This window comes from Triticum aestivum, chromosome 5A (assembly GCF_018294505.1).
Source record: "Triticum aestivum cultivar Chinese Spring chromosome 5A, IWGSC CS RefSeq v2.1, whole genome shotgun sequence".
NCBI classification, from domain to species: Eukaryota; Viridiplantae; Streptophyta; class Magnoliopsida; order Poales; family Poaceae; genus Triticum; species Triticum aestivum.
In genome coordinates, this window is record NC_057806.1 from 650565490 (window position 1) to 650629292 (window position 63803).

The 63803-nt window shown below is 44.4% G+C and overlaps 1 long non-coding RNA gene and 1 pseudogene across 1 annotated transcript; both read left to right on the top strand.

The window, feature by feature from the left end:
* The first annotated feature begins 6333 nt into the window (after positions 1-6333).
* On the top strand, positions 6334-26874 carry LOC123101717 (uncharacterized; annotated as a pseudogene).
* Positions 26875-28827: 1953 nt separating this feature from the next.
* On the top strand, positions 28828-31578 carry LOC123105625 (uncharacterized). Its single transcript, XR_006450943.1, has 2 exons — positions 28828-29045; positions 29156-31578. It is a non-coding gene; the product is annotated as an uncharacterized lncRNA (long non-coding RNA).
* Positions 31579-63803: the final 32225 nt, after the last annotated feature.

A 63803-nucleotide genomic window follows, 5' to 3' on the forward strand; every position in this document is an offset into this window, starting at 1 on the left:
TACATGTGGATCTGAATGTGGCAGACCCGTTGACTAAGATTCTCTCACAAGCAAAACATGATCACACCTTAGTACTCCTTGGGTGTTAATCACATAGCGATGTGAACTAGATTACTGAATCTAGTAAACCCTTTGGGTGTTGGTCACATAGCGATGTGAACTATGGGTGTTAATCACATGATGATGTGAACTATCGATGTTAATCACATGGTGATGTGATCTAGATTATTGACTCTAGTGCAAGTGGGAGACTGAAGGAAATATGCCCTAGAGGCAATAATAAAGTTATTATTTATTTCCTTATTTCATGATAAATGTTTATTATTCATGCTAGAATTGTATTAACCGGAAACATAATACATGTGTGAATACATAGACAAACAAAGTGTCACTAGTATGCCTCTACTTGACTAGCTCGTTAATCAAAGATGGTTATGTTTCCTAACCATGAACAATGAGTTGTTATTTGATTAACGAGGTCACATCATTAGTTGAATGATCTGATTGACATGACCCATTTCATTAGCTTAGCACCCGATCGTTTAGTATGTTGCTATTGCTTTTCTTCATGACTTATACATGTTCCTATAACTATGAGATTATGCAACTCCCGTTTGCCGGAAGAACACTTTGGGTGCTACCAAACGTCACAACGTAACTGGGTGATTATAAAGGAGTACTACAGGTGTCTCCAATGGTCGATGTTGGGTTGGCGTATTTCGAGATTAGGATTTGTCACTCCGATTGTCGGAGAGGTATCTCTGGGCCCTCTCGGTAATACACATCACATAAAGCCTTGCAAGCATTACAACTAATATGTTAGTTGTGAGATGATGTATTACGGAACGAGTAAAGAGACTTGCCGATAACGAGATTGAACTAGGTATTGGATACCGACGATCGAATCTCGGGCAAGTAACATACCGATGACAAAGGGAACAACGTATGTTGTTATGCGGTCTGACCGATAAAGATCTTCGTAGAATATGTAGGAGCCAATATGGGCATCCAGGTCCCGCTATTGGTTATTGACCAGAGACGTGTCTCGGTCATGTCTACATTGTTCTCGAACCCGTAGGGTCCGCACGCTTAAGGTTTCGATGACAGTTATATTATGAGTTTATGAGTTTTGATGTACCGAAGGAGTTCGGAGTCCCGGATGAGATCGGGGACATGACGAGGAGTCTCGAAATGGTCGAGACGTAAAGATCGATATATTGGACGACTATATTCGGAGTTCGGAAAGGTTCCGAGTCATTCGGGTATTTATCGGAGTACCGGAGAGTTACGGGAATTCGCCGGGGAGAAGTATTGGGCCTTATTGGGCCCTGCGGGAAAGAGAGAGGGGCTGCCTAGGGCAGGCCGCGCGCCCCCCCAAGGCCTAGTCCGAATTGGACTAGGGGGAGGGGCCGCACCCCCTCCTTCCTTCCCTTCTCTCTTCCCCTTCCTAGTCTCCTACTCCTACTACATGGAAGGATCCCTAGTTGGACTAGGAAAGGGGGAATCCTACTCCCGGTAGGAGTAAGACTCCCCTATGGCGCGCCTCCTCCCTAGGCCGGCCTCCTCCTCCCTCCCTCCTTTATATACGGGGGCGGGGGGGCACCTCTAAACACACAAGTTGACACAAGTTGATCCACGTGATCGATCCCTTAGCCGTGTGCGGTGCCCCCTGCCACCATATTCCTCAATAATACTGTAGCGGAGTTTAGGCGAAGCCCTGCTGCTGTAGTTCATCAAGATCGTCACCACGCCGTCGTGCTGACGGAACTCTTCCCCGACACTTTGCTGGATCGGAGTCCGGGGATCGTCATCGAGCTGAACGTGTGCTCGAACTCGGAGGTGCCGTAGTTTCGGTGCTTGATCGGTTGGATCGTGAAGACGTACGACTACTTCCTCTACGTCGTGTCATCGCTTCCGCAGTCGGTCTGCGTTGGGTACATAGACAACACTCTCCTCTCGTTGCTATGCATCACATGATCCTGTGTGCGCGTAGGAAAATTTTTGAAATTACTACGAAACCCAACAGTGTAGTGCAGCGAAACCATGCCACAATGCAAATATGTATCCTGCGACAAAACCATGCCGCAGATGAAGTAATACTGGCGTAGCGAAACCATGCCACGAGAAAAACAAAACTGTAGCGAAACCATGCTACTGATGACTGAACGAGAAACTCGGGTGAAAGTCCACGCCACAAGTTACCCATAAAATATTGATTGCGGCGAAACCATGCCACAAAAATGAAGGTGTGCCATAGAGAAACCTTGCCACAAGCATGATAAGGTATATTGTAGCGAAACCATGCCACAAATGGAGTAATTATGGTGCATTGCTGCGAAACCATGCTACCGGTGAATGAACGAGAAACTTGGCAAAAGTCCATGCCACAAGTTTCCTAGAATATATGGACTGCGGCGCAACCATGCCATAAATAGTTAATGGCCATCTGTAGCGAGTGTCCATGCCACAGAATGCATGCCGTAAATTGAAAACGATGCCAGACAAGAGCACATGCACAAAATAAGTGATACGAGACTATGGAGAAAGTCCATTCCATAGGCTTAAAGTATTTAAGTTCTTTATTGTGACCGTTTGCTAATATGGTGCCAGCCGACAAACAAACCTTACTGCATCTCCATTCGACAGCGAAATACCATGTTGTGCCTTGACGGAAATTTATCAATCTAGTTGCGACCACTGAGACCGTGGTGCTAGCCGACTAAACTGAAGGGTTTCACAGATTCACGCTGGCCGCACTGGCGTGTTGCACTGCTCCCGTGAAGTTGGCGCATTGATGTAGATGAGCCATCAGAAATCCATTGGTGGGTCACCTCGTAATTGTTGAGGCAACCCTAAGACGTTGTGGTTGAGGTAGAAAAAGAAAATTCTACACCGGAATGCCATCGGCGTGCCCATAACAGAGAGTGCCGGAATAGACATCGGCTCTCGTTGTTGTTGTTGAAGATAAGGGTGCCGGAGTGCCGCGGCGGTGTTGTAGGTGCACATGTGTTGCTACTACCAGTCTAACAACATATGTTGTTGTAGACCAAAAGTACGCCGGAATATCATCAGTGACATAATAGACGCATTGGGGTTGCTGCCCCCAGTGTTGGTGAAGTTTGTTGGTGTAGATTATTCGACGCCGAGATGTCGTCGGTGATGCCACGGACACACGGGTTCGCTGCCCCCAGTGCCGATGGGATGTGTTGGTGTTGAAAGCTCTATGTCAGGATGTCGTCGACGACCCTGTGAACACATGAGTGTTAACCCCGAATGTCGATGGAGCAGGTTGGTGAAGCCAAGACGCCGTCGGCGACGTCGTGGATGAACTGATGCAATTGCCCCCCAATGTTGATGGAGTATGTTGTCGACGACATTGTGGACACACGGGTTCGCTGCTCCAATGTCTGCCGTATATTGGGGTAGACAATCAAATGTCGGGATGTCATCAACATTATCATGACACAGTTTTGTTGCTGTCCAAGTAGCCATCCTGTCGGCGCAGGCTCAACGTGTGCGCCATTAACTAGTGATGGCTGCACTGATGATGAACAAAAGAGTGCATGCAAACATATTTATGGAATGTAATGTCATAAAAAATGAAGTATTTCTTAGATTGGATGAAGATGTTGGCCCTCCTGACAATCAACCAGCTATAATGTGTCATCAATAAAGACTACCAAAGGGCTTATCATCGGGGACCGTTGAAACGACCATGACGGTTGCAAGTTAAGAACTGAATAAGCTTTAGCTTATGTGTATGGGGACACCGTGCTTCAGAGATGCCTCTGACAGGAAGTAGAAAAGCATACCCTAGCCCATCATGGTATCGAGAAACCCCACAGCTCGATCATGCCCCCCGCGCAATGCCTCAAGAACCCAGAGACTTAGGTGAGGTTGATAAAGGTGATGGTTTTGGGATAACAGCTTGGCTATTTTTTCTTCATGCATTAATGAGGGGTGGTGAATGGTTATCTTCCGCCTTCTTTCCAGTGGTTCCCCTACCGCTCAAGATTGCCGGATTTGCTTCTTGGCACTTTTGGGACTTTTTGATTGCTTCTTGGAATTTGAGGTTTCCTCTATTGTGAGGATTGCTTGCATGGGCTGGCTGCATTACCCTGGACTTCATGAGTATTTTTTTCACTTTGGAGATTTGCTTGCACTTCTTCGGGGATCACTTTCCACACTTGCTCGGGGGCCCACCTTCAGAACTTGGAAGACAACCATTCACCTATGTATACTAAGAAAAACCCCTGGCACTTTATCTGGGGCTTTTGGTGGCACGACCCAGGGTTGCCATGTGGCTACACACCGAACCCAACTTGTGTTGGGTCAGGTAGCCCTTTCATGATCTTTTCCTATAGTCTTCCCTGGGATGTGAGTTTCTGTGAACCTGAGACATGCCGGAAAACATGATGGGCGCGGGGTCTGATAACAGAAGTGCCCAAGTAGTCTTATTTACTACCTCCAAAAGCATACACTTGGAACGTGTGGTGCATTATGGGTGTGGGAGCCGCTTCACCTGCAACATGGCACATTGTGCCGCCCGTCAACAAGCCCTCGGGTAGCCAATTACTGGAGCACTAGCGTGGAATTCTGAGGAAAGCCAGTATTTATGCTCAAAATTGCCTCCAATCAGGCAAACATGTGAAAGAAATTTGATGGATGAGGTGTGAATTGAAAATAAAATGCAATATGAGAAGGCTATATCTGCCATAGCTCTTCAAGTCGAACATGCGCCTGGTGAAGATGTTCGCTCAACTTTTCGCCATCACGTCAAGGCACCAGTTGGGTGGAGGAGATGGGCCCATCAGGTTGGCTACTATTGAGCGTGTGTTGAGGATGACTTTGTTACATATGAAACATCATCTCATTTTATATAGGCTTTGCCGACATGAGCTTATAGTCAAGGTTAATGAAGCGCCTTCACATGTAGTGGCCACCTCAAGAAATGCCCCCAACACATTGGGCATGAGGTCGAGGTTGCCAAAGCCAACGATGATACATGGATTATTTGTTCAACCATCAAGAGTGCCTCCAAGATAAATGCAATATCTTGGGTACTTGAAGCGAACTGTGGCGCCTTCTTGCCATGGCCGCACAATATTGGAGGAAACCTGTGATCGGGGCATATTGAAATTGCACCAACGGTTCTCCATAGAAAAGTAACCCGAGTTGGATCACAAATGGGTTAATTGAAGCCTCCATAAAAGATAGGGCATCGGGAAGAATAACCCGAGTTGAGAAATATCCACACCATCTTGTAAGTTGGAGAAGAGCCAGAAGACGAATTCGACGACCATTGTTGCGCATCAAAGATGGGAGGAGAACCACGTCCCACCGGGCGTGCCATTTTGTTTGACACGAAAAATAATAACAAACATCGATGGTTATAGTGTTATTATCTTTCTATGCCAGGGAAAATAAATATGCGGGCGTGCCAGTGTACTGAGTACACAAAGAAAACATAGGGAAACTTGTACTTTATTAATCTCTCGTGGGAGAAAACAAATTACATGATCCCTTTACATAAGCACTCAATGGCCTGCTAGCTCGGCCAATATGACTTCGGCGATTATGAGGTTCTGGTTCACGGGGCCTCGGAAGGCTCCCAATTAATTACGTCCGCGAGCCGGAGCCATGGACCACCTCCGATTAAGCTGCTGCAATGGTCGTCGTCTTCACATCTCGTCTTCTCCAAGTGCTCGATGTAGATGATGGTGATGATGTGGTGGAATAGAAGAGTGGAGCGGTACGTCCGTTGCTCCGGCGATGCTTAGTCACATCCCTCCGGCTTGTCGATGTCCGATGATGAAGATGTCTGGCCTCGTCAGCTCAGACAGATGGTCGGCCTTCGCCTCGTCGGTGCCCGGCTTGGTGGTGTCCACCTCGTCGGTGTCAGACACGGTGTGTCTTGCCTTCGCCTCATCGGTGTCAAACACGGTGTGTCTTGCCTTCGCCTCGTCGGTGCCCGGCAAGATATGGATAGCTTCATCGGAAAAAGACATGTCGGTGAAGTGGCTTTGCCTCGTCGGAGCTTGGACGGGTTTTGGGAAGTGTGTTGATGTAGAAGTCGGAGTAGATTTGGGTGTCGCCATGTGGCGGCGTTGCTTGAAGATGACGACAATGCGAGCTCGTTGATGTAGACCTCAGACCGTCGTGCCTCGTCGGTCTTGGCAGCGTTGGAGTATTTGTTGTCAGGGTGGCATGGGTCGCGCTCGGCTTAGACTTCTCGGCGGCCGGTTACTTCATCGGGGTGTGCAAGGGAGTACACCTTGCGGGAGTAATGGTTTGGGGAGACCGGCGTCAGTGTAAAAACTAAATCGCGCTCACATGGGCGTGGCCAGGGTGGTTGGCACCTCGTCTTGGCTCGACGGCGAGTATTCGACGGTCTACCAAGACAAAGGGGGCCGCCTCACGAGGCCGTGGAAAGGTGGCGTTGTAGAGGCCACGTCTCCTTGGGCTGGTGCTACGCCAAAGGGCGACCTGTACGCCGGCGACGCCATGGGCCTATACGCCAAGGACCTGTCCGCCATGGTGGGTGCGCCTTGCGGGAGCAATAGTTTGAGGAGACCGGCGTCAGTGTAAAAACTAACGCGCGCTCACATGGGCGTGGCCGGGGTGGTTGGCACCTCGTCTTGGCTCGATGCCGAGTATTCGGCGGTCTGCCCAGACAAAGGGGGGGGGGCACCTCACGAGGCCGTGGAAAGGTGGCGTTGTGGAGGCCACGTCGCCTTGTGCTGGTGCTACGCCAAAGGGTGACCTGTACGCCGGCGACGCTACGGACCTATACGCCAAGGATCTGTCCGCCATGGTGGGTGCGCCTCTCGAAGGATGGAATCGGTCTTTGACTACATCGTCGCAAACTATGATTCGGACGAAAATCTGTACACCACGAAGGGCGAAGTGAGTCTCGGGCTGCATTATCAGCGAGCTCCGGTTCCGCCATACCGTCTCCTTTGAGAACGTGGTGCCAAACCTGTACGCCTATGATCCTGGGTATTCCAATATATGCGGCACCTCGTTATAGATCGGATCCATCTAAAACATGGAATTACTTCTCCATGCATCACTCGATCGCCACATGATGATCATGAGTGTGCTATTGAGACTTCACCATAAATTGGATCTCTGTTCACCTTTCCTTCTTTGATGGAACTTGTTGGCCTCTTTGTCTTCTATGAACTCTGTTCACCGTGTGATTTGTACCGGTTTATTTTCAGATCGGTGATTCAATCTTCACCACGGGCAAGGGCCAGACTTTCGAGGCCTCTTCATGCGTGCTTCCCAGCGGCTTCGGCCTTCTCCTTGTAGCTGTATATAACAAACATAAACCTCACCTTGATTACCCAAGGTTGCTCATTGTGCTCATAATCTCATGACATCCTCTTGCAAGACCTATTCGTCTCCACTCACAAGACGCCATGACCTGTACGTCGGTAGCGAGGGAAAAGACCTGTATAGATCAAATAAACAACAATATATTCATTCTTACCAATCTTACCATATCACCTTGAGCACGATGTAGTAGAAATGACCTCCATGGATCTTAAGGAAATATTTGTGTGGAGGTATTGGAAGAAAGGATCAGCACGCATGGGGCTATAGGGATGAAATTCTGCTGGGCGTGGCCGCATGGCCTCCGTCTTCCTCAGTGGGTGCAGCCTGACGGCGGCCTCTGCTTGAGCGGCCGGCTGTGCGCGTGTCCGCCTGAGCCGCCTTGCGGTGTGGCGTTGTGGTTCTCCTCTCTCTCTGGCCGTGCGTGGGTGTGCAGGGCGGCGGCGTCTACGCGTGCGTGTGTGCGCGTGAGCAGCCTAACAGCCGCGTGTGTGGCTGTGTCCCTCTCCGGTGTGTAGCCCACCGGCGGCAGCCACGTGTGTGAGAGCGGCATGGCGGCCAGCCCATCTGTGCACGCCTCCCCTCGCGAGAGATCGGATGATATCCTTTTATAGATAGGAGCTAGGTTAGTGGATGAGCGAGGGAGATCCCGAGCGCACCGCCGCAGGCTGTTGGCGAGCGGCCGATTCATGCGCAGCGGCTTGCTTATCAGGTTTGCATGGTGAGCTGCACGTACCAATCCATTTGCTAGATAAGTATGCACTGCTAACTAACTCACAGGCTAATATCCATCAGGCCGTTCGGCCATGCATGCGTACGTTTGGTAGGTACTGTACGTACGGGTTGATCCTTTGGTTGCACCATCAAGCTATTTTAGTAATCTTTCCCTAATAATAATAATAATAATATAATATATATGTATATAATCTTTTCTCTTTCCCTAATAATAAAGCACGGATTGACTCCGTGGGTTCACCGTCACAATACGCTTTTTTCCGTGACTTTACGCTTTTAGTTTTTTTCAACACGTTCATGTTTTTTTTAAAATCCAAGGTGGTACTAATCCCGTCTGTCTGTCAAAAACAATTCGTTTACTTCGGTTTTCTCTTTCGTGTTTGACTCACACACGTACCTTCATCTAGACAGTTCCTACGATAAGATTTCAAACTGGTTATACCCTAACCCCTACGATAAATATCAGATAAGAGGGAGGCGGTCGATACCGTAGAGGAAACGGCCGGCCGATTCCACATGGACGATGGAGCGGCTGGAGGAGAAGCAACACGTGAAGCGGCCTGTCGAGGAGGAGTGCGGAGGGAGATCCCATGGGTAGAGCGGAACGGCCGGTCCAGGAGGCGCGCTGAGGCCGATCCCACGTGGACGACGGAGCAGCCGATGGAGCAGGTGCATGGAGACCGGTCCCATGGGGACAAGGAGAAAACTCCTGGAGGCACGCGGACACCGGGAAAGGAAGGGAAACCATCCAAGAGGTACGTACCAGTCTGAAGAGATTGGACGCACGGCTGTGCTGCGGTTGGAGTTGCGGACTTCTGGGCACTCAACTAGGATGGACAGGCGTTGTGTTGTTCGCCGACGTTGCTTACCCAATCCAGCTGTCCTACACTCCTCCGCTCGCGGGCATGTGGAACCGGGCGCGCAACACAGGTCGGGGCGCTTAATCCTAACACAAGCCGAGATAGCTTCATCCAGACCATGAGTTGAAGGTAACACTTGTGTACAAAGCTAGCTACGCGAGCTAGCTACCTAAGCTTTTGTATCGGCTTCCTTGCGGACAGATTGACGAGGAACAGGCACTCGTGAGGACCAGAGCTATCGATGCACGCGACGCCGGCTCCGTTGCACACGGCGGATGATGCAGACCACACAGGTTGTCGCCTGAACTGTCTTGTCTCCTGATGATGAGCACTTTACTTATCCTTCCTATGCATAATTGAACAATGGGTTATGATCATTGTGTAGACTTCTCGAAGCATTGATTATATTTTCGACCTACACATTAGTTGAAACACAATTACACCATGTATATTTAGTGAATTTGCATACTATTTTTGTTTGAGTAGAAGAATATTCCCCAACTTTAAATTGTCTATCAGAATATAACGATGTTGATTCCTTTGATATGTGGACTGGCAAAAGTGATTATATTTTTCATGACTCCTTTGTGCTATTCTCCTTTTCTACAGTATTTGTTGCATCGTGTGTACTGAGAGGAGAGCTTCAACAATCTCAAGTTAGTATTTTTTTTTCTAGCATGAAAGAAGATGGTATGCATTTATTTAACAGTTTTGCTAAAGCACATCTAGATGTGCCATAAGTATCGCACATCTAAGTTCTATGTCATTGATCTTACATTGAGATTCGCGTGGATATTTTTTTCTTTTTTCTTTTTCTCTTTATGTTTGATTCACTCACTTAGCTGTGCAATAACTAGAGCACATCTAGATGTGCCCTAGACACACCCTTTGTTTAATTAATACATAAGTAAACAATAGTAAAACTGTGTATCTTACAATATTACATTCTAATTATACTCATGCATACATTAATGGGACATGTCATCCACAGAATTACAAGTCAGTGAAAAAAGGGGCACGCGGATGCAGCATGCTATAGTGTAATGGCCAACCTCGTAACCTTGTTGATCATGTTTACCATGATTAGGTGGAATACATGACCATCATCAACGAACGGGAGAAGTGTTTACCGTGATTAGGTGGAATACATGACCACCATTGACGAACGGGAGAAGTGACAAGATCGATGTGTCGCTAGGTATGTGCAAGAATTTTGTTCACTAAAACAAGGCCCCCAAATCTTAGCTTATGTGCACCTAATGATAACTTCTTATGACAACTGGAATTCACGGTCGAAGTTGTTTGATTGGTAAATTATTTTTCAGGTTTCCAAACACACGCTTATTTATTTTGTATTCGTTGTAACACATGGCCTTTCTTGCTTTTACAAAATGTCGAAGCACTAGAAAATGACTAAACTTTGTACGCCCCGTTGCAACGCACGGGCCTTTGTGCTAGTCTATCCCTAATAATAAAGCACGGATTGATTCCGTGGGTTCACCGTCACAATACATTTTTTTTCTATAATTTTACGCTTTCAGTTTGAATAAAAATAGAAAAACAAAGTCAGGATGAGGAAACTGGGATTCGAACCACAGTTTGCCGTGAAGATGCCAACTTAGCAAACCAGTCTAACTAGGCTCATGGATGTGCCTATTTTGGCGTCTGGCTCCTTAACATAAAGTATAGGAAACATCCATACTTGGGTCGAGGGAGTTGGGTGCTTGATGGGCACGGAATGTTGGGCCGAGACGGTGTTGCGGCCCACGGGACGGACAAGGAGCAGGTTGGAGGCTTTTTCATAATTGTTTACATATTATTAAATAGTCCCATCTTGCTATTTTAGATTAGTTTTTTTGCAGTTTATATACGTTCTTAGTTCTTAGGTTGTCAGGCATCGAGCTGCTTCGGAAATTAAGAAAAGAATAAGGCGTGGATATTGCATGAGAAATAAAGAAGGAAGGCCAAAAGGGAAGGAAGAGAAAGGAAATATAGGGTAATTATGTGGTAATTAACCGGCTGGCAACTGAGATTCATGACATGCTTGATATATAAGGAAAGAAAAAGAAGAAATACACAATAAGAAAATATACGGTAATTATAGGAGGATTGAGAGAGGATCCCTACCAAATGGATAGGACGTGCGGGATTTGTGGGCGCCATATTTGGTTGGCATGGAATTTAATTTGAACCAATGGCAGGAGTACTGGCCTCATCCATATCTTATGAATAAAAATGATGTGGCATTTTTTTCCTACATGCAGTCCTCATTAAATTCTCATTATTTTTTCTTCGGTTGCAGCAGACCCACTTATGATACTTACTAAATTTGCGCCAACTTTATAACACATTGAATGTTATGTTTGTGCATACAATCCTCACTAAATTTATATCACTTTTTTTTACTGTTGTAACCTACGGGCATATATGCTATTTTTTATATAAATGGAGGTATAATATTGTTTGGCCTTCCATTTGGTATGTCCATAGCATTTCTCCATACTCAGCTAGACTATTCTACAAATCGTCTGTCCTGGGCCGCCGGGCCTCTGCCCCGTTCGTCCGTGTTACATTCCACCAATGAAAAAAAGTGCCATCCCAACCTGTCTGTGCGACCCGTCCCAACAAATCAGACCCACCAGCCCATTTAGGAGATGAGGCAAAAATAGTTGACCGTGACATGAATCAAACTCGCAACCTCCCCTGTTCTTTGGTGTTGATCGTTTTACCCCACAAAAAAAGGTGTTGATTGTTTTAAACTAAAGTTAAAATTGAAGATTTTTTTGTATCCTTTACGAACTAGTACTGAATTGCTACGATGTAAAATATGGATAACACAAACACAAGACGCAATCATTAGATTGCGCGGATGTGGCTGAGATCTCAAACACGACTGTTCGCTGGTCTGTGTATGTAGACGATTCTTCATTAGCTCCAAGCTTAGGTGGAATGTTCGCCATGTAGTGGACAGCGTGACCGACAATGAGGACAAAGAAAATAAGTGATAATAAGGATGAGGCGCTAAGTGTGATAATTTGTTTCTCCCGTTGCAACGCACGGACACTTTTGCTAGTGTGTGTGTGTGTGTGTCTATATATATATATATATATATATATATATATATATATATATATATATATATATATATATATATATATATATACTAGCACATATATGCCCGTGTGTTGCAACGGGAGTAATAAATGCCATCATCTGTGCCATATGGGTGCCAGCTGGTCGAGGCTGGCTTCTGGCCTATGGCGCAGGCTTTAATGGATACGTGCAGCGGGAGCCCAACTAATGTGTGTAGCCCTGGATGGCATCATTTACTCAATCATGTCCTCGATGGGTCACGGAGGGCGTCGAGGCACCACCGATGTGCCATGCTCCATTCCAGAATTTAAGGTGTATGGTTTTTGTGCAAGTCAAAGATTTGAATGTTTGATCAAAATTATAGAATAAAATAACAATATTTGCAATACCTAGTAGTAAAAGATGAAACTACTTTTCATGATGGATCAAATGATATAAATTTTGTATTGTGAATATTGATATATTTTTCTAAAAATTTGGTCAAACTTGCACTCGTTTGACTTAAAAATTACACCTTATATAAAGGAACAGAGGAAGTATGTCGGAAGGAAATGAACACCCGTCACTCGGATCGACAAACACCCAAATAAATAATGCAAAAATGAGAAAATTCTTATACTGCAGATCTCTCCGAAAAGTAGTAGGAAGCGGCCCCCGCTCGTGGCCGGAGATAGCGTTGAGAATGACTGTGCCTAGGTCAGCCTAGCTGGCTTCCCGTGTGGCTCCTTCGCGCTCGTCAACGTTCGGCTTTGGCACCGCAACGGTCGTCGAAAATAAAATAATATTTTGATAATTTGAATGTACTTGAATTTAAATTCACTTTGTATTTTCAAAGGGAAAATAATAACTACATGTAATATGTAAATATTTTATTTGGGTCTTTAGTGATCCATATAAGCCTACTAAAAATTTAGAAGGCTTTCGAATAAAGTTTGGACCTTTAAACAATCAATAAGTTTTTTGAGTTATAAAGAATATAGAAAATATTTTTTTGCTGGTAAATATAGAAAATATTAACTATGTGTAATATGTAAATATTTTATTTAGTTCGCTAATTATCCATATATGGTCACTGAAAATTAAAAGGCTTTTGAGTAAATTTTTGGACGTTAAAACAATCCAAAAGTTTTCTGAATTATGAAGAATAGAGAAGCTTTTGTTCGGCCTAAAGCCCAGCGTTAACCCTCAGTAGGGGCAGCTAGCCCATGTAGACAGTAGAGGCCATGCCATGAACGCCGTCGCGTATCTACGTTCCCCTCCGCTGTTGCCCGTCCAAGTGCTGCGCCCATCTGTGCTTAGCTGGTCTATTGCCGTTCATGACTCCTCCTCCGTTGTTGTCCCGTCTGTGTACGGAGTACTCAGACATTCGTTGTCTATTCCGTTCTATTCTTATATAGCTTCTCTTTTTCTCAAATCTCTGTCACCTCACCGTCTGTTGATTCTCGCAGTCGTACATATATAAGTCGATGAGATTTGGTCGAAAAGAGCGATGTGGGATTACTAATGAACAAACAATCCTACAACTCACGAGAGGCTTCAGCTAGCTTACCTGAGTTTGGTCCATACACATAGCGGCCCACAAGAGTAATTCTCTGGCCCAGGTGGATTTACGTGGCCCATACTGGTTTAGCTTCCGGACACGTTGATTGTTTCCATTAGCAACTTATAGTACCACATCGCCTAGTAGAAAATAATATAGGTGAAAAAAACTGAAAGCGTAAATTTACAAGAAGAAGCGTATTGTGACGGTGAATCCGGAGACCCAATCCGTGCTTTATTATTAGGAAGAGAAATTATCTCTCCCTAATAATAATAAAGCACAAATTGACTCCGTGGGTTCACCGTCACAATACGTTTCTTCCCGTGATTTTACGCTTTCAGTTTGAATTTAAAACATATATACAAGGTGGTACTAAATTTCCCTCTGTTTACTTTCGTATGTCCGTTTTTACACCTGCGAGCCTTCGTTCGTATGTCGCCCAGGTCTCCACGATGAAACTCGCTGCTCGTAGGTCACTTGGGCCTGAAATTTTATAATAACCACGTCCCGGCAGCTATCCTAGCCCAGCTAATTGGCCGCCAAAACATGGGCCTTCTTTTATGGGCTAAGTGCACACGAGTGGGCTTTTTTATCTTAGATCTTAGAGAAAGAAAAAATACATTACTGTGGAGAATCGAACATGAGATTTCTTCTATTTCTCTGGGCTACGACAACCAACTGAGATAAACATACTACTTGATGAATAATAATACCACCTCGCGATTTTAAGGACACACATACCAGTTAATATGGCGCAGTAATTAACAAACAGACGTGAAAAGAGGAGAGCTAATTAAGCCGACAGGCTAATTAAGCAAATGAATGTGGCTAAATAGATGCGGCTAATTCAAAGGAATGGATGGGATCCTTATAATAAGGTAAGGTAAGGAAGGATTTATGGAAGGATTGTGGTGGGCTCGGCACAATATTTAAATCGATGGGATCCTTAATAGGCAAGGAAAAAGGAAGGAAGGAATTATGTGAGGCTAATAATTAAAAGGATTGTGGGCTGAATATTTAACAAGGGTGGAATCCTTACGAAGGATTGTGTGAAGCTAAAATGGAAGGATTTGTTTGACGCTTGAATATTTCGACGGCTGAGGGTGCACGCCACGTTATTTGTGGAGGAAAGAAAATATGAGCCCGGCTAAAATATCGGATCCTTTTTTAATGTTGTATTTGTACGGCTGAAATATTAATGATTTTATTTCTGTAAGATTTTAACGCTTGCCGGTTTGAAATATCAATTAATATACTAAGAGCATTACAAGTCCACAAAATTATAAGTTATTAGGCAAGAGAGACTTGCGAAGCTGTGTGATGGAGTATGATGATCAAACTCATATATGTGGGATTAATGACGTTTGTCATGAATAGGTGGGTAAGAGAGACTACCATCGACAATTGTGATGAAATGAAGAATTAGCGACAACAATGAGTCTCTAGAAATGTACAATTCTTTGTTTCTATGGTTGTAATGATAACCACCGGTTGTATCGGCGCAAAAAGCAATTCGTCCTATCAATATCAACAAGCCCAACCATATGGACCATGTGGTAAGCTAGCTGAAAAAATATTAACAAGCCCAATAATAAAAGCAAATTGCATGCTACTGAGTCAACTAAAGTCAATGAGCACCAGGTATATCCATTATCTTCTTCCATAAGTAATATTAATATGTCAATCAACCGTGTAATCTCATTATTTATGCTTTTTATTAATACTAGCAAATATGCCCGTGCGTTGCAACGGGAGACAAAAAATCATGGCTAACCAAATAAGTATGACTCAATATCCTGACACATGAGCGTACTCTATTTTAACACTGTGGCTCACCATGTTGCTTTTTTTTCACCCTACCCGATGGTGGTTGCGATGTCCACGTGATCACAATGCATTCGACGTGGTAAATCCCAAGTCTATGAGTTTGCCAATGCATGTCACATTTGTCATTATGTTGCGCAAGGGAACATTTAAAACTTTAAAAACAAATCTCATTAACTACGTACTACTCCCAACGCCAAGACATATAAGGACTTTCAAAAAACTAACCGGATCCTAAACATAAAATATTTTTGAATCAGTGAACAGTTTTTCGAATTGACAAACATGTTTTTTTGAATTTTTTTATTTTCTTACAAAAGTAATGAACATTACTTTTGTTTACAAACTTTTTAAATGTATGAAATGCTTTCAAATTCATTAACATTTTTTGACTCAACAAATTTTTTTTGAATCGATGATTTTTTTAAATTGGGGAACAAATTTTAAAAATCATTTTTTGTGAACATTTTCTAAAATGTTATGGCCATTTTTTTTCAGATTTCCGAATATGTTTTGACTACATGATCATTTTTTTCAAAATCATGCACTTGATTTTATTTCCCGACCATTTTTCCAAATTGTGATTTTTTTTATAATATTGCGAACAATTTTGCAAAACGACTAACATTTTTTGAATCTGCAATTTTTTTTATGATTTTCTAAACATTTTTTAATTCACATATATTGTATGATTTCTCAAACATTTTGTTTGAAAACTCGTAACTTTAGAATATTAGATCCCGAATTAATTTAAAGAAGAAAGAAAACAGAAAAAACAAAAAAGTAAAATCAGAAGAAACAGGGGAGTAAAGCCCCGCACATGGGCCGGCCCATGAATGCATAGATGGGTCATGCGTGAGAAAAGAAAGATAAAAAATTGTTGATGTTGGGGATCGAACCTGAGTCTACTACTCATCGCTCATTGACTACTGCTCGTCTTCCAGCTATAAAACAGTGTGGGAGGCGGCGATTTTTAGTCCGAAAAACGAATCGTTTTCCACTTACGGGTGGCATTGGTGGGTAATTTTTACCAACATGAAGGGTAATTTTAACGACGGACGACCAGGCGATAGCCGCTTTATTAGTAGGTAAAGATTAATTTTATTTATAGAGATAAGTCGGTACGTCTTCTCCTTAAAAGTTTATGACGGGTGTATCATCCTTTCTTAATCGAAACACATGTTTTTAGGACCTCTAGAGCTTGCTACCTACTATTTTTGTTTTGTAGAATTGTTTGTGTAAAAAATGCCAGCATTTCCACTTTATAATTTTTTGTTTTGTTAATATTGTGTGACAACGGCATGGGTCAATGACAACTGGTTCTCACAAGGCACCCTACACATGCCAACACAACCTCAACAACCATCATGTAGTATATTTCAAGCTGGGATCAAAGATAACCAGTTCTATTTTAAATTAGAATATGATGGTGAATTATAGCTCTATATAAACAAATTTTAAGTCTATTTGGAATCAGCAAATTGTTATTGTGTTGGTCTACGGATTTTGGCGAGCATTAAATTTCACACGAATATCAATTTGTTTTCCCATATAGTTCTAACTAAATTTAAATACACTTCAATTATGTCTTCCGTTGCAACGCACAGGCATTTGTGCTAGTCTTTCCCTAATAATAATAATAATAATAATAATAATAATAATAATAATAATAATAATAATAATAATAATAATAATAATAATAATAGTAATAGTAATAATAATAATAATAAAGCATGGATTGACTCCGTGTGTTCACCGTCACAATACGCTTCTTTCCATGAATTTACGCTTTCAGGTTCAATTTAAAACATAATACGCGAGGTGGTACTAAAATATGATTCTGATTGTACGGGTGCACTAAAAATTTAGCTAAAATTCCTTAAAACGATCTTTCTGACTCGCCCAGGCCTCAGCCCATCGCTGGACCTCGCTGTGGCAGACGGCCCGGCTGAAACGGCGGCCCACAACCGATGCAGTCCAGCTGGGACGCAAAAATAATGTGCTTCCGTCAAGGGATCGAACTCCCAATGTGAGGTCAACTGCCGAAGGGAGCACACAACTGAACTAGCGAAGAAGAGTCTAACTCGCGCGCGCTCGTTGGAGCGCTCGGTTTCGGACAGCTCCCGATTTGAAAAGTAGACAGTTGTTTTCTTTGAAGATTAGGGGATTAATTAAGGTGGACCCCCCGAAAATCAGGGGGGGATTAGTGTTGATTCTGGGTGGGCCTTCACGATGGTGCCTTCGTGTGGATGCGCACCACACCATCCCTTGTTGGCTGGTTGTCACACGTGGTGGGCCCTACCTGGAAATCCTGTCGGTTTTGCCTTGTGCGCTGGTTCGAATCGAGCGCTGGAGCGGCCGATCGCGAAAGAGTAAATCCGCTGAACTAGCATCCCCCTTATGTATTTATAAGAGATTATTTGTTCAAAGATAGTACCACCTCGGCACTTCATGTCCAAACCCACCAATTTAAGTACGGTTATGACTTGAAATATGCAAACCACTTGAAAGATCAATAGGCAGAGGGAACAAAAGGATGTTGCCATGCAGGAATTAATTGTAAATCCCCAGGATTGTGAGGCTGCCATGCAGGAATAAATCCCGGGGCCATGCATGCACACTCACGTGGAGGAGGGATTGTAGGCTGAAGGAAAATAAATTCTGATTTTTTGAATGTTCCTCCGTCCGTCGTGTGTGTTTGTGCCTAGACCTTCAAAAATGTTTATTATTAGGGAAAGATTGTATGTTAAGTGAATTATACAAGCGCAATTTGCATCTAGCATTGGTTTGGATATGTGGTCCATGTGCTTCTGCTGTCGCACGCATGGCGCAGCCTCCACCTGTCCTCTATTACTCTCCTCACCACAGCGAACACAATCATTATTCATGAAACTATAAGTTAGTATAGCGAGGTGCGCGAGGTGCTCGCGGGAACAACATGCTACAGTGCGATGGCCAAACTCATCACCATGGAATTGACCACATTCATCTTGAATTGGTTGACAATGTGACAAAGGGAGGGGCTGGCAAAAATAGTGTGTTAAAGTGTGATGACCAAGCTCACCTTGAGATTGATCATGGCCGTCGTTAATTGGTGGATGACTGACAACCATCGGCGATGGTGATGAAGAGGAGAAGTGACAATATGGATGGGCTACTACGCGCATATAAGGATTTGTTTTCCCCGTTGCAACTCACGGGCTCGACCACTCTGGGAAGTCATCGTGCACTCAAGCCTAGGAACTTTCGGTAGATGGCAACTCAATACGGCTAGCTTTGCTAGCTAGCTACATAGTCAAACTGTACAATGTACAACGTCCAACCGTTGTTATCTTTCTTTTCTCCTTCCAATTGCATAATCAATTTTTGTAAGAAATTTCAACACAACAGTATTATTGTACATAGTATGCTGAAATCAACAAAATGTGGTCATAGGCTCATAGCCATTAGTGCGACAACTTGGCAACAAAAATCAGTTTAGTGCTAAAACTTACGACATACATTGAACTGTTGTCACAACTTGGTTTTGGCGTGCATATACGGTGCAAATCACGTTACTATACGAATACGGTGTTGATTAGGTGCGCCAACGTGGCATGGGCCTCGCTGTAAGACCGAATGACGCGTGCCTGCTATTTTTGAAAAAATACTCTTGTATTTTTTCTCATGAAAAATTGATGGAGGCGTATTGTGCAAAAATTATCGCCATGGGATTCGATCATATTACCTGACGCCTGCAGTACCGCCAGCCAAACTAGTACACCGAACACCTTTCCTTGTGATTAACCAATACAAAACGCATATAACCATTCTGACTTAAGTGGACTGGAGTCCCAGCAACCCATTTTACACTGTTATTTTTGTAAAATAAATTAAAATACATGTAAAATGTAACTGTGTGTTAAAATAAAATAAATTTTAAAACAACAATGACACTTTTAGATACTACATATTTTTTTATTATAACCGTGAACATTCTAAACTTATATTAGCATTTATTGAAATAAAATATATATTTTGTTAAAAAAGGTGACGCTACAGGGTGGTGTGGTGGCCGCTCGCACATGATGACTACAAGTCGACTGCTTCTAACCCAGCCAACTATTCTTACATTATATGAATATATGTTTTTTAAAGCATGAACACTTTTATATACTACATGAATATTTGGTTAAAACTGTGAATATTTTAAAACTTATTTAAGAATCCATGAAAATATATATAGTGAAATAAAAAACTTTCTTAGAGCAGGAACATTTTTATACACTATATGCATATCTTTTTTAAACTGTGAACATTTTTAAATTTATATAAGCATTCACTAAAATATATAATAACTTAAACACTTACTTAAAGCATGAATACATTTGTATATTACATTAATATTTTGTTAAAACTGTGAACAATTTTAAACTCATACAAGAATTTATTGAATATATGTTCTTATTCAATATGCAAATTATTACATGAACAACTTTGTAATTCAAAATTTATTATATAGATAAATGCTAAATCCATATGTGATTATTTTATAATGTAATTTATTTTAAACATATATATTATTTATAACACAATATTATAATATATTTTTTGTGATGAACACACTATTATAATTAACATATATTCGATAAATTTCTGAAAAAAGAACAGTGCAAAATTGGATGTAGGGACTGCCGCCCGCTTAATAGTCAAAGAATATATAGCAGCAGTACCCACTTAATACATAAAATGCCTGATGGTCAGGTGGTCTGCTTTGCGCTGCTGTTAAGTACATGTTAGCTTTTTGAGTCCTCGTCCGTGCCAATTTTTTATTTTTTTGTGCACGGCTGACAAATGGACCCTTCCACTTTGCTGTCTAGTCGCTGACAGCGGGCCCGATGCAACATCGGCGTGCCTAATCAGTATTATGTTCGTATAGAAACATGATTTGCACCGTATATGCACATCAAAATCAAGTTGTGGCACCAGTTCAATGTATGCTGCAAGTTTAAACACTAAACTGATCTTTCGTGCCAAGTTATGACACCAGTGGTGTAATTGACTCTTTTTTCTTCCTCCCGTTGCAACGCACGGGCCCTTTTGCTAGTTAATAGTAAAACACGGATTGAGTCTCCGGATTCACCGTCATAATACGCTTTCTTCTCATGTTATAATACATTTTTACAATTTATATGAACAAAATTGTAATAAAACAAGGTGGTACTAATCTTTTCCTAATCTACAAAATTTAGTCTGCCGTCCGGTACCAAATTTTCGTCCGTCCGCCAATCTAAATTTTCGTTACATGGGCCTCAGCCCACCCACGTAGTGGCCCAGCAAACTCTGTACTCTGGGCGAGCAAAAAATTAAGCTGCTCGGAGTCAAACCCCCAATCTACCCTTCGAATTTTAAGGGGGCATCCAACTGCCCTAGCCCCCTCTTTGCGCGAACCTAATAAGTTTGTGTCTTTTGTATTGTCCCACCTCGCTTACTTACACAAAATCTTATCAACTTATATACCTCTGCCAGTTAATATCAATACCGCATAGAGAATTGGGAAGGAGTGGATTTGTCTCTCGGAGAGAATTCTGAAATTAAATGGGAGAGAGGCCGGATTAATGCTGCTGCATGAACGCCTATATAAGGAGAGATTAAGCGGTACATAAGGGGAGATTATGAAGAAAACTGTGGAATTTAATGGGATTAATGCCGCATGCATCCACGCCCGATTATGAAGATAATTGTGGAATTTATTGGAAGAGAGAGACTGAATTAATGTTGCATGCATCCACGTCCCATATAAAGAGAGATTAAGGAGGAGGGTTGAATTAATAATCGGTTCATGCAAGCAGTCACGACATGAGAGGGATTCATGGAGAATGGTGTGGTGGAATTACAATAGGTGAGAGAGAGAGAGAGAGACCTTCAAACTCATTTGGAATATCTCAGGAAATCACGTGCCAGCTATGGAAAAGAAGTGTCAGGTTTGTTGGAGCGCCCAAATAATTCAATCTCAACTTCAATCTGCACTGACGTTCCGGTTTGAAGTATCGAGGAATAAAAACGTTTCAGTTAGGTGCTGGTCGTTTTGAAATCAAAATTGGATTGGGATTTGTGCCTTGCTCGCAAGAAAAACGGGTACTGTTTGTGTCCTACACAGACTGGTATTGGAGAGAAAACAAACTTCATCACTAAGATTAGACAATCTTTGACTAATATATATACACGGGCACCACACATACGTTTAGAAGTCATGGTCATAGAGTCTCAAATCAATGGAGTTGTTGTTCTGGGCCATGAAAGAGATAACATTATTAACTTCCCTGAAGCTGGACATGCTGGAGGTGGTATGGAGGAACAATTGCATCTAGGTAAATTTACTTCAACTAAAGTGTTGCGTGTAGGACATATTTACTGTCTGATATCAGTAACTCATTAGGATGGTACATTTGCCGGCGTAATCTGCTTCATCACTATGCATCTATGATCCATTTTTCAACGCCGTACTAAGGTCACACGGAAAAACTTGTGTCTATACCAGGGCCCTTACTTTAATATCATCTTTTAGTTTCCTAAATTGCATCCAAGAAAAACATGATACTCTATCAACACAACCACCAACATTGGTTTGACTCATTCATGCTTATTTGCCGGAGTACTTTGTTTAGGAACCAACTCCGCCTATGTTGTCTCAACATAGCCGGTCCCAAGCCCGGGTAAAGGAGAAGGGTTGTGATAGGCTTGGCGAGCCAACGTAAAAACTCGGCCACTCTTATGGAGATGAAACCCAAAAGATTTTTGTTGGGGCGTAACCCTCTCAGCGACGCGCCACATCGGAACCCGGGTGTGGTGGAAAATGGGCAAGGGCCGGGCCGTCACCCCCCAAGTGGCGCGCCGTATCTTGATCCGGATACGGTGGCAAGTGAGCGAGGATCGGGTCGTCGCATCCTTAGTGGCGCGCTACATCGGCGCCCGGATGTAGTGGAAAATGAGCAAGGGTCTTCGCATTTGACTCGACGAGTGCGAAGGGTAAGGAAGCTAGCCGAGCCTAGGAGGATTCGCTTAGGTAGCTGGAACGTAGGGTCTCTGACAGGGAAGCTTCGGGAGCTAGTTGATGCAGCAGTGAGGAGAGGTGTTGATATCCTTTGCGTCCAAGAAACCAAATGGAGAGGACATAAGGCGAAGGAGGTGGAGGATACCAGCTTCAAGCTGTGGTACACGGGGACGGCTGCAAACAGAAATGGCGTAGGCATCTTGATCAACAAGAGCCTCAAGTATGGAGTGGTAGACGTCAGGAGACGTGGGGACCGGATTATCCTGGTCAAGCTGGTAGCTGAGGACTTGGTTCTCAATGTTATCAGCGCATATGCCCCGCAAGTAGGCCACAATGAGAACACCAAGAGGGAGTTCTGGGAAGGCTTGGAAGACATGGTTAGGAGTGTACCGATTGGTGAGAAGCTCTTCATAGGAGGAGACCTCAATGGCCACGTGGGTACATCTAACACAGGTTTTGAAGGGGCGCATGGGGGCTTTGGCTATGGCATCAGGAATCAAGAAGGAGAAGATGTCTTAAGCTTTGCTCTAGCCTACAACATGATTGTAGCTAACACCCTCTTTAGAAAGAGAGATTCACATCTGGTGACTTTTAGTAGTGGCCAACACTCTAGCCAGATTGATTTCATCCTCTCGAGAAGAAAAGATAGGCGTGCGTGTCTAGACTGTAAGGTGATACCTGGGGAGAGTGTTGTACCCCAGCATAAGCTGGTGGTTGCTGACTTCCGCTTTCGGATTCGTGTCCAGCGGGATAAGCGTGCCAAGGTCGCTAGAACGAAGTGGTGGAAGCTCAAGGGGGAGGTAGCTCAGGTGTTCAAGGAGAGGGTATTTAAGGAGGGCCCTTGGGAGGAAGGAGGGGATGCGGACAATGTGTGGATGAAGATGGCGACTTGCATTCGTAAGGTTGCCTCGGAGGAGTTTGGAGTGTCCAGGGGAAGGAGAAGCGAAGATAAGGATACCTGGTGGTGGAATGATGATGTCCAGAAGGCGCTTAAAGAGAAGAAAGATTGCTTCAGACGCCTATACCTGGATAGGAGTGCAGACAACATAGAGAAGTACAAGATGGCGAAGAAGGCCGCAAAGCGAGCTGTTGGTGAAGCAAGGGGTCGGGCATATGAGGACCTCTACCAACGGTTAGGCACGAAGGAAGGTGAAAGGGACATCTATAAGATGGCTAAGATCCGGGAGAGGAAGACGAGGGATATTGGCCAAGTCAAATGCATCAAGGACGGAGCAGGCCAACTCTTGGTGAAGGACGAAGAGATTAAGCATAGATGGCGGGAGTACTTCGACAAGCTGTTCAATGGGGAGAATGAGAGTTCTACCATTGAACTGAATGACTCCTTTGATGAGACCAGCATGCGTTTTGTGCGGCGCATCCAGGAGTCTGAGGTGAAGGAGGCTTTAAAAAGGATGAAAGGAGGCAAGGCGATGGGCCCTGATTGTATCCCCATTGAGGTGTGGAAAGGTCTCGGGGACATAGCGATAGTATGGCTAACCAAGCTTTTCAACCTCATTTTTCGGGCAAACAAGATGCCAGAAGAATGGAGACGGAGTATATTAGTACCAATCTTCAAGAACAAGGGGGGATGTTCAGAGTTGTACTAATTACCATGGAATTAAGCTGATGAGCCATACAATGAAGCTATGGGAGAGAGTCATTGAGCACCGCTTAAGAAGAATGACAAGCGTGACCAAAAATCAGTTTGGTTTCATGCCTGGGAGGTCGACCATGGAAGCCATTTTCTTGGTACGACAACTTATGGAGAGATATAGGGAGCATAAGAAGGACTTGCATATGGTGTTCATTGACTTGGAGAAGGCCTATGATAAGATACCGCGGAATGTCATGTGGTGGGCCTTGGAGAAACACAAAGTCCCAGCAAAGTACATTACCCTCATCAAGGACATGTACAATAATGTTGTGACAAGTGTTCGAACAAGTGATGTCGACACCGATGACTTCCCGATTAAGATAGGACTGCATCAGGGGTCAGCTTTGAGCCCTTATCTTTTTGCATTGGTGATGGATGAGGTCACAAGGGGTATACAAGGAGATATCCCATGATGTATGCTCTTTGCGGATGATGTGGTGCTAGTTGACGATAGTCGGACGGGGGTAAATAGGAAGTTAGAGTTATGGAGACAAACCTTGGAATCGAAAGGGTTTAGGCTTAGTAGAACTAAAACCGAGTACATGATGTGCGGTTTCAGTACTACTAGCTGTGAGGAGGAGGAGGTTAGCCTTGATGGCCAGGTGGTACCTCGGAAGGACACCTTTCGGTATTTGGGGTCAATGTTGCAGGAGGATGGGGGTATTGATGAAGATGTGAACCATCGAATCAAAGCCGGATGGATGAAGTGGCGCCAAGCTTCTGGCATTTTCTGTGACAAGAGAGTGCCATAAAAGCTAAAAGGCAAGTTCTACAGGACGGTGGTTCGACCCGCAATGTTGTATGGCGCGGAGTGTTGGCCGACTAAAAGGCGACATGTTCAACAATTAGGTGTGGCGGAGATGCGTATGTTGAGATGGATGTGTGGCCACACGAGGAAGGATCGAGTCCGGAATGATGATATACGAGATAGATTTGGGGTAGCACCAATTGAGGAGAAGCTTGTCCAACATCGTTTGAGATGGTTTGGGCATATTCAGCGCAGGCCTCCAGAAGCTCTAGTGCATAGCGGACGGCTAAAGCGTGCGGAGAATGTCAAGAGAGGGCGGGGTCGACCGATTTTGACATGGGAGGAGTCCGTTAAGAGAGATCTGAAGGATTGGAGTATCGACAAAGAGCTAGCTATGGACAGGGGTGCGTGGAAGCTTGCTATCCATGTGCCAGAGCCATGAGTTGGTTGCGAGATCTTATGGGTTTCACCTCTAGCCTACCCCAACTTGTTTGGGACTAAAGGCTTTGTTGTTGTTGTTGTTGTACTTTGTTTAGGAACCACACTATAAAAATTATATTTAAACAAAACAATATATATATATATATATATATATATATATATATATATATATATGAAATATGTAAGTGGCAACCGTGTGGCAGATTGCAAAACTGCCACACCCTCCCGATCTCCTTCCTTTCCCGCACGTCCTTGCTATCTCTTTCCTTTCCTCGCGATCTCCTTCCATTCCCGCACGTCCTCCTGATCTCCTTCCTTTCTTCTTGATCTCCTTCCTTTCCCGCCCTCCTGATTTCCTTTCTTTCAACCACCAGTTACGGCCCCACGCGCCTTTCAGATTTTTGGGCAAAAACAATGCTTTAATTGGGATTTGATCTCTGGTCTACAGGTAATCAACAAAGGGAGCCAGCCATCTCACCCATGACACTCATTGTTGAACAAGCTAAGGAAAATACTGTTTTTGACATGTTTTGCCTTTAATATTTTATCACTGAAAAACTTTTTTTCACCTATCAAACCTGACACATAAACTTTTCCCGTGGTAAATTCTCCATCACCACCACGATAAATGGCGCACCACCAACATGATAACTTTTGTATACCACACGGTACATTATGTGTAAGTAGCATGGTCATAAGCATTGAAGGCGTGATAACTTTGGTGAAAGCATCATGGTAACTTTGATCATTGGGAAGAAATTTGTTGAACCCCGGCCCCGGGTAATTTCTATAAATAGCACGATAATATTCACGTCATAGACCTGATAATTTAGATACAAACATCGTGGTAACTTTAACCATTTGGGAAGAAAAATGTGAAAATATACCAGATAATTTATGTGTAAATAGATGGTAATATACGCAGCGCACATCTGATAACTGAGGTAGAAACACCATGGTAACTTTGACCATAGGGATTTTTTTTGAAAATATACTCCGGTATCTTCTGTGTAAATAGCACGGTACTATACCTCCCTTCCCTGGTATTTTTATGTGTAAATAGCATGAAAACATATGCACCACGATAACTAAACACCATGATAAGTTTTTGACCCGTGGGGGGGAAATTTTGCTGAAACATACTCTTGATAATTTTTGTGTAAATAGCATGATATTTTAAGCACCGCGGGCTTGATAGGTTACCTAGAATCAACATGATAACCTTTTGTCCCGGGGAAAAGTTGTTCAAAACATCCCTGATAATTTTTGTGTGAACAACATGATAATATAAGCACCGCATAACCGATAAGTTACAATATAAACATGATGGTAATGTTTTACCAAAGGAAAACAAGTTGTTAAAAACATACGCTCGCCTCGCGAGGCCTTTTAGATGAACACAACACATGATGTGCCACAGAAAAGCCACATAATGTTTAGTGTCATGAGGAGGCACATGTGCTCGTGGGTTGGCCCAGAAAAACGGCCCACCTTGACCCGCTATAGGCGTGATAAGTTACGCAAAAACATCGAAAAAGTTATGAAAAAAGTTACCGAAACACACTCAGGTTTTTAGGTGTAAGTACCATGATAATATACGAACTGTAGACCTGGTAACTCATGTACAATCCCCCATGGTAACTTTGACCAAGGAAGAGGTTGATGTACACATACCCTGATAACTTATGTGTAAGTACCACAATATTTTACACATCGAAGACCTTATAACACAGTGGTAACTTTGAAAGGGGTGTAGTTGTTGAAACATAGTACCTGGTAAGTTCTATGTAAATAGCACGGTAACTTACGCAACACAGGTCTGATAACTTGCATGCGAATACCATGGTAACTTTGTCTCGAGGGAAAATAGTGGTAATTTTTTGTACTTTTTTATAGTAACACAGTTGTAAAAAAACATCAAAATGATTAGTTTCTTTAGTTTGAGCAACAAATACTTAAGGGTGAGGTTGTTGTGGTGGCGCGCTTTGGTGCCAAGGAGGTGTGGGTTCAAATCCCACATGCGCAATATTTTTTTATCATGTGGTAAACATGAAGAAGTGACAGTTTTCTCGGGGGTGGGCGCGCGAGATGTGCGGGAGAAGCAGATTTCTCGGGCGAGTCTGCAAGGTCGTTCGGGAGAAGGTGGGGTCGAAGAAAGAGGGACCGTGTGGTACTTTAAAGTGAAAGAAGTAGAGGTGTGGCAGTTTTGCTTATATGGCACACATGTGCCAAATATCACAGTCCATATATATATATTATATATATACATGTGTAAACAAAAGCACCTTCATTAAAATAGCTTTGGCAATGACAAAAATTGCAATATCCTACCAACATGATTATAATACAAGCATTATCTTGGATTAAGACGGTAATGTATATCATCTAAATTACTGATAAACTGAGGTCATAACAATAAGTGATAGATAAACAACACTTACATTTTCTATGCATGAGAGTGTTAGCTTGCTTCAGTAATAATCAGCCAAAGAGGACAAAGAGAGAATATCTAAGTTGGCTAATATCAACTTTAAACATGCATGGCAAAATGGTTACACAACTTTAAGAAGGAACCATGTGGAGCTAAAGTACAATATTAATGTAGAAACAACACTTATATTTTAATGCTTATGTCAAATGTAATGATAGTAACCTATAAGTAGCTACATATGTTTTATATATGATGCAAAATCTAATCAATTTCTTCTTTTTAATAAACATAATATATTCATACAATATAGAAAACTCTCTTAGACGCAAGCAATTTCGGTCGCTATCCCTGGTCCTGGATGCCAAGAAACAAAGAAATAAAAGAAATAGAGAGTGGTATGCACTAATGACCAATGAAGAAAAATAGAAAAAAACCGAAAAAGCAACGTCAGGCCTATCAATGAAACAAAACAATTACATAAGGAAGAAAGAAATATACAAATATGAAGCTAGCACAAAAGACCAAAAAGTATGCAAGAGAAAGGCAAAAAATATGCAAATACGCAGCAAGAGCAAAAGAAAGCTACGATAGGACAAAATGTAGCCAATCGTGAATTGAAGGGCAACACATCATGCAAAGAATCAATTGTGATGGAGAACCCTGCATATATCGCAACAGGCGAGGAAGTTAGTACACCAATATGAGGAATTCACGGTTAGCACACACACAACAGAAGCATATATGCATGGACGGTCGAGGAAGTAGAATGACATTTTTGTTGTCTTATGTAATCAGTCTTATGTGTTTCTTCTCACTGATATCTACAACAAAACTAAGCAGCTATTTCGTTTGGTTTTAAGCTCGTATGACAAAAAATCACCCGTTGCAATGCACGGGCATGTTTTCTAGTATATATCTATCCCTAATAACAAAGCACGAATTGATTCCGTGGGTTCACCGTCACAATACGCTTTTTCTTGTAAATTTACGCTTTCAGTTCGAATTTAAAACATATATCCAAGGTGATACTAAATTTCGTGCGTACAGTTTCGTTTCACAGCTTCGTATCACATGGGCCAGAAAATTTGCTATGGGCCACGGGCCGCCGCCTACCCGGCTCCAGCCGAACGCGCCGCGGCCGCTCTGGCACGGCGGCCACAGCTAAAAAGAAAAACGTTTCGCGATCGCTGACCTGCACCCGAGCCAGAGCGAACCCTACCCGAGCGAATCATCCCGAGCTTTTCCCTCAAGCCGCCGCCACAACTCATCCCGCACGCCGCAACCGCCGCCGCCGCACCTCACCCCGCTCTGCTATCCACTGCCGCCGCACCTCACCCCGCTGGCCAAGGTAACCTCACAAGTCTTTGCTTGCCCCGTCGCCCTCGGCCTCCTTTACGCTGGACGATCCTCCTCGACGCTGGACGATGCTGACCTGCCTCTGCCTCCTATTTGATGCAGGTGCTTGAGGAAGCGACGGCTGCTGCGAGCAGAGCTTAGGGACGCCATGGAGTTTCTGGGGCAGCCCAGTTCGGCGTGGGAGGGAGGCGCCCCGGCCGCAAGCTGAAGTGTAGTTGCGCTACAGTGTCCGTGGGAGTGTCAAGTGTGGCCTCTTCATATGGGTTAGGGGTATGGCACACTCCTTGGATTTTCTTCCTCCCCTCCCCTTTCCGCGTGGATCAGTGGGTGGGTAGTTTGTGGATGGCTAGAGGCAAAATTGGGCAATGGCTATGATTTGTCGTTCATGTTATTGTGGATCCTAGAGCAAAGTTTATCTTATCCTCTGTAGTTAGTCGCCCACATTGGATAATTTGACCAAATTGCCTTGTCTGGAGAGGATGTGTACAGGAACCTGCAGGAAAACTTCAGTCGGAGCAAGAGCCGGAGGTGCATCTGCGCAAGGTTGAACTGTCCACGTAGATCTTCTTCCTCTGCAGCTTGACAACTGCAGCAAGACTTTGCCTTGAGTAAGCATGCTCATGTACACGGCAAGAGGCAGTATGTTTGTCAGGAGCCCGGCTGTGGGAAGGTACATCCAACAAAAAGGGAATGCATTTAACATTACACCTTTACCAATGGTATTAACGTTAGCGAACCTTCCTGTTTACTAGCATTGATGGATTTTCCAGTAATTTTAGGCTCGTATGTGAAATGTTTATAAAATCATTTTTCTTCATCTTTCTATCCACAAGGACCTTTCTCTGTTTGCATAGTTATTTACGGATTTAAGGTTCCATGATTTGAATACATCTAATACCTCTGGTTATGTGTCAGCAAAGGTTCAGATAAATGATCAATTCACTAATTAATCAATCAGTAAAGGATCAGTTGTTTAATCCTACTAGATAGATACTCCATTCATCCAATCGACTCTGAGAGTTAATAATGGATTGATGCAGTACATACATTCCTTCAAATAATTTAATCCTACTGGACTGATACTCCATTCGACACCGAGAGATTTAAGATCCATATGTATCGAAGTCTTGATCTTTTTTCTGGTCCTGCTTAACCGGATTAGATGTAATTTTGGTCTCCGCCCGAGCTCTAGCTGCCTCATGGATCTTTTTAGCATCTACAACGAGCATTTGTTTGATGCATGGATTTGTGCTCTATGCGCTGATCCATTTGTTTGATGCATATGCTTATTCATGTGCTGCCACCATGGGGATGGTCATTTATATGTTGGAAAGCATTTGGACTGTGTGAGCAATTATAGTAGCCCTTAAATTGTCATGTGATTTATATCAACGTCTTAATCTGGTAAATTTTTGGATTTATGCAAATGCCATTGTAACATTACTAGATTTGCCGAATTAGCTGACTAAGGTTCAGGAAGAAGTTATTAGATCCCAGCAGCTGTGAAGTTATATAGTGAAGTGGAGTTAGAGTTATAAGGTGAGACACTTTATTTCTTGCCAAATATTTTTACAAGTGATGGAAATGCAGTGGAGTTTATTGTAGTTGAACAAAACCATCAATGATGTCAGAGCGGATAAAAATGATGATAAGAGCATTCCAGATAATGCAGTGGTGGAGTCGAGGTAGAAAGACACAAACCACCTCCATAAACAAAACAAAACTGCTTGGCCATCCTTATATATCAAGTAGTAATGGCGGCAATGGTAAAAGATACACGCACTAATAGTTATAGTCTGGTAGACTGTCAGTACTTATGCCTACTAAAGTAGCAGCAACACCGGAGTTTTGTTTAGTGCCGTCTCGGCAGCCGTCCTATAATCCCGTTCGTTGCGAAATCTCTTGCCAGTACCGAGAGTATTTACTACCCTTTCCTTACTGAACTTAGCAGCAGGCTTCTCCTCTCCTTGGTTTACTTTGTGGTTTGCTGAATGATGTTGGCCCAGGGCGTACAAGATGTGCTTTGTTGGTAACAACCATTAATAATATGTCTGTGTAATATACTATATAGGTGTGCAGTTGTGATTTTTAGCTTGCAGTGCACTAACGGACTGTCTAATTCTGCTGAACTCGAAGCTTGTGTGAGATGTGAGCAATGGCCATATTCTGATTCATCGTTTTTTATTTTTATCCGCTTGCCTGCTGCATCGAATTATATACCCGCTTGAGCTTCTGATTATTATTGAGAAAGTTACATTGTGTCTGTGACCTGAATTAATTCACATCAATAAATTGAATTATCGATGCAATTGCGCGGTTAGATAATGCAGTGTCTACTCTTGCTCTCCCGTTGCAACGCAAGAGCACATTTGCTATCAACTTTCAAAGATTGACATGGCTGTTGTCTTTGCTTTCTTGCTTAAGACAAAAAAGGGATTTTTTATTGTTATTTTAAACCAAAGTCGTTTGAAATTTTTGTTATGATATGGCTGTTTGACTGATTGTAATGTTATTTTAGTGGTATTTTTTTCAGCTTCTAAGCATATATTTATTTTTTATACCCGGTGCAACGCACGGGCCCTTTTGCTATAATAATATAATTATATTATAATCTATCCCTAATAATAAAGCACGGATTGACTCCGTGGGTTCACCGTCACAATACGTTTCTTTCCGTGAATTTACGCTTTCAGTTTTTTTTTCAATACGTCCATATTTTTTCAGTATAAATAAAGTGGTACTAATTTGGGGACGTCCTATATACGGTCATACATGTGGTCATCTAGCAATAAGGCGGCCCATCTGGCCGCAGCAGCCCATCCGATCAATTGGATCTCCGCATATCCATCAGCACGGGAAGCAGCGACCCAGCGATCAGAATCTAGAGGCCCATCTAGCGCGCGAAAAATAATCCCTGGTGGAAATAGGCACTGGAGCGAGCCATCGAACTCCTGCCATGGCGTTCAGTCCCCAAGGGCACATGCAACCAAGCCGCGCCTGATGCTTGTTTGATGGAAAGGCAAGTTGTTTTTTTATACAAACAATAGTCCCACCTCGGCTCTTGAAAGCCCATCCAACCAACTTATATACACCTATAATTTAAATTTAATAAGCTGCCTAAAGAATTAAAGTAGAGGGTCAAAGTGGGTAAGGAGAAATAAGGAATAAATTCCGCTATTATTAGCCAGCAAGGAAAGGAAAGAGAAACTAAAAGAAGGAAATGAATGGAATTTATAGGCTACATGTCCCGATGGAAAGAAAAGGAGAAATTAAAATAAGGAAAGAAATTATATCAAGAAAAGAGTGTCCTACTTCACGTAAAATGCATGATGGTTATCAACATGGCCGATATTTTTGTCCATTGTCCAATACTTTTTAAATTGTATATGTACATGCAATACTATATGAACTTCAAGTCGTACATTCTTGACGGTCGCCTTCGGTCTAGGAATAGGGTGATGAGGGCGTCGACATTTAGGCTGGCTGGCGTGCATCAGTCGATGGCCTTCGACTTTTGGCTCTAGAACGAGGCACTCAGAGCGTGAGGATCGTCCTAGGCACGCCACAATCAAGTACGGCCAAAGGCACTAGGTGCGCTCACAGGTACAGTGACGCCTTAAATATATGACCCTTGGCGCCGACGCGCCAGCCGGTACGACGCCAATCCCCTACAAGCGACGGAGAAAACAAAGCAGCGTCAGTAGCGGTTACTCTGCTAACGAAGTACACAAGAAAGACAGGGGTAGGTAGCACCCTATCATTTAGTATTTTGCAATTTGGGCTTCCAATTTTTTTTTATGAATACGTTTCTACTTTCTTTGTTTGTTCATCGAAAACTTCACGAAGGGCTCCGGCTCTCTGACCACTTGAATGTGCCACACACCCGTGAGATGAATCAAGACAGTGTCTCCAACATGAGACTTACATGATTTTTTTCTCCGTTGCAATGCACGAGCATATTTGCTAGACGTTTAAAACTCTATGACGTTTTGACATTAAACCCACGGTACATATCAAATGTTTTTTAAAATACTTATATCACCGTAACTTCAAATTTAACATGTTATATATGAAATTTGATTAGAAAAATATATAGAACCTGAATAAGATGTTATGTTACCTGTTAACCATTTAAAAAAACTATCTAGGGTGCAATCTGGATCAACAGTACATATCAACTGTTTTTAAAAATACTCATATCTTTTAAACCGTAACTCTAAATTTAACATGTTGTATATGGAATTTGATTAGAACAATATATAGAATATGAATATGATGTTATTTTATATGTTAACCATTCAAAATAAACTATCGATGATGCAATCTTAATCAACGCTACATATCAAATGTTTTTTGAAATACTCATATCTTCTAAACTGTAACTCTAAATTTAACATGTTATATATGGAATTTGATTAGAAAAATATATAGAATCTTAATATAATGTTATTTTATCTTTTAACCATTAAAAAATTACTATCCAGGGTGCAATCTTAATCAACGGTGCATTATTCGTCCTCCTTTCATATCAGTACTGATCCGGATTGTAGATGAACATCTCAACAAAATCAGGATTGGAGACGAAATTGAAGATCTCTTGCCCTTTTCTTTGTACGTAGTAAATCTACACCCAAGCTTTGTTTAAATAGAAGACATGTGAAATCTTGAACTTGCGCTTTTGTAGGCAAAGACCATCTTTGTTTGGGCCATAGTTACAAATACTTAGATTATAGACCATTTTGTGTAAATTAAGAGTGTGCCGTATTCTTTTCTCCCGTTGCAACGCACGGGTCTTTTGCTAGTCTCTCCCTAATATATATATATGTATATATATAGGTAAAACTGTGTCTACCATAGCTTGCCACAGAACTAGTTAAGTTTCCCTAAACTTCTAACGGTTCAAAAGTTATCAAAAATATGAAATAAATATGGGAGCATCTCTCTAATGTAATAAGATGATCCAACGGAGGGATTGTCAAAATATGCATCTATGTGTCCTCGACAAAAATAATAAGCATTTCAGCTCAGTGCGACATAAATATATACTGAACTATTTGTTTTTTTTGTCCAGGACACATACAGTCGTATTTTTTTAATCCCTCCGTTGGATCATGTTATATTATAGGTGTGTTGGTTCAGTATTTTTTTTAGAATTTTTGAGAACTTTTGCACCGTTGAAACCCTTAACTAGTTCTGTGGCAAGCACTTGTAGAAAATCGTAATATAATATATATATATATATATATATATATATATATATATATATATATATATATATATATATATATATATATATAATAAAGCACGGATTGACTCCGTGGGTTCACCGTCATAATGCGCTTTCTTCTCATGTCATAATACGCTTTTACAATTTATATAAACAAAATCATAATATAAACGAGATGATACTAATTTGGCAAACAAAAACGTTTCATGAACGAGGAAAAAATGTTTCGTATTTACGCCGAACTCTTTTGTTTGTACCGATCTCGTGGCTGGCGCGTGGCTTCACGGGCTTTAGCCCATCCATCGTTCGCAGCTTGTCCTATGGCCCAACTTTTTTTCCGACCCGGGCTAATCCCCTTTCCATTAAAAATATAACGGAAATACAGCCAGTTCCAAGTTCAAACAAGGAAAAGGGAAACAGCGGGATCAAGCACTTCAGGGAAACCCGCTATGAGCGCTCGCAATCGAAACGCCCACTACGAGGCGAAAACCCCGAAGCACCATCAACACGCATCGAACCAAACTAAAGTTCAGATCACAATACAACCCGCATCAAGGCATCACAGTTATGCAGAACAAAAGAAACAAACTCCACACAAATGCTCTCCAGAGTCTTTAGTGTCTCAAATCGATCACTTCAAAAGGCTTCAACAATGTCTCAGGCCTCCCAACAGCAGCAGCTGAATCACTCCACGGTCTCGCCCGTGTGTGCAGTCGCGCAGATTCTCATCATCTCTTTAGCATTCTCCTTCAGAATCATCGCACCACGCTCCAGTTCCACTCGTCTTTCGCCCTTCAGGAGACCTGCCCAATAAGATAGGTGCATACAAGCGTTGAAAACAATCTCAAAAGGAGATGACATTTTCTTAAATTCAAAAGTAGCCTGGTTTCTACGATTCCAAATGGCCCAACATACAGCCGCCAGCCCCATAGTGAAGCACCATTCCCCTTGAGGAATAAACGCATAGCACCAAGAGTAAAATTGACATAGGTTATTGGGACATAAATCGGTCCCAAACACCGCCCCAACCGTGCGCCAGGCAATCCTTGCCACTGGGCATCGAAAAAACAGATGTAAATAGGTTTCTCTGCAATCACAGAAAGAACACCTGGGGTTGCCAGCCCAGTTCCGACGCCTCATAACGTCCCTAGTCAGAACGGCATCCTGAAAGAGTTGCCAAAGGAAAATCTGGATTTTGGTAGGTAATCTAGCTCTCCAAATCCATCTAAAGTCACAACTAGCAAGATCTCTCTCCAGGTAAGAGTACATGGATTTAGTGGTATATTTGTCGTTGGGTCCAGTGCCCCACACAATCTTATCTGGACCAGCCGATGTGTTAATGCCAGCAAGAATTTTTTTGACCTCACTAAGCTGATGGCTCATATCTGCATTCAGCCTGCGTCTGAACGCATCTCCACTAGCGCGTTTGGTAAATTGAGCAATAGTATCGTCCTGATAGTTAGCGATACTAAATAAAATCGGATAAGCGACCCCCAAAGGCTGGTGAGTGCCAATGGGGTCATGCCACACCCTGGCAATGTTGCCATTATTGACAATCGCCTTCCTTCCAGTCATATATATCTCCTTTACTTTAAGCAGCGCTTTCCAGACAGGGGAGTCATGGAATTTCGCTTTCACAGTAGCTAGTGAATTGTTCTTAAGATATTTTGCCCTCACCACGTCTTGCCACAGCCCCTCGCCTGTGTCCAACTTCCACCACCATTTTGCTAATAGTGAGATATTCTGTTTGTGAAGATCTTTTACGCCCAGCCCACCCTTATTCTTAGACCGGCACACCCTGGTCCATTTAACCAGATAGTAGCGCTTTTTATCCCTCCCTCCACACCAAAAAAACTTATGACGATATTTATCGAGTCTCTCGATAAATGTCTTAGAAAGCAGGAACATTGACATATAATAATAAGCGATGCTAGAGAGGGATGAGTTCAACAAGGTTAATCTCCCACCGGACGAGGCAGAGTTGCTAATCCACGAGTCACAACATTTAAGATATCGAATAGCTATATACTCCCAATCAGAATTTCTCAAAGAAGAATAGCTAACCGGTACGCCCAGATATTTCATAGGAAAATGCCCTATTTGGCACCCAAACAAATCAGCATACTTTTGGAGAATCATATCATCCCCCCCCCCCCACACACAACACTTCACTTTTAAGAAAATTGATTTTCAAGCCAGACATAAGTTCAAACAAGTATAGCAACAGTTTGAGATTAACAGCTTTATCTGTATCATCTTCAATGCAAAGAACAGTGTCATCTGCATGCTGCAGGACAGCAACACCATTTGGAACGAGGTCTGCTGCCAGTCCTTTAAACATATTATTTTTCTGGGCATTGAAAATCATTTTCGAAAGGCATTCAGCCGCTAAATTGAAGAGAAAGGGAGATATAGAATCTCCTTGCCTCACCCCCTTACTACTTTGGAAATAGGGGCCTACAGTATTATTGATCTTGACACTAATAGTGCCATTTCGTAAAACTTGGCTAATCCAACTGCACCATTTCTCATTGAAGCCTCTCAATCTATGACATTCCAAAAGGAAATCCCAATTCACTTTGTCATATGCCTTTTCAAAATCGAGTTTTAGGACCACCCCACATTTTTTTTAAATATGTGTGTGATGTAACACCTCATGCAGAGTAAGTATCCCATCCATAATATTACGTTTCTTGATAAAAGCATTTTGGTGCCGGCTGATGAGCTTATTAGCAAACATCGCCACTCGATTATCCAACACTTTGGTAATGAGTTTGTAAGGGCACCACAACAAACAGATAGGCCGAAATTCTTGGATTTTTTTGGCCCCATTGACTTTAGGAATTAGGGTAACCACCCCATAATTCAGTCTTTCAACGTCCAGGGAGCCTTCATGAAATGCAGCAAACAGATTCATAATATCCTATTTGACAATATCCCAGCAAAATCGATAAAATTCTGCTAGAATATTATCGGGGCCAGGTGCTCTATTGTTTTCATGGAAAACAAAGCTGTCTTAACTTCTTCTTCACTAAAGGGTCTGGTCAAAAACTCATTTTCCTCAGCTATTAATTTTTCATCTTGTCCCCAAGTGTCAGGATCTAAATGAAAAGTATTCCCCGGGGTAGGTCCGAAAAGTTCCTTATAGAAGTCTGTGGCATGTTTGATCAGATTATTTGTCCCTTCAATCATAGCGTCACCACATGAAAAGGAGTGGATAGTATTCTTTCTTTTTTTTCCATTGGCAATCCTATGGAAAAAGGCAGTGTTCTGGTCTCCCTTCAACAACCACGTCTCGTGGGATTGCTGGAGCCAGAACAATTCCTCATTGACCATGAGTTGTTGTAATTCGCCACTCAAGGTAGCTCGCCTATCCAGGATATCAGGTCCAAGAGGACCATGTTCTTCCATAAGTTCAATATACTCAAGCTCCTCTTTAATAACTTTCTTCCTTTTTTTCTCATGGCCAAACTTGTCCGACCCCCATCCTTTGAAAAAGTGCTTAAATAGTTTAAGCTTGATGTTAAGCACATCAATTGGGTTAGAGGATCTAACAGGTCTTTGCCAGATTTTCTTGACCAGGGGTAAAAATTCCTCATTGGTCATCCAGTTCATCTCGAACCTAAACTCTCTAGGTTTAGGTGCTTGAGGACAAGCACTATTGGTGGACAGCAAAAGGGGGTTATGGTCTGATATGTCTCTAACCAGCTTTCTGGTAGTGACCAAAGGGAATAGATCTTCCCACTCACTATTCATCAGGATCATATCTAGTTTTTCTAGAGTAGGATGGGCTTGATTGTTAGACCAGGTATAGAGTCCGCCCTCCACATAAATATCTCGCAAACACATAGTGTTAATGATGGCATTGAATCTGTCTATATATTGTGAGGCCATCATTTTTTTATTTTTCTCTCCACAATGTCTTAAGATATTAAAGTCACCCCCAATAATGTAGGATATTGTCAGGTGACTACAAAAACTAGCCAGCTCAGAAAGGAATTCATCTTTCTGTTCATCATGGGCAGCCCCATACACATTAAGCAGAGCCCACACACATTTCTTAGCTACATCAAACACAGTCACTTGCAGGATATAATTACCCATAGACCAAGCAACTATTTCTAGCGTTTCCTTTTTTACCCCACAAAGCATACCACCTGATTTACCAATTGAGGGAATCCAGTTCCACTCAAAGGTATTATAAGGATCGATATTCCTAAAAAAACTAGAAGAGAATTTCTTCTTCATAGTTTCTTGTAGACATAAAAAATTTAGGGAATGATCTTTTATGAGATCAGAGAAGCAGGTCATCATCCCTTTTTTTCCTGCTCCTCTGCAATTCCAGAAGATTCCATTCATTTGGAGCGTTTTCTTCCCCCTCCCCCGGTCACTCTGCTAGGGGTTTTAGCAGCATTACCAGTATGAGCAATGGGCTCCATTGCTTTCTGACTTCTAGTTCTAGGCCTAGATAAAGGCGTGTGTATTTTTTTTAGAACTACGCTTTTTCCTGGGTCCCACCACTGTAAAATCAGAGGTGTCCCCTTCAAGATCATCCCCCCATCTCATATCAACAGGGATGGTCTCACCATTCTCATTAGTGAGAAGCATAACCTCATCAGGGGGCGTAGGTTTTTCTACAGCATTATTCCTCACATTTTCAAGTTCTTTAAGGATATCTATCTTAGAGAATTCCATATCAGGTATCATAACACCCATTTTCCTAGCTCTAAGCATCAATTCAGGGTTAGATAGAGCTGCAAAAGAATTAACAGAAGTGTTACCTTCCAAATCTCTCTTCTTGCAGATTGCTCTTGCTCTGTCTTCCACCTTTTTCAGATTGAGCAGTGTGTTCCTGGTGCTGAACCTGAGCATATTTTCAGGTAAGGGAGGTGGTGTGGGAATCACCTCGCCATAGTAAGCATTAGCAGAGTCAGGCGACTGAACATTGTACTCAACTGTATTTTCTTCGTTGTTCATAAAAGGACCTTCCATCTCAACTACCTCAATATTCTGTTTCACACTCTCAGCATAGGATTTTTTCATGTTATGCGCATCCCCACCACATTTAGCAATCCGAGTACCTTTTTCAGAATCATTCTGACTGTTTTTCTCCTCACAATTAATCCCAACAGCAATGGCCTCAAGTTCCATGCTGTGTATCAACAAGGTATCATGTGCAGAACTATCAGATGTAACAGAAGTAGGGGACTCCATTGGATTAGCAGCACACTACTTTCCTAGATGAGCATTTTTTTCTCCCATCCCTCCTGATGAGCTCTCCATTATATCATCATTCCCATTATAATGATGATATAAATCTCCATTATATCATCATTCCTATGGCCCAACTTAGCAGGCTCGAGGAGGCAAAAACATTAGCTGCTGCAAATGGAGTCGAACTCGTGAGCTTCCACCGAAACTCCATGTCAGCGACCACAGGAGCTATGCTATGCTTCTTGTCTGAAAAAGGATTAGTTTTCTTAAATAGTCCCACCTCGCTCTTTTTTACGTTCGATTGCACCAGTTTATATACGTATGTGAAACTTCATGTACTCAGCAGCCGGCTGCTGGATGGATATTTGGGTGAATCGGCTTAGGCTATTGTCCACCTCATTGAAGAGAGACGAGGGATTAATGTCAAAATTAAACATGGACAAGATTGAGGGCATGCCCATGTATTTAAACTGCCGTCCGCGAGGCCACTGCGACCCGAACGTCTGTTAGACGAAGAACTTGAATGTCGCTGTTTTAACTTTTGCCTTTTTCTTTTCCTGTTTTGTTTGTTTCAAATTTGTATCTGAATCCTCGCAAAAAAATATTAAAATATTTTGAGGGTTAATAAGGATTTAAAATATTCTTTTTTTTGTGGAATCAAAAAATTACTCAAAGTCCAATTAAAATAATTTCATTCGTATTTAGTTCAGATTTTTATTCCTAAAAACATAAACTCCAATTAGGTTAAAATTTAGGTTTAAACTACAAATATGTGATTTTGAATTTCAAGATTCATCATATATTTAAAGTTCTCACAGATATGTACTTTTTTGATCTGTTTTTACTCAATATATAAATCCAGTTCAATGCTCAAAATCAAATAACAAGATGACTGCTGAAAACATTTCATTCATGTTTCTACATATTTGGATAAAGACTAAATTTCACATAAATTGTGGATGTATTCTGATAAATAGTTCTCACTAAATCTTATTACAGGCCAATTTTTCTCTACCGTTGCAACACATGAGCTCGAAAGTTTCCATGAAAAAATATTATCAATTAGATCAATTAACTCCATATCGTAACCATGTCCTAAGCTCCACGTCATGAGTGTCAAATAATCCATCTTTTATTTTGTCATCAGCGACCGATGTCCATTGACATAGTTCCACGATCCGACCAAGACCAACTATGGTTCATAGGAACTGGTATTTTCTCCAGTTGCAACGCACGGGCATTTGTGCTAGTCTATCCCTAATAATAATGCACGGATTGACTCCGTGGGTTCACCGTCACAATACGCTTTCTTTCTATGAATTTACGCTTTCGTTTTGAATTTAAAACATATACGCGAGGTGGTACTAATAAAATTCAGTACGTGGCACGTTAGGCTCGCTCATGCTATTGATCCTTTTATTATGGGGGCCTTCTCTTACATTGATCCTTTTATTATGGGCCTTCTCTTATGGCTCCCCACCCCCCATCTCGCGCTGCTAAGGGAAGGAAGGGCATGGCCCTGCGAGCGGCCGCGACGAGGCTCGCGTCCTCCATCCGCCGCCACAGCCACCTCCCAATGTCCGAGTTGCTGCTCCCGTGTCGTGATTGGAGACCGTGTCCTTTTCCAACTGCAATCAATGGATTTCCCTACCCGGATTTGAGTCGCCTGGTATAAGAAGGAAGGGTTCTCGGCCGTAATCTCCATCAGGTTGCGTCCTTGGACCAGAAGCTCCATCAAATCCCGTCGAAATTGCAATTTTCCTCGAAACATCCAATGTCGCCGCCGAGTTCACTGGAGGAAGAAACGCCGAGTTCGCCAGAGGAACAAGAACGTCCGTCCAACCATCCAATGTCGCTGCCGGTGGCTACACCAGAGGTATATATCCCCTTGATATTCATTGGATGCAATTCCCTGTTTTAGATGCTGTTTCTGTCCCCTGCCATTGACTACGCAACAAGGGATGGAACCTGAGGCACATCCGCTATGGTGCTGAGAAGGAGGCGGCTGTGGCACCCGACAAATGTTGGACTCAGCTTTGATGCTCAATTAGGGCGGCCACACACATGACTCTTGCTGTTGGCTCGGATAAAAAGGATTGCAACATAGAACTGTTGATAGGATGGTTAGTTTTGGAAGGGGAATGGTAGTATGAGCAGAGATTGAAAACAAGGCTGCAGTGCAAACACTCTTGCTCAACCAATTTAAGCTCAGCGTCAGCTGTTGATTAAACATTGGATATACTCCCCCAAATGACATCGTTGCACTACACTGGACCAGACGAGGAGGGGATCCAGGTAGCTGTCTGATGGCACTTCCACATGTATAAGCTTTGTATGTCCCTCCTTTTTCTGCATCTTTGTTTCCAAAGGTCGAGAAAGTACGTCTCATCTTTTTCTTCAAAATTTCTTGCATGAGACTGACCATTGTTTCTTCTTTTTCTTTAGGAGCTTAGGTTGTATTTCCGAGGGGAGCATACTTATTATTACCTTAATTGGGTTTGACTTTTGGCTACTGTATTGCTGTCACAACTTACCTGGGAAATAGAAAGAGAGTCATGTTTGATAAGGTATTCTGATTCAGCTGTATGCTTGCAGAGCATTTATTTTTCTATCCAAGTATTACTAGACTCTACCAAGTTTTATAATGACATAACATTAACTTGTTACAGGATATGTACCGAGTAATGAGTATGTACAGAAGTGTTAGTTCTTGGTTCTTGCATGGAGGTGAGCAATTATGGGTTGCAAACGTTGTTGCTGCCCATCACCTGGTCCAATTGAAGCACAACCAGTAGGCTGCCTTGAATAAAGGAGTTCTCAAAGATGATGTCTTTTAGCACGACCATTTTTATTGATTTAGTTTCTGTACAATTTTGGGGCATCCAAACTTGGAAAGTTTCACCCTTCAAGTTAAATTGGGACAATCCATTCATTAATTTCAGCAAAAAATATTGGTACTGTTCTTCCCATTTTTATTCACATTCGTAGAAATATAGGTTTAATGATGGCTCTGCAATTTTCCTATTAGTATGCATGATTTTTCTCTTTGATTGCTCACCCTCGTACTTTTTGCAGTAAGATCATAAACGACAATTATAACGGTGGCGATTTTTACCATCAATTCCTTATTTTTCACTTCTCTCACACTCATGATAGGTTGATATATATTTCCAGTTATCTTTACATCTTCAGTATGTTGATGTAGCTCCAATCCCATGATACAATCAATTCATTTTCTGCAGCCCATCTCATGCAGGCAGATGGGGCGATACATTCATGAGCTTGCCACTATGCTTAACTAGCTTGTTCAACTTCTCTTGTGAGATCAAATTACTTTCATGTGAATTTTCATAGCTCTTTGTGCTCTTTCCTTCTTGCTGAACCAATGTTTCCTCATGAGGTGACCCTGATTATGTGGACCCTGATTTGACTTGGAGTCTGCCTTAACTAACGCCTCTGATATTTAGATAGAGACAAGGGGACGGTGAATCCTGCGGAGGCGGACGAGGTCACAAGGAGGCGTACGCCAAGGCCGATCCCATCAGGAACTACATCTACCGCCATCGCCTCTTTTGTGAGCGTCTGGGAGCCCCTCCTCGGCTCCTCCCACAAACACATAGCGGCGTCTTAAGCACGTCCGCCGCTCGCTGCCGCCGGCTGGTCGTCGTCTCCCTCACCGGCATCCCAACGAATCCATCGACAGTAGCCTTCCTCTCTTCGATCTTAACGTCCGTTTCGTTCGTCGTTATCCAGCCCCCTGCTCCCTGAGACGGCAAGGAGATGGCGCTGCAGAGCTTAGGTCAAGCGCGGCAAAGCATACCAGACCCGATCCAACACCATCCTCCCTGCTATGGCAAGGAGACGGGCGCTTCACAGGCGAGGTCGGGCCCGATGAAGTAGGCTGGATCGATCTCATGCACGTACCAGTCGGGGCCGACTACTACTGAACCCCATCCATGGATGCAAGGTCTCCGTGCTCATCGTCAACGGCTGCACCCTGGCCAAGTCGCTCATCATTCATGTTGGGGATATTACTATTGGGCATAAACCGGCCTACCTGGGCCGGATTAACTCCATCAGTAGTTCAAAGGTGTTAAAGCCCAAAGAGGTAGATAAAGGCCCAGGGCCCGTAGTCGGTTTACAACCTGTAGCCGTACATGAGCTTTGTGCATATACTTGTAATATAAGTTAGGAACAAGGAGAGACCAACCCGGATACGAGTATGAACCGGTGTTGGGACTCTCTGGACCGGCAGGCGTCACCCATGTATATAAGGGGACGACCCGACGGCGGTTCAAGGACAACAAACAACAACTCGAGACATAGGCGAAGCTTGTTTGCTCCATAGTCATCGAAACCCCATCAATTCCATCACAACTAGACGTAGGCTTTACCTTCCTCGAAGGGGCCGAACTAGTATAAACTCTCTTGCGTCCTTGTGTCTGCTTTAACCCCTTCAAGCTAACCCGTCGCGATGGCTCCACGACTAAGTCCTTTCTCCAGGACATCTGCCGTGACAAACCCACGACAGTTGGCGCCCACCGTGGGGCTATCGCACGATGGTTTCCGGTTCTTGGAAGGCCGCTTTGAAGGACTCAAGGGCTACGCTGTAGGCCGGATGACTAAAAGTCGTCGCGGCAAACTCTACATCGACGACGCAGGCTGGGGCCTCGAGGCCAGCTCAATTGAGTACGGGTACCGGATCCCCTTTGATAGCATTCACGTTTTCATTGGCAAGATCGGTGAACCGGGCCCTGAGCCGGACATCTGCGTCGACCTCGTCGAGACGGATCAGCGTGCGCGATCTGCCCGGGTTAAACCGGCCATGAAGCGTGCCTTCGTGGGAATGATCCATGGAGGGAGTTATGAGGATGTATCGGAGCTTCGCGGGGCAACTACCGTTTGTTCCGGTGACAACTCTTCGACTGGAGAAACCGAATCTCTTTATCAGCTACAAGATGGCCGGATTGAGAGCTGTTCCGATGGTGACAGTATTCCGGACCCCTCTGATCTGCCTAACCGGGTTGGAATATTTATGACCGGAACACAAGCAACGTTTCACTCTTCGACAGCTGCGGCAGCGATCTCCGGTTCAGTAGCGGCAATGGTTGCGGGGGCAGGAGGCCCTGTGCGCCCGCCGGCTCAGGTTCTATCAGAACTGTTTGATACGTTGGCTGTGCTTATGGCAGAAGTTAATCCGCCAGATCAGGACGCTGACAACACGGAGATTGCAAAGGTAATGGAACAAATCACCCAGGCCAAAACGGATCTGGCGGCTAAGGACACCAGGATGGCCGCAGAGCGGGCCACTTTAGATGCACAGGCCTACAGGCTTATGTTGGACCAGAGCGCGTCGCATGAAGTCATAAGGAGGAAGCACCGATCCCACTTACCTCCGGTTTTCGAGGCCAGGGACCTTTTCAACACTCCAGGACCAAGAGCCAACAATCCACTGGAGGGGAACCAGGCAGAAGCCCCTGGGACCGGTGCGCCGGTTCAGCCCCATCAGATGGACCCGCCTCGTCAAAACACCGTTATACCTCAGGATGCTTTAACACCTCCGGGTCACTACTCCAACCCAATGGACAATCTTGTTGCCGCTGCTGCACGACTGGAGGCCATTCCAGTTGAAGGTGACTCGCTGCAAGCAGTAGAGACGCGACGGGTCAAGGAACTGCTGAGGACAGCTTTGGCCCAACAGGAGGCGTACTCGTACAGCCGCGACCGAATCCACTCGACCCCCCGTCCAAGCCGGAGCTATAGCAGACATATGGATGAACCAGCAGTGTCGAGTAATGAACGACGTGGAGCACCCCGTGGTAACAACCCGACGGGTAGTGCTGATGACGCTCAGGAAGTGGTGAACCGGGCCCGAGCGCGTAGGGAGGCCGAGTTAGCCGCACAGCATCAGGCTCGGCAGCTAACGCCGGTTCGTCCAACCATTTCGATCGAGCCTGGTGTTACTTCTAGTTCTTTGGGGGTGCCTTGCCTCGTCCCCGCTTTACGCAACGTGCGTTTGCCCAAGGATTTCAAAGGCCCACGCAAGGTACCAAATTATACGGCGGATCAACCACCAGAGACATGGGTAGAGAGCTATGAGATGGCCATGGAGATTCTTGATGTGGATGACACGGCGTGTGCGAAATACTTCACCATGATGCTTGAAGGAACGGCCCATACTTGGCTAAAAAGCTTGCCCGCTAATTCTATCAGCTCGTGGGCCCAATTACGAGCCCGGTTTATCAACAATTTCAAGGATACCTGTAAACAGCCTATGTCGATAGTGGACTTAGCTGCATGCGTCCAGGAGGAAGGAGAGTCAACGACTCATTGGGTGCGCCGGGTTTCACAAGTGTTGCACTCCTCAGACCGCATCAACGCTGACACCGCAGTATTAACCCTAGAAGGCAACTGCCGGTTTGGGCCCCTGAAGTTGAAATTGGGACGGATGAAGCATCATTGCACCGACATGGGAACCCTCATGGCCGCTTTGGTAAAATATGCTGATTCTGATAGTACCAAGGATCCCGAGTCTGATGATGACAAGACAGGGAAGGGGAAGAAGAACAGCAGCTCCAAAGGTCAGCAGCATCACTGGGTAGGCAATGGCGGAGGAGGCAAGCGTAAAGCGGATGGCAACATGGATTTTGTGGCTAATACCAACGTACAAGACAATGGCCAGCGGCAAAAGGGCAGGCCGAAAAATCGTAGTGGAGCGCCCAACCCCAACCCAAACCGCCTGAACTATTTGCTAAACCAGCCCTGTCCAAAACATGGGACGAAGGAGGAGCCAGCAAACCACCTTTGGAAGGATTGTTTTATTATGCAGGAGTTCAAGAATTCCAATAATTTCCGGTATGATCACGGATCTGGCGGCGGCTCAGGATCCGGGCCAGATTACGGTGGAGGAAGTTCCGGTTCAGGATTTAATGGTAATCCGGGTGGGCATAATGGTCAAAATAGTCAGAACAACCAGGGTGGTTACAACCAACAGCAGCAACAGTCAGGTTACCAGAGCAACCCAAAGCAGTTGAGTAGTGGGAAGTACCATGTCTTTACCACTAGCTTGGACAAGCGAGACCGGAAGGTTCAGAGGCGGGCAATCAACTCTGTTGAACCGGCCACACCCTGTTATCTACGGTGGTCTGAACAGCCAATCATATGGAGCAGAGAGGATCACCCACTCCAGGTCGATAATTCGGGTCAGTTGGCTCTGGTGGTGGCACCTCAGGTGGGAGGTTACAAGTTCACCAAGGTGCTCATGGATGGAGGGAGCAGCATTAACATCCTATACTATGAGACCTTCCGTCATATGGGACTAACAGATAAGAATCTCAAACCGTCCAATACGGTATTCCACGGTGTAGTGCCTGGAAGATCAGCATATCCCGTTGGTAAGATAGCTCTTGAAGTGGCCTTTGGGGATGATCATGATTCCAGGTCGAAGACATTAATGTTTGAAGTGGTGAAAATCCAAAGTCCATATCATGCCCTGTTTGGGCGTCCGGCATACACCAAGTTTATGGCTCGGCCCTGTTATGTGTATTTGCAGCTCAAGATGCCGGGTCACAAGGGGACAATAATGGTTCATGGAAGCCGCAAAATCGCTTTGGAATGCGAGGAAGGAGATGCGGCTTATGCAGAGTTGGTTTGTGCCACCGAGGAGTTGAAATACTATAAAGACAATGTTGATCCGGCGGACATGACTCCGTTGAAGAAGCCAACTACGGAGCACGATCCGGCCCTGAAGTTCAAATCGACAGCAGAAACTAAGCTGGTTGACTTCGTACCTGGTGATTCGTCCAAGCAGTTCAACATCAGTGCCAACTTGGATCCAAAATAGGAAAGCGCGCTCATCGAGTTCATCCGTGAGAATTGGGACATTTTTGCATGGAAACCCTCTGACATGCCAGGTGTACCGAGGCAACTCGCTGAGCACACACTTAATGTGGATCCTAAATATAAACTGGTGAAACAGTTCCTCCGCCGATTTAACGAAGAAAGACGCAAGGCAATTGGAGAAGAGGTAGCCAGGCTCTTAGCAGCTGGCTTTATTATTGAAGTTTTTCACCCTGAGTGGCTTGCCAATCCGGTGCTGGTCCTTAAGAAAAACGGCACCTGGCGCATGTGTGTAGATTACACAGATCTTAATAAGGCTTGTCCAGCAGATCCTTTTGCCCTCCCCCGTATTGATCAAATCATTGATGCTACGGTGGGTTGTGAGCATTTAAGTTTTTTGAACGCATATTCTGGCTATCATCAGATCAAGATGGCAGTTAAGGACCAGGAGAAGACGACATTCATAACTCCCTTTGGAGCCTTCTGCTATGTGTCTATGCCTTTTGGGCTCAAAAGTGCCCAGACAACTTATCAACGGTGTGTAGAAAATTGTCTTCACAAGCAAATTGGCCGTAATGTACATGCTTACGTGGATGATATAGTAGTTAAATCCAGGGAGAAGGAGACTCTGATTGACGATTTGAAGGAAACCTTTGATAACCTAAGGACGTACAAGATGATGCTCAATCCGGACAAGTGTGTCTTTGGTGTACCGGCGGGCAAGTTATTGGGTTTTCTGGTGTCCAACAGGGGAATTGAGGCTAATCCGGAGAAGATCACAGCCATCACCTCCCTGGCTAAACCGAAGTGTATCAATGATGTTCAACACCTGGCAGGCTGGATTGCCGCGTTAAGCTGGTTTATCAGCCGCCTTGGGGAGAAGGCGATCCCTTTATATCAAATGTTAAAGAAGACGGATCAGTTCATCTGGAGTTCTGCTGCGGATGAAGCATTTGAGGACTTAAAGCGGCAATTGGCCAATCCGCCTGTGCTCACCGCTCCCATTGACAAGGAGCCGTTACTGCTATATGTTGCTGCTAATGCTCGTGCGGTCAGCGTGGCTATTGTGGTGGAGCGAAAGGAGACAGGTAAGGAGCATCCGGTTCAACGTCCGGTCTATTATATCAACGAGGTACTCATTGAGTCCAAGCAAAGGTATCCACATTGGCAGAAGCTGGTGTACGGAGTTTTTATGGCAAGCCGGAAGCTTAAGAAATATTTCCAAGGGCACCCAATTACAGTGGTCAGTTCTGCTCCTTTGGGGGATATCATCCAGAACCGGGAAGCAATTGGCCGGATTGCAAAGTGGGCTATAGAGCTGGGGCCGTACGGTTTGAAGTATGTGCCCCGAACAACGGTTAAGTCTCAAGCACTTGTTGATTTCATCAATGATTGGACGGAAATGCAAGCACCTGAAGAAAAGCCGGATCATACGTATTGGACCATCCATTTTGACGGATCCAGGCAGTTGGAAGGCTCGGGGGCTAGAGTCGTATTAACTTCCCCACGAGGTGATACGTTTTGTTATGTTCTCCATTTAATGTTTCCTTGTACTAACAATGCAGCTGAGTATGAATCCTTGCTCCATGGTCTCCGGATGGCTAAAGAGATGAATCTAAGTCGAGTTAAGTGCTTCGGTGACTCGGACCTTGTGGCTCAACAAGTGTCTGGCACTTTGGATTCCAAGGACCCACTCATGGCAGCATATCGTCGGGAGGTGGATCTTGTTGCAGGTTATTTCCGAGGCTATCAGGTGGACCACGTGGACCGGCAGAAAAATAAAGCGGCGGACGCTTTAAGCCGGCTGGGCTCTCAGCGCAAACCGGTCCCGCCCAATGTTTTTCTGGATGTGCTGCACAATCCGTCGGTGAAGATCCCTGGTGAAGAGGATTTGGCTATTCCTGATCCGGAGGCTCAATTGGTGGCAGTTCTTCATGTTATTCCGGATTGGACGCTTCCTTACCTGGCGTACAAGAACCAGGGCGAGTTGCCAGAAGATGAGATTCTGGCCCGGCAGATAATCCGGCGATCCAAGTCCATGGCTATCATCAACGGTGAGTTGCATCATTGCAGTGTGTCAGGAGCTTTTCAATGTTGCGTGTCTCCTGAAGAAGGCCGTGAAATTTTGCGTGAGATCCACGAAGGAGATTGTGGTCACCACACCGGTTCAAAGTCTCTGGTGGCTAAAGCGTTTCGCCATGGTTTCTATTGGTTAACTGCTCATGCTGATGCAAAGGATCTGGTCAGACGATGTGATGGTTGCCAAAGGTTTTCAAGACGTGCTCATGTACCGGCTCAAGAATTGAGGATGATTCCAATTACTTGGCTGTTTGCGACTTGGGGGCTAGATATGGTTGGGCCTTTCAAAAGGTCCAAAGATAAGAAGACCCACCTCCTGGTGGCGGTGGACAAGTTTACAAAGTGGGTGGAGACAGAACCTGTTAGCAAATGTGATGCGGCCACGACGGTTCAGTTCATCAAAAAGGTGATTTTCAAGTTTGGATTTCCGCACAGTATTATCACAGATAACGGTACCAATTTGTCCAAAGGTGCTATAAAGGAGTTCTGCGAACGGGAGCACATCCGGCTCGACGTTTCATCGGTGGCACATCCACAGTCCAATGGTCAAGCAGAAAGAGCTAATCAAGAGATCTTGAGAGGCATCAAGCCCCGGCTCATGGTTCCTTTGCAGAGAACGTCGGGTTGTTGGGTAGAAGAATTACCATCTGTGTTATGGAGCATCAATACAACACCCAACAGATCAACAGGATACACACCTTGGGAGGGGCCTTTCGTGGTCAGCCGAGTCAGAACCAGAGCCTTTCAGGAAGGAGATTTGGTGCTTCGGCTCATCCAAGATCAGACTGGTATGCATAAGCTATCCCCACCTTGGGAGGGGCCTTTCATGGTCAGCAAGAATCTGCACAACGGGTCGTACTATATGATTGATATTCGAGAGCATAAGGACTCACGTACATCAGAGGAGGAGACTAGCAGACCATGGAATATAGCTCACCTTCGGCCTTACTATACCTGAGCCATTGGCCATACTTATGTACATATTATGACAATGTATATATTATGATAATAAACCGGAACCTCAGCTAAAGAGGAGTATCTGTTCTTTTACATCATGTGAGGTTACACGAAGTTGCTCTAAAGCGGCCTCCGGTTTACCCCTTGAGTTCGCTTTGCTAAAAGCATCGTGTTATATCACTTGGAGGATTGGTCGTGTCCGAACCAATACCATGCCTCTTGATAGGCGAAAGCCACCAGATCACTTGGGGACTTGGTCATGTCTGAACCAGTCACGCCTCTTAATCGGCCTAAGGCCACAGAATCACTTGGGGGCTTGGTCGAACCCGAACCATGACCACGCCATTTGGTCGGCATAAATGCCACAAGAATCACTTGGGGACCTGGCTAACTAGAACCATAGTTACACCTAACGGGAGCTTGGTCGTGTTTGACCATGGTTACGCCATTTGATCACCTTAAATAAATCTTTTTTGGCAAACGTTTTTGTCGTTGCTTTTGCTTCATACTTTTCTTTGAAGTTTTTTTTTTCTTTTTTGTGTTCTTTAACCAGCAAAGTTTTTTAACAATCAAATTGACAGAACACAGTTCACGTCAATCCGGAGACTATTTGCCCGGTTTGATCCTTGTTGTTAACATCCTCTTACGGAGTAACACGGTGTTTATCACAACCCGACACAGTTTTATTATAAACCGGCACAATATGGAAGGAATTATCAGTACTCAAATTTTGGGTTATCACCCTTACTACAAAAAGTTGGTAAAACCAACGATGTGATTCAATGTCACAGGTATGATATATTTCATATTTGATTATACATATATACAGGAGTCGTTATTTCCTCCAACAGTGTGGGTTTACAAAACTCCGCTTCAAGGTTGGCCAAGCCAACTTCACACTCAACGGTGGCAGGTATTATGTATCACAATTTTTTTTGATCATATATACTTAAATTTTTTGTTTTGGATGTTTTGACTTTATACGTACAGACATCATATTCCGCCTGACGGTACAACCGCGGTGGCACTTAACGAATTTCTTATTTCAGAAAGTATTTTGGAAAGTTCATTACCACAGGAAGAACACGTTATGCACGAAGGCATATCAAACGTCAAAGGTATCAGCTAGCCTATTACAAGGCAACATGGTGCCCATAATAACATAATTGTTTTTCACAAAGGAGAGACAGTTTTAAAACCGGCTTCCGGTTTAAGATTGGCCACCAGCCTGACCTGATGGTTGTGGGTCATCCTGCGCTGCTTCAGCTTCCGTTTCTCTACCCAGTGGCTGGAAATCCACAGTTGTCCAGTCGATTCCCATTAATGCTTGAAAAACAGCTTCGTCATGGATTAGCGAAGACGGATCAATATCAGGAGCGTAAGTATGCTTACGGATTGGAGGGATCAGGTTTTCCGATTCATGGATTGGTGCAGCTATTTGCTTGTTCTGGCTGTCATATTTGGCTTGATAATGAGACAAATCTGCCTCCTCAGCCAGTTGACAAGCTAGCGGATGTACCTCCCGGTTTATGGCTCGCAAATCCGCTTCACCAAATTCTGACCCGTCTTCCTTCAAGCTGGGATAACCCTGAGCCGCTTCAACAGGATCAAAATCCGGCACCCAGGCTTTTGCCCGGATTAAAGCATTGATTGCACCGGTTCGAGCAGCAGATTTCTTTAGCTCTTCAACCCGACAGGAAGAACTGACAATTTCATCAGAGTATCTTGAATCAAATTGGGCGCCGGTTTGTTATGAGATGCGGTGTAGATGATCCGCTGGGCACTAGTGTACAATTGTTCAACTAGGGTATAGGCAGCTTTCAGTTTCCTCCGCACATCTGACCCCAAGTGACCAATGCGTGTCCCTGAAATACCATAAAGGGTTAATAAACCGGCGACCCTATAAAGAAGGCAGAACCAATTCAGAAGGCAAGATGGCTTACCAAAGATAGCAGTGGTCATGGCATGAACGTGCCGCTTTATACTGGTCAGTTCATCTGTCACTGGTTTTAATGCAGCCTCGGCATCCTCTGCTCGTTTGGTCAAAGCGGACTTTTCAGTGGCCCAATCCGCCCGTTTCTTCTTGAAGTTCTCTTTAAGTTGTTCCATGGCGCTTAAGGCACTGGCCAATTCCTCTTTTGCTTTGGAGGTTTCAGCTTGTTGGGTTTTCAAGTTTTCTTGAAGATCGATGACTTGGTTTTCTTTCGCCTTCAGCTCCGCCTGCAGGCAGACAGATATATGTTTCAACAAATCGGTAGAAGGATTCAGGTGCCAACCACATAACAAGTTATGTGCTTAACACTTGGGGGCTAATGCATATTCGATCTTCATCTTTCAATGGTTTACAAAGTCCCAAGCTCAATACAAGTATTCAACTTGGCACTTGGGGGCTAATGGCTATTTGATCATATGTATTCGGATGCGGCAGTTTCATTTACTTAAAGTACCGGTTTAACTACGCTAAGTTGAACCGACCCTTGGGGACTACATCAGCAAATTTCAAAGCATCAAGATTCATATTATTAAGTCCCAGTTTGAAAGAATGTTTCAAATCGGCCCTTAGGGGCTAGGAGAGTCAACAAGAATGAAAGCATACAAGCAAGAAGGAGCATGTGGAAGTTACCTCATATTTATCCTTCATCATATTAACCAGATCGACTTCACAGTCACGGCTGGTATACAGCCGGTTCAGATAGCCGGAATGGATATCTCGAGCGTTCAAAGCAGCGTAAGCCGTTAGATCAGCATTCCACTTGCCTTTGCCAAAAGCAGCTAATTCCTCCTTGGCAGAATGTTTGGATAAAGTGACAGGGTTGCTTGGCTCGGTATGGCCAGTGCCAGTAATGACAACTTCATCATCATTCGTACCGCCGGTTTGCGCTGGAGCTGTTGGCTTGTCAGTAGGTTTCGCGAGACCGGTGGAGCTTTCAACCCGGAGGGAACCTATGGGCTGATGGATAGGACCTGAGGTATCAGTAGGTCTTTCCTCAGCAGTAAGATCATCATCTGGCTGCGGTGGATCATTGGGAATATCCTCAGGAATAGCCGCTTCAAGATTGGGTGTTGTGCCTGGTTCAAGAATGACATCTTCTTCGGCCGCTTTATCCAAGCGGGCCTTCTTGCTCGGCCTAGGTTTGGCCCTGAGAAAAATAACAAAATTAAATACAACATATGTTCTAAGGCAATATACTGCAAACATCACAATAAATATAGCTTAGCCAAGCACCGTTTTGAGCGGTGGGAGCTGAGTAGCCGACGACTCGCCAGAAGATGAGTGGGAAATAGCCTGATAATCGGAGTCAGACGGATTAAGAGGTTGACGAAAGCAGCCCGCTTTAGGACAAGTACTGACAAGCGAATTAGAGACCTCGGAATGACGTTTCCGAACCGGACTATTCGGTAAACCAGCAGAGGTAACTACCTGGCCGCTGTGCCGGGTGGTGCGGCAAGCTTCATGTTGTTGAGTCTTCATAAGAAGTTTAGGATCCAAATAAGCAAGAGGATGAGAAAATTTAACTTTCCGGTTTGCCTGCCGGATTTTTTGTGAAGGCAAAGTTTCTGAATCGGAAGAGAGAATAATTACCTCTGCAACATCCGCATGGCTGGCTTCGGCATCATCCTGACAAATATCATCATCAATAAGATGCATGAAAAATAAACCAAGTGAGTCAAGCTCTACCTCAAAGTCCGGATTATCCACCTCGTCATCAAGGGCCGGATTAGAAGATGCATTGGTTCTTTTCCAGTGGGCAGTCTTCTTCACAGCTTTAGTTTTTTGCCGGGTTGCTCTTTCCGGTTCATCTGTTTTCTCTGGTTTCTCCCGCGGCAGCTTTTTGCTCCAAAACGGATCATCACCCTGATTATGCAGACACTGATATTAGAAACAATGGCCAGACATATCGATAACAGATTCAGCAAAGAGAAAAATCAAAGTCTTACAGTTGGCGGTTTGTTGGTGGCGCAGAAGGGAAGCACGCCGGTTCTAGCGCAGATGTGCTCCGGCTCATTCAGTATCTTATGCACAGCCTCCGTGATTTCTTCACCGGTGTAACACCCCGGATGTAACTTTCCCTATTTGTACTCAAACTCTTGTCGTTTCCGGTGTTAAGTTATATTTATTTTCTCGGGTTCGGGTTTTTGTCTCCGTGTGATGTTATCGTTGTCATGCATCTCATATCATGTCATCATGTGCATTGCATTTGCATACGTGTTCGTCTCATGCATTCGAGCATTTTTCCCGTTGTCCGTTTTGCATTCCGGCGCTTCGTTCTCCTCCGGTGGTTGTTTCTAGCTTTCTTTCGTGTGTGGGGATTAAACATTTCTGGATTGTACCGAGACTTGCCAAGCGGCCTTGGTTTACTACCGGTAGACCGCCTGTCAAGTTTCGTATCATTTGGACTTCGTTTGATACTCCAACGGTTAACCGAGGGACCGAAAAGGCCTCGTGTGTGTTGCAGCCGAACACCCCTCCAATTTGGCCCCAAACCCACCAAACTCTGCTCCATCATCTAGAGCGTTCGATCACGATCGCGTGGCCGAAAACCGCACCTCATTTGGACTCTCCTAGCTCCCTCTATGCCTATATATAGAACCCCTCCGTTTTCGGATCTCCTTCCTCCCCGAAACCCTAAAAAAACCACCGCGCGCCGGACGTGTCCGTTCCGGCCGGACACGCCGCAGCCGCCGCCCGCAGCTAGTGGCAGCGCGCCATGTGGCACCCGGCCGCCGCGGCCGCCGCAGCCCGCCCAGGCCCATCGTGGGCCGTCTCCGCCGTCACCTGGGCCGCGCGCCCCGCGCCTCTCCCTCCGCTGCCGCCCGCGCCAAGCCGCCGCCTCCGCCGCGTCCGGCGCCGCGCCGCCGCGGTACGCCCCGCCGCCGCCGTCGCCACCTCGTCGCCCGGGCGGCCGCAGCTGCCGCCGGCCCCGGCCGCCGTGCGCCGCCTCGCCCCGCGGGCCGCTCGCCGTACCGGCCGCCGCCTCCGGCCTCGCCCCGACCATCTTCTCCCTCTCCGACGAGCTCCGGGTCAGCTCCAGTGGGATCCCAGCGATCCTCGATTTCCGTGCCCAGATCCGGATCCGGTGAACAGTGAAACCCTAGGTGGTGATTTTCCCCCAAGTCCCGTAAATCTCAGTCCATTTGCACATGTTCGCGGCTCCGTAACTTTGCATCCGTAGCTCCGATTCATGCATATAGCATATCAAAATGTTCACCTCAGAGAGTACATCATTTCATTCCATTGCATCATTTTCATTTGAGTTCATCTTGATGCCCTAAATGCTGTTAGAAGAGGACTACTTGAGTTAATTGTCAGATCTGCTACTCCGTTTAGCACTTTTGTCATTTTTGCCATGATTATTGTGTGCATGATATGCCCGTGAGTTCTACATGTGTTTTGTTAAGGTTTTTGTTATCTCTCCAGAGGTGCAACCCATGTATTTTTAGGATGTGTGTGATGACTTGTGCAGGCTTGCGAAGTGGTGCACTTGCTAATTCTGTTTTCAGGGACTTAGTAATATCACTAAGTCCTGGATCTGTTTATCTCATGATGCCATATGTTCTTGTTGTTTCCTAGTGATCCGTGCCTCTTTTGAGGATGATCAGTAAGGGAGTTTTGTTAATCTTGTGGTGCTCTCTCCATCCATGTCTTTGTTTGCAATTATGGAGCACCCTAGCTTGAGTCAATCGAGCTCTACTTTTGCTACTTTGTGAATCTGGGCAGATTGTCAACTTGTTTGCAATTTTGCCAGTGATGTTGTAGTTGATCCGTGCATGCTATGCTATTGTTCTTGCCATGTCTAGCTTGCATTTTGTGCCTTCTTGATGGATGTATGCTTGTCTTGCCATGACTTGCACCGTAGTGAGTGCATCAAGCTCGTAAACATGCCTACTTGAGTTATATTTCAGCATGTGCCAGTTTTCACTAAGTCTGAAAACTGATTATGTTTTTGCTATGTTCACGTGCTTGCAATTGTATTTTCTGATCCCTTTTGGCTCAAGGTCACTAAGGGACTTTTGTTAAGCTCTTTGAGTAGCTCCATGCCATGCTTTACTTTGCCATGTTCAGGTCCTGTAGCATGTAGTTTTGTTGCTCCGAAGAGGGCTACCTGATCTGAAATTCCAGACAAGTGTTAATTTCACTAAGTCTGAGATCTGTTTGCCATTTGCATTTTTGCCATGCTTGTTTGAACCTGTTAATGGATGATTTGGCCGTAGCTCAGTGCTAGACTTTTGTTAAGCATCTTGTGTGCATCCCTGCCATATATTTTGTTGTCATGTTTGGGTGCTGTAGCATGTTCATTTCATTGCATTTAGATGCCTACTTGCTGTAAATCGCAGACCGGTGTCATTTTTGAATCGCTTGCCATTTCCAAACCGTAACTCCGATTTCGGCGTTCTTTATATCGTCTTCAAGTGATTTCATCTCATCTTTCCAGTGGCACACTTGGATTTCCAAGTTGAGGTCAGGTTCATGCATTTCCTGTCATATCTTGCATTTGGCATCCCGCATCGCATCCCGCATAGCATATCATCACTTCATCATATTGCTTGTTCTTGCACGTGGTTGATTGTATCCTTGTTGCTTGTTTGTCTTGTTTGTCTAGAGCCGGGAGACGAGTTCGCTAACGAGGAGCCCATTGAGTTTGCTTTTGAGGATCCAGTCAACTCTGACAACTGTGCAGGCAAGATGATCATACCCTCGAAATCACTACTACCTTTGCTATGCTAGTTTTGCTCACTCTTTTGGTATGCCAATGCTACGATGCCTACCACTTGCTTGCAAGCCTCCCAAATTGCCATGTCAAACCTCTAACCCATCTTGTCCTAGCAAACCGTTGATTGGCTATGTTACCGCTTCGCTCAGCCCCTCTTATAGCGTTGCTAGTTGCAGGTGAAGATTGGAGCCCGTTCCTTGTTGGAACATTTATTTACTTGTTGGATATCATTATATAGCCATGTTATCTTAATGCATCTATATACTTGGTAAAGGGTGGAAGGCTTGGCCTCTCGCCTAGTGTTTTGTTCCACTCTTGCCGCCCTAGTTCCCGTCATATCGGTGTTATGTTCCCGGATTTTGCGTTCCTTACGCGGTTGGGTTATAATGGGAACCCCTTGATAGTTCGCCTTGATTAAAGCTTTTCCAGCAATGCCCAACCTTGGTTTTACCATTTGCCACCTAGCCTTTTCTTTCCCTTGGGTTCTGCAGACTCAAGGGTCATCTTTATTTTAACCCCCCTGGGCCAGTGCTCCTCTGAGTGTTGGTCCACCTGTCAGCTACCGGTGGCCACCATGGGCAACTTTGGGCTGGCCTACCCATACCTAGGACAATCTGAGTGTGCCCTGAGAAAGAGATATGTGCAGCTCCTATCGGGATTTGTCGGCACATTCAGGCAGTGTTGCTGGTCTTGTTTTAACCTGTCGAAGTGTCTTGAATTACCGAGATACCGAGTCTGATCGGAACGTCTTGGGAGGAGGTCTATTCCTTCGTTGACCGTGAGAGCTTGTCATGGGCTAAGTTGGGACTCCCCTGCAGGGATTTGAACTTTCGAAAGCCGTGCCCGCGGTTATGGGCAGATGGGAATTTGTTAATGTCCGGTTGTAGATAACTTGAACCTTAACTTAATTAAAATGAATCAACTGAGTGTGTTACCGTGATGGCCTCTTCTCGGCGGAGTCCGGGAAGTGGACACGGTGTTGGAGTAATGTTTGCGCAGGTTGCTCTCTAGTTTCTCGCTCGTGCTTTGCCTCCTCTTCTCGCTCTCTTTTGCGAATAAGTTAGCCACCATATTTGCTAGTCGCTTGCTGCAGCTCCACTATATTTACCTTGCCTTACCTATAAGCTTAAATAGTCTTGATCGCGAGGGTGCGAGATTGCTGAGTCCCTGTGGCTCACAGATTACTATTACACCAGATGCAGGGCCTGATGATTCCGCTCCAGGAGACGCGTATGAGCTCAAGTGGGAGTTCGACGAAGACTCTCAACGTTACTATGTTTCCTTTCCCGATGATCAGTAGTGGTGCCCAGTTGGGGGTGATTGGGACCGTGTCGCATGTTGGGTTCTCTTTTATTTTGGCGCCGTAGTCGGGCCATGAGTGTTTGGATGATGTAATGTTATTTATGTACTTGATTGACGTGGCGAGTGTAAGCCAACTATGTTATCTCCCCTTTATTATTATATTACATGGGATGTTGTGAAGATTGCCTAACTTGCGACATATGCCTTCAATGCGATTATGTCTCTAAGTCGTGCCTCGACACGTGGGAGCTATAGTCGCATCGAGGGTGTTACAAGTTGGTAATCAGAGCCTTCCCCGACCTTAGGAGCCCCATTGCTTGATCGTTTTTAGCGGCCGAGTTGTGTCTAGAAAAATGTTTTGAGTCTTTAGGAATTATATATCGGAGAGTTTAGGAATTCTTTTTACTTCCCAGTCTCCTCATCGCTCTGGTAAGGCATCCTGACGTAGAGTTTTGACTCTTCTCTTCTCAAATTTCACTAAATTTTTTTTTAGGATCACGCGGGTATCTTGGAATCGTTCCGATGGTTTTATGATGAGAACATTGACTTGGTGCCTCCTGTCAGGGGTTTAGTGGAAGTGTCCCGGGGAGTTGAGCTCTGAGGTGTTGTCATCATAATTTTATCGTTGCAGTTCTGGAATACCTGAGTTTAGTACGCCGACATCGAAAATCTCTTTTATGCAGTTCGTTGGTGAGATAACCTCGACGCCACCCAGTACTGGGGCGGGAGTTCGGGAGTATCGCCATAACTTGTATAACGGATGCTTTTCGAAGGTTGAGGTAGATGGTTTCCGAAGGTTTCTTGGTTATGTGTTGAAGGATGGATACAGCTGGATGTAGGAATTGCTAGTTTGGGTGAGATATTATGCTTCCCCTGTATCCCCAACACCTGATTGCATAACCGGAAAGGTTCGGGAGTTTCATAGGTGGGAATTCTAGTAGCTCTAGTTCTTCTTCCACGGATATTGGTTTGAGATTGGGATTTCTTACCGATTATTCGTTCTTGATCCGTACCTTGTTGATTTATTTCTCTACCTTAATTCTACGTGGCTTCTCAATTTATGGATATGTGACCATTTCAAGAGGAATGCATTCGTTCATTTTGTTCGGATGTGAAGACTATATGTTGCAATTTTCATTCCGTTGGATTCAGCTTCAATATTTGTCTGTCAATGTGCTAATGGTGGTCAACCTCTTCAGGATGGCTCCTCCAACGCGCACGACTCCGAATCCTGATCCGCCACCACCTCCACCTCCTCCAGAGGCATGGCAAGCTGTGATGGCCGCAACCAATGCAAACACACAGTTGATCATGCAAATTCTTCAAGAGCGCAATCAAGGCAACCAAGGGAATCAAGGCAGCAATCAGAATCACTTTGCTACACTCAACCAGTTCCTTGCTAACGGGCCAAAGACTTTCAGCAATTGTGTTGAGGCAACCGATGCTGACGATTGGCTTGTGGATCTGTGCAAGCATTTCGAGTGCAGTAACGTCAGGCCTGAGGACTTTGTTAAGTTCGCTTCCTTCCAACTCAAAGATCAAGCTGCAGAATGGTTCCAGCAGTACAAGGACTCCAGAGGTGGACGTGTTATCACTTGGGATGATTTCCGTCGAGATTTCCGAGCTCATCATATTCCCCAGAGCGTGGTTGAAAGCAAGCGTGAGGAATTCCGCAATCTGAAGCAAGGCTCTTTGTCTGTCTATGACTACAACAAGTTGTTCCAGAAGCTCGCCCGCTTTGCCAAGCAGGACGTCCCTGATGAGAAGAGCATGATATATCAGTTCAGGGGTGGTCTCAGAGAAGAAATTCAGCTAGCTCTTGTTCTCTTTGAGCCCTTGAGATACGATGAGTTCTACAACATGGCACTGAAGCAAGAGGCTGCTCAGTTGAGGTGTGATGCTTCCAAGAAGCGAGTCAGAGATGTTACTCCTTCTTCCTCTACTCAAGTGGCCAAGCAGCAGAAGTATTGGCTTCCTCCTCCTCCGTTCCGTCAGCCGTATCAGCAGAAGAGCAAAGGTGGCAGTGGTTCTTCCCACCCACCCAACCCTGGCTTTCAGAACAAGACTTCGTCTCAAGCTCCAAGATCGAGTGCTCCGTATCACCGTCCGCTTTCAGAGGTCACGTGCAACAAGTGCCAACAGAAGGGTCACTATGCCAACAAGTGTTTCAACCAGAGGCATCTTCCTCCTCCTCCTCCTGTTAGATCGGCAAGTACAGCTGTGGTCAAGCATAACCCCAAGCACGCCAAGGTCAATTTGATGAATGCAGCTCAGGCAGAGGACTCGTCAGATGTGATCATGGGTAACCTTCCTGTTAATGATATTCCAGCTAAAGTTCTTTTTGACACGGGTGCATCGCATTGTTTCATCTCGAGGCCATTTGTTTCTAAGCATGAGTTTCCTTTGCAAGATTTGCCTAGACAGTTATCTGTTGTTTCTCCGGGTAAATTCATGAATGCAAGCGCTATTGCCCCAGATGTTTCTATCACATTGGGCGATTACAAGTTTCTCTCTTCTCCGGTGGTTCTTGGTAACTCGGATATTGATCTTATTCTCGGAATGGATTGGCTTTCTAAGCACAAGGCACATCTTGATTGTGCAGCCAGGCAGATTCAATTGACTCATTCGTCTGAGGATGTAATTGTCTTTGCCGCTCGTGATGATACTATCCGTCTTTTTCTCTCAATGAGAAGGGTGAATTGGATGCCATCTCTCAAATTCCAGTCGTTTGCGAATATCAAGACGTCTTTCCAGAAGAGCTCCCAGGAATGCCTCCGCACCAGCCAGTTGAATTCGTTATTGATCTTGAGCCTGGCATGGAACCTGTGTGCAAACGTCCTTACAAGCTCGGACCTGAAGAGTTGAAGGAGCTGAAGAAGCAACTCGATATTCAAGAGAAAATGGGTCTTATCCGGCCTAGTTCTTCTTCGTGGGGTTGTGGTGTTCTTTTTGTGAAGAAGAAGGATGGAACGGACCGACTTTGTGTTGATTACCGTCCAGTGAACAAGAAGACCATCAAGAACAAATACCCACTTCCCAACATCAATGAGCTGTTCGAACAACTCAAAGGTGCCCAAGTATTCTCCAAGCTTGATCTCCGTATGGGTTATCATCAGATTCGCATTCGTGAGCAAGATATTCCCAAGACGGCTTTCAGGACAAGCTTTGGTTCATATGAATACACTGTCATGTCTTTTGGCCTCGCCAACGCTCCTCCGACGTTCTCTCGCATGATGAACTTCATCTTCAACGCCTACACCAATGACTTCGTTTTGGTCTATCTCGACGACATTCTGGTTTTCTCGAAGAACAAGGAAGATCATGCCAAGCACTTGCGTTTGGTTCTTGATAAGCTCAGGGAACATCAGTTCTACGCCAAGTTCTCCAAGTGTGAATTTTGGCTCGATGAGGTTCTTTATCTTGGTCATATCATCTCTGCCAAGGGCATTGCCGTGAATCCTGAGAAGGTGTCTGCAATTGTGAATTGGGAACCTCCTCAGAACGTGAAGCAACTCTGTAGTTTCCTCGGTCTCGCAAGCTATTGCTGAAGATTCGTTGAAAACTTTTCTAAGATCGCGAAGCCTCTCTCAAATCTTCTTCAGAAGCACGTCAAGTACGTTTGGTCTTCGGAGTGTGATATTGCTTTCAACACTTTGAAAGAGAAATTGATCACTGCTCCAGTTCTGACTCCGCCTGATGAATCCAAGCCGTACGAGGTCTTTTGTGATGCCTCTCTCCAAGGTCTTGGCGCAGTATTGATGCAAGAGAAGAAAGTTGTTGCTTATACATCTCGCCAGTTGAAGCCTAATGAGAAGAACTACCCCACTCATGATCTCGAGTTGGCGGCAGTTGTGCATGCTCTTTTGACTTGGAGACATCTTCTATTGGGAAGAAAAGTGGACATTTTCACTGATCACAAGAGTCTCAAGTACATCTTCACTCAGCCTAATCTCAACCTCAGGCAAACTCGATGGGTCGAAATGATTCAAGAGTATAATCCGAGTATCGAGTATACTCCAGGCAAGGCCAATGTGATTGCTGACGCTTTGAGCAGGAAAGCTACTGCAACAGTCTGATTCTCAAGCCTTATCAACCCGAGCTTTGTGAAGCTTTCCGCAAACTTAATCTGCAAGTTGTTCCTCATGGTGTCCTCGCCAACCTTCAAGTCTCTCCTACCTTGGAAGACCAGATTCGCCAAGCCCAGCTTCTTGATGCTATGGTGAAAAAGGTGAAGATTGGGATTGCCAAGAGCCAGTCCAAGTACAAGTGCTACCGCCTTGATGACAAGGACACTCTCTTCTTCGAGGATCGTATTGTTGTACCCAAAGGTGACCTCCGTAAAGTGATCATGAACGAGGCTCACAATTCTCTCCTCTCCATCCACCCTGGGAGCACGAAGATGTATCAGGACCTCAAGCAAGCTTATTGGTGGACTCGAATGAAGCGCGAGATCGCTCAATTCGTGAATGAATGTGATGTCTGCAGAAGAGTGAAGGCAGAACACCAAAGGCCAGCAGGTCTCCTCCAACCTCTTGCCATTCCAGAATGGAAGTTTGACCACATTGAAATGGACTTCGTGACTGGGTTTCCAAAGTCCAAGCGTGGCAATGATGCTATATTCGTTGTCATCGACAAACTCACCAAAGTGGCTCACTTTCTGCCTATCAAAGAGTCGATCACTGCAGCTCAATTGGCGGAACTCTATACCTCTCGTATTGTCTCTCTGCACGGTATTCCTCAAGTGATCTCTTCAGACCGTGGCAGCATCTTTACCTCGAAGTTTTGGGATTCTTTTCAGAAGGCCATGGGCACGAACATCCGCTTCAGCACAGCTTTCCATCCTCAAACTAGCGGTCAAGTCGAGCGTGTCAACCAGATTCTTGAAGATATGCTCAGGGCTTGTGTGATCTCCTTCGGCATGAAGTGGGAGGATTGTCTTCCTTATGCTGAATTCTCCTACAACAACAGTTTTCAAGCAAGTTCGGGCAAGGCCCCTTTTGAAATTCTGTATGGCAGGAAGTGCCGTACCCCTCTCAACTGGTCTGAAACCGGTGAACGTCAGCTTTTGGGTAATGACTTAATCACAGAGGCAGAAGAAATGTGCAAAGTCATTCGTGATAACCTCAAAGCAGCCCAATCCCGCCAGAAGAGCTACTATGATAGTAAGCACCGTGATTTGGCTTTCGAGATCGGAGATCATGTTTACCTCCGCGTCTCTCCTATGAAAGGTACTCGTCGCTTCGGTATCAAAGGGAAGCTTGCCCCTAGATACGTGGGACCTTTCAAGATTGTCAGCAAGAGAGGCGACCTCGCCTATCAACTCGAGCTTCCTTCAAACTTTGCAAATGTTCATGACGTGTTCCATGTCTCTCAGCTTCGAAAGTGCTTCAAGACTCCTGACCGCACCGTCAACTTCGAG